The sequence below is a fragment of the Peromyscus maniculatus genome, chromosome X (genome assembly GCF_049852395.1).
Source record: "Peromyscus maniculatus bairdii isolate BWxNUB_F1_BW_parent chromosome X, HU_Pman_BW_mat_3.1, whole genome shotgun sequence".
Taxonomy (NCBI): Eukaryota; Metazoa; Chordata; class Mammalia; order Rodentia; family Cricetidae; genus Peromyscus; species Peromyscus maniculatus.
Genome location: NC_134875.1, coordinates 55,820,798 through 55,892,886, shown reverse-complemented (window position 1 = coordinate 55,892,886; position 72,089 = coordinate 55,820,798). Strand labels below are relative to the sequence as shown.

The 72,089-nt window shown below is 40.6% G+C and overlaps 1 protein-coding gene across 2 annotated transcripts; it reads right to left on the bottom strand.

Moving 5' to 3' along the window:
* Window positions 1-36,654: 36,654 nt before the first annotated feature.
* On the bottom strand, window positions 36,655-44,789 carry LOC143270819 (melanoma antigen preferentially expressed in tumors-like). Of its 2 annotated transcripts, none has more exons than XM_076561947.1 (5): window positions 44,686-44,789; window positions 40,019-40,143; window positions 39,101-39,400; window positions 38,056-38,637; window positions 36,655-37,186 (listed from the first exon to the last, which is right to left on the bottom strand). In XM_076561947.1, the coding sequence occupies exons 3-5, from the start codon at window positions 39,388-39,390 to the stop codon at window positions 36,676-36,678; spliced, it is 1,383 nt and encodes a 460-aa protein (XP_076418062.1). In that variant the 5' UTR covers window positions 39,391-39,400; window positions 40,019-40,143; window positions 44,686-44,789; the 3' UTR covers window positions 36,655-36,675. The 2 variants fall into 2 exon arrangements, with proteins under 2 accessions (XP_076418062.1, XP_076418061.1); XM_076561946.1 differs by lacking the exon at window positions 44,686-44,789 and adding an exon at window positions 40,760-41,017.
* Window positions 44,790-72,089: the final 27,300 nt, after the last annotated feature.

Below are 72,089 nucleotides of genomic sequence, written 5' to 3'. Positions count from 1 at the left end.
TAATAACCTAGTGTTTAGGATTTGCTTGCAAATGTTTCTCCCTGGTGTTGACACAACTCAGTGTTTTTATACAGTTAGAATATAGTTTAAAAAACCCTGTTTGTTTATTCTTTCTGGATTTCACAACATGTATCTTCATCCTTTTCATCTCTGTGTCTTCGTATCTGCCCTCTGCCCTTGTAACTTCCTCCAGCAAAATAAAATAAAATTTAAGAGAAAAGAAAAAAAGAGAGAAAAAAAATCTTGTGGTAGAAGCTGTTTTGTGGTCCTGGGAATCACACAGTATATACTTGTGTCCATACATATTTACTTGTAAGATTTCATTGCAAAGAGTCATTGGTCTGGTTCATGGCCTCTGACTTCTGCTACACTATTGATGCTGGACCCTCATGGGACTCCTTTTGTATATCCTCACCCTGTGTCATGGAGATACTGCAGGTTTGGATCTGCAGGTCTGGCTCCTTTATGTGCTCCAGCAGATCATAGATGAGGTGGATGTTGGGGTAGGCTGAGTCATAGCCCTGGTTCTGGGTTTTGGTTCTTGCTGGGTTGATTAACCTGCCAGCTCTCCCCTGTCCTCACCACCAGGGTGAGCTCTCTGGCATTGCCCCAGCTGGTTCACCCTATGCAGGAAGGAGCAAGGGGTAGGACCAGTTCTCCTGCTAAATGCCCCCAGGGTTGGCTCTCCCACACCTACACCACCAGGGCCAGCTCTACTGTGTTGTCCAGGCAGGTGCAGGGGCACCCTCCCTAGTGTTACAGCTGGTGAGGGGCAGGGACAGCTCTCCTGCTCTTAGGACCCCAGGGCCAGCTCTCCCTCCTCCACAGGTGGTGAGGGGCAGGGTGGAGGGGAAGGCATCTCTCCCTCTCACATCCCATCTTATGGCAGATGAGGGGTGGGGCTAGATCTCCCATGCTCATGTTCTTGGGGCGTCTCTCCAATGCCCCTGTCAACAGGGTCAGCTCTACTGTGCTGCCCAGGCGAGGTGCAGGGCCAGTACCCTCAGTGTTGTAGCTGTTAAAGAGAGTGTCAGCTCTCCCTAGTGTTGCAGTCAGTGAGGGCAGGAACAACTATGTGCAGCCCTATCCTCTTGGTCTTTGTTGGTACAGGAGCCAAGGACCTCAACACAGACCGTGGCTGGAGCAGGGCCTGGAACCCAGATATGGGCCGTGGCAGCAGCCCAGGCCTGTACTTCAATTTGTGGCACTGGGCAGTTCCATAGGGCAGGTAGTCCTGGGCTGGCAAGGGGGGTTTCTTCTCCCTCTCACTCTTAATGGCACTGAGCTGGGTCTTCTTTCCCCTCTAGAATGTAACTTTAGATTCCAATAATATCATGGGATAAAATATTTCAATTATTTGAAAATGTGCTTAGTACCTCATGAAAGATTTAATAGTAGTTCTATAGAACTACTTATTATAGTAGAGCTATAATTCCATTCTGAAACCAGAAAGAGTGAAGGGAAATCTAGAAAAGCTTTCCAAGAGGTGGGGATGTGAGTAAGTTCAAAGTACACAGCATGAAATTCTGAAAAATTAATAATACTATCTAAAAGAACAAAAGATGGTAATTACAGAATCAGCTGTTAATCTGATGACAAAATCTTGTTTTTCAAATGTACTTAAACTCTCCAAATTATCACCTCGTTCAGAATATCTGAATAATGATGGTTTGTGGTGGTATTGTATTCCCCGAAATATTGTGCACGCTAATAAACTTATCTGGGGTCAGAGAACAGAACAGCCTCAATATTAAACATAGAGGTAAGGCAGTGGTAGCACATGCCTTTAATCCTAGCATTCCAGAGGCAGAGATCTACCTGGATCTCTGTGTGTTCAAGGATACAGCCAAGCATGGTGACTCACACCTTTAATACCAGAAAGTGAGCCTTTAATCCGAGGGAGTGATGGCAGAAAGCAGAAAGATATATAAGGTGTGAAGATCAGGAACAAGAAGCTTTCAGGTGGTTAAGCTTTCAGGCTTTTGAGCAGCACATTTCAGCTGAGATTCATTCTGAATGAGGACTCAGAGGCTTCCAGTCTGAGGAAACAGGATCAGCTGAGGAACTGGTGAGGTGAGGTGGCTGTGGCTTGTTCTGCTTCTCTGATCTTCCAGCATTCACCCCAATACCAGGCCCTGGTTTGATTTTAGTAATAAGACCTCTAAGATTCCTGCAACAATGGTTGTAACTAATACTGGCTTGACGCCTTGCTGAACATGTGACTTCCCCTCCCTCTTCTTCCCCTAACCTCTCTCATCCCTTCAGGGGCCCGTTATCACATGGTGATTCTGTGTGCAGTTATCCTGGGAGGGATTTCCTCTTTTCTCATCACCCAGAGGGCTGTTGATGAGGACTCACCCGACTACAACACCAAGAGATTGTAAAATGGTCCTGCCTCATGCCTTGAAAGTCCATCTTCTAAAGGAGAGGCTGCTCTCTGGGAAAGGCTAGGGAAGAAAGTTCCACTCAGCTCTGTCAGTGTGAAATAAGCTTTTTGAGGAAATTTATTAACTGTTATCTAAGGATACCATCCTCACAGAGCTCACTTGAGGCCATCTTATAAAATCTTCCTGTTGTCCACGTACAGGGTGTGATGTTGATGGATCTTTAAATGTTAGGACATGGGGGCTGGAGAGACGGCTCAGTGGTTTAAACCATTTGCTGCTTGTGCAGAAGACAAAGGTTAAGTTCTCAGCAACTATGCCAGGCAGCTCACAACTTCCTGTAACTCCAGTTCCAGGGGATCTGATGTCCTCTTGTGGATGCTGTGGTCACCTGCATGCACTTGGTGCACATACATACTTCCTGCACTCACACATGGACACAAGTGAAAATTAATCTTTTTAAAATGTGAAGATAGAGCATTAGATATAGTATTAGTTTGGTGAGCCTTGGGTTAACTGAGATATTGTAAAAATCATTTTTTATTGCCTCTTCCAAAGAGAACACAGACAGGTATACTAATGAAGTAATGTTTTTGGATGTCTTGAACTCAACATTTTGGAAAGAAGGATTCATTTTTGGGTCCATGATAGGTGATAGGGGCTCTTTGTCATCACATCTTTGAGGAAATCCAAGTAGAGGTCCCCATGAGGTAATCCTATTAGAGGTCCCCAGGTGAGAACACAGATTAGTCTATGAGTCTGTTTGGTGTATTCTGCAACAGATTACAATGGAGATGCAAAACACAAAGATGCAAAACACTAATGGCTGTTCCCAGACTGCATTGGGTGCTGGTAGTAACTTTCCTGGACCATTCAACCCATCCCACATTCACAAGCACAGGCCTCTCCAATCTATCAGTATCCAGCCAACACCACATCAGGATCTCTGCCGCTTTCTGCCTACCTCAATCATGAAAGTTATACTAAGCTTAACTTCACAGTTTTCCTTGTATTTTCCACTAAATTAAACTTAAGTTCACAACCTGTACTCTCATTCCAGGTGTCTCATGAGATCTAAGGGAATCAAGAGAGAAATACTCTCACAACATTAAGATTCTCATGTTTCCTAACTCTTCCACATTATGTTTTCACACTTACTCGAGTTTCACAAATGGAACACTTTCCACAACCTCTCCTCGGGCACCATCATCTCTGCAGTAATGAGATTCATCCCTTGCTCCATTTCCCTTTCCTTTCTTCCACTGCCTGTCCTCCCTCCACCCTTCCACTTTCACATTCCTAACAGAGGGTTCTGTTATCTGTAACAGGCTTTCCTTTGCAGATTTTTGGCATGATCCTCACAGCTTCATGCCTGTCTCAATCATGCACGATTGTGGGAACTGCTGCTTTCTTAACAATTTGTCAACGTTTGCCCAAGCTATTAACACTGATGTAGGTACTGCTGCTAAATCTCACCGATGCCTCAGCTTTCCAGCTTTGGGGATACCAGGTTCCCTACATTCTTGGGTGTGTCATTATCTTACAGATATGGTTTGTTCTCATTGGTCTGAGAAAATCAAAATGCCCTTTTCCCTATCTGGAAGACAGGTGTGTCTTCAGTCTCACCTGTTAGCCCAGATGACCCACACTGGTGCAGAATTTTGACACCTAGTTGTGGGTCAGCTACCCACCAACCCCACATTTCCCCAGAGTTTTCTTGAGTGAGAGCAGCAGGAAACGTTAGGTAGAAGGATTTAGATTGTGGAGATAAAGAGATAGAAAATACAGGATAGCCTGGAGAGGGCCTGGAACCTATTCCAATAGGCACTGACTGTCTGTGCCCTAGGATATTTATAGAAATGCCAAGCGGTGGAGCAAAAGACCTCCCCCCAGCACAGCCAAGTGCAGACCATCTCAGACGCCTGCACTCAAGCCCATGGTCCAATCATCCTCTCTATGCAGACCTGCTGGGTAAAGCGATGAGGAACCTGAAAATGGGCTCCCACAGGTTCCCCTTTCTTAATATATAAAATATAACTCATTATTAATAGCTTACAATCTCCATAGCTGTTACACCTCCCAGTATGCGAGTAGGGCATGACAAAGATGGCATTCCTTTTTTTGGATTGGGTCCAAGGTGACTATAGCAGTCTTTAGCTGCATCAGGTCCTTTCTAAACCAAGAACTCTTTTTTTTTTTTTTTTTTTTTTTTTTTTTTTGGTTTTTCGAGACAGGGTTTCTCTGTGTAGCTTTGCGCTTTTCCTGGAGCTCACTTGGTATCCCAGGCTGGCCTCGAACTCACAGAGATCCGCCTGGCTCTGCCTCCCGAGTGCTGGGATTAAAGGTGTGCGCCACCAAGAACTCTTAATGCAATTGCAAACTTAAACTTAAAGAATCCCTATTTCATCATTCCCAGTAACAGGTTAACATAAATATTGCTATACATAGTTACAATTCTCTTAATCTTACATCTCAAAGCAAACTCTTAACAGAATCATTTGAATTAACATATATGGTGCTATATATAGTTACAACTTTAACTCTTAATAGAACCATTTGAATTTTCTTGCAAACAGAATGATGGGAAAAAAACTTCTGATGTTTTCACATCAAACTTGAATATTTTCTTAACTTCAAACTAGGGTGCATCAATATCAATAGGTTAACATAATTTCTGCAAACATACATTCAACCTTAATTCCCTCATAACTCCTCCTTTTCTTTATAATTTTTTAAACAAAATCTTGATCCTAGTTAGAAAAACCCAAACTTACACAATTCCTACAAACCCATATTGAAAAACAATATTCTCAATCTAAACATTAACACTTTGAAAACATTTAGCAAAACTTCCAAAAATAGTTTCTTAATAAAACTCTTTACACTTTAAAGTAATCTTAGTATACCCATTTGCATTTCTTACTAACAAAACATGACATTAATCCCCTTAAATAACAAGAAAATATTTTTTAATTAAGTAGACTATGTGATAGGAATTCCAACCACGCCCCATGGTCGTGCATGCCCGGCGGGACACTTAGTCATCTCCACCTAGTCTTTTCTGGGTCATAAGTCCTGTGTAACCCATGCCCCATGGTTATGCGGCCACGTAGTCGCATGGACGTGATTTCAGGATCTCTGCTTGTGGGCCTGTGTGTGCAGATGCGTCCTGGCTTTTATAAGGCGGCAGGCACCATGTTCCCGGTCTCCCTCTCCCCCTCCCCCTCCTCCCCTCCTCCTCTCACCCCTCTCCCTCTCCCTTTCTTTCTGCCAGGCCTGGCTCTCTCTCTTTCCTATCCCCTCTTCTTTCTAATGAAGCCCCTTCTAACTCTGGTGACCATGGCTTGTGACTCTTCCGCCGAACAAGCAGTGCCGTTATCCTTTTAAACAAAATCTCAAACTAATTAGAAAACCCAAACTTTGTTTAAACAGTTCCATTAGTAAAACAAAACAAGTTCCATAAGTAATTCCATTTTTACATTAACAGTTCCACACAGAACAATTCATGAACCACCAGTTAATAAGGCATATATGCATACACAAAACTGCATCTTGAGTCTAGGTAGAAACAATGAATTTCTTCATTTAAACAGTTCCATTTTTAACATAAATCATTCCAGAAAACGCTTCCTAGGTCATGACTATAAGTAAATTCAAAATTGTCCCATTGCAATGAAATCACTATAGTTCATTTCATTTTTTAATTTTATTTTTAAATTTTTTTTGGTTTTGGTTTTTGTTTTTCTTTTTTTTTAAGATTTATTTATTTATTATGTATACAGTGTTCTGCCTGCATGTATGCCTGCAGGCCAGAAGAGGGCATCACATCTCATTGTAGATGGTTTTGAGCCACCATGTGGTTGCTGGGAATTGAACTCAGGACCTCTGGAAGAACATCCAGTGTTCTTAACCTCTGAGCCATCTCTCTAGCCCTTCATTTCATTTCTTAAGTCCCTAAATTCAAATAATAAATTCTGGTACCACCCTTCCAAATATGAAGAAATCCATAACCAAAACTTTTTTGTAGTTTTATCTTATTTTATTAAGTTCAAAAAGTTCTGGTACTAGGCGTTCACTTCCAAATATGAAGAGATGTTTTACAACCAAAACTTTTTGCACTTAACAATTTTAGTTCAAAGAAGTGTCTCTGCAACTTCCATTTTCAAGTCAGAGACCTTTTTAGTTACAGTAATATTTTAAACTGCACCGTTTTTGCTGGTAGCACAGGTTTTTCTGTGTTGCGTTGATTTTCCATGGATCTCAGCTGCGGATGCCTTGTTACACTAGTTCTGACATTCGCCATTCTTAGCTTCTTAGGGGCTTCTGGAGGTTTTTAAAACTGCTCAGACTGCTTACTTTGCAGTCTACTAGGACACTACCTTCTGTGTCTCAGGTTTTTTTCACCATATACATTAAGCATAGAGTAACACTTAACATTTACACTTTTTTACATACTTGCATATTAACATCTACTTACTTATACTTCTTAAGGAAACTATAGAACGACTTTAGCAAATATATTTCTTATTTACTTCTTTTTTTTTTTTGGTTTTTCGAGACAGGGTTTCTCTGTGTAGCTTTGCGCCTTTTCCTGGAGCTCACTTGGTAGCCCAGGCTGGCCTCGAACTCACAGAGATCCGCCTGCCTCCGCCTCCCGAGTGCTGGGATTAAAGGCGTGCGCCACCACCGCCCGGCCTATTTACTTCTTATATTCTTATTTAAACTTACATTTACAACTAGCATCTTTACTTCTTACAAGCTTATAATAGAACTACCTTATATCTTTATTTCTTAAACTTATATCATGGCCATTTTCTATGTGTCTTAAAGAAATTCTATAGATCTACTTTACAAACTTATATAGGCTACCATTTGCATATATTTAACTTAGCAAACACCTAAAGATTTTTTAACACTTAGAGATTTAAACTTTCCTTGTAAGGAATATTCTGTTTCAATAAACAATTTTCCAACAGAAGATAGTTCCTTAAATTGGAATGGGGTTCCAAGATCTGCAGCTTTCAGCAGATCTGAAAACATTGCTGAAACTTAGTTACAATTGTCTCAAACTCCTCAGCAGTCTGAAGCCTCTTTATACTCTTACTATCCCCAGACTGAAGATGGAACCTTAATATCAAGAGAATTGTTTTACCTGCTTTTTACACTCAAACTCTGATACAATTTTCTCCCTTCCTAATTTTTTTGAAGCTGTATTTGCCTTGAGTTCTTTAACAATGCTGATGTTTCTGATAGATCTTTATGAGCCCAATATTTTCACCAAAACTGCTACTATTCAAAGGATTCAAGAACATAAATGTTCTTTCATGAAACATACCCTTTATTAGCTTACTCTGAGAAAAAGTATTTTCATCATTTCACTGCATTAGCTTTTACCCCTGATATTGTTATTGTTAGCAGCTGTGATATTTAGCACTGATTTTTTTATAAGGAACTTTCAGGTGAAGCAATTCTTTTGTAAGACAGCTAGATTTTCTGAAGTTTCCCATCTATAAAGCAGTCATTTCTTTTTGAATGCCTGTTTCCTTGTCTCCTTATTAGATTTGCAAAGGAATTGTTCATTGCAGGATGTTTGTTCAAAAGGCAAAGAACTTTTTTATTTTCCCATAAGTTTCTTCATATCTAAGACAATGTTCAGTTTATGGACTACTTTCCCTTGCTTTCTTAAGCATTTTAAAATGGCTTGTTGACAAATGGTCTCTAGTTAGAGGCTGTCCCTTTAACCAAATTCATAACTGCTTCTCTGAGCCATAATTCAGACAAACCTTTCTGTTGTAGCAGAACCTTCAGTTTGCTCTACAAAAAGCTCCACTTCAGGATGAGGGTGAAATTCTCCTTGAACTACTGTAAAGCTCTTAGCAAAAAAGTATTGCACAGCTATTAGGGAAAATAAGGTATTTTCCTCAAGGAGCCAAAACCTGAGAAATCCCGAATTCCGTATTCTTACAATTTTTCCTTGGAACTAATATTCAACAAACTCTGAGATGATTTTCCTCCTTCTTATCCTTTTAAAATCTGTATTTTAAGTTTACTATGAATATCTTTTTGAGCTGAAAAGTTTTTCAGGGCAATGCTGCCATTTTTAGTGGAAAAACTACCTTTCCCAGAATGCATTTCTTGATATCAGTCTACTGTTACAAGCTAGCTTTCAGAGTTAATTTCCCATAGTTCTTTTTGGGTCTGAAAGTCAACTTGTAGTTCTCTTTTACAGAGCTGCTTTCCTATTGAAAAGTCAGGTTTCTGCTTTCAGCACGGGAGATCTGAACCAAGTGTTTTGTTTTCAACCATGGGAGATAGGGGGATTTCTTCTCTTTTATTGGGCTTGCTTTCAAGATTTTCACCCAGGAGGTTTGAACCAAGTGTTTTATGTTTCAGTTACGGGACATTGGGAGATTTCTGTTCTGAGCTGACTTCAACAGATGTCTCTCCTTCATCTGACACTGGCCCCGGATCAGAACTGCACCTTCCTCCTTAGCATGCATTTGAGGTGGGCATTTCTGATAGCAACTTTTCTTGGGTCTTGTGTTTTTCCTTAGCCAGTCAATAAAAATCAAAAGCATTTACAACAGAGCTTTTCCAAAGTTCTTTCAGAGAGATTTTCTCCCACTGATAGATCTTTATCTCATTTTGCTTGTTCCTCCCCTGATAGATTCTCAACATGCCCCCATGGTTGGGCATGCCTGGCAGACCTAGACACTTCCACCTAGCCAGTTCCGGGTCAAAATAGCCAGTTCCAGGCCAAAATGTCTCCTGTGACCAGGACCCCGTGATTTTGCATGGTTGCGTAAAGCACAAAGCACAACCATGTGATCTACGTGCATGTGTGGAGTAGCTACATAAGCCTGTGTACGCATATTCCCGGCTTTTCCTCCTTATGCACGTGTCTTTCCGCAGGCCTGAGCACATGTGTCTCTCTCGTATCTTAATAAAACTCTTGTTAGTAGATTCTGTTGCATTTCATTTCATAACATTGCCTCACAGGGTAAGAGCGCCACCAAATAACTAACATCCCCCACCCCCAGAGCTTCAGATATCTCAGCTGCCTTTGGAGATAGGTGAAGGGTTTACAACATGCCCCCCACGCCCCCATGGTCCCATTTACCAGGCAGACACTTCCGCCTAGCCATTTCCGAGTCAAAGCGTCTCTCTTAGCCAGGATACCCGGCGGACCCGGACATCTCCGCCTAGCAAGTTCCAGCCAAGGCATCTCGAGTGACCAGAATCCGTGACGTTACATGGCTACGTAAGCGTGCAATGTGACCTGGCCACGCCCCCAGCCGGTTTTTAAAGCAGAGCGCCATATTCCCGGTTCTCTCTTCTCTCCTCTCCCTCTTCTCCACGCACGTGTCTCTCCTACAGGCCTGCGCACTCTGTCCCTTTATTTCTAATAAACTCTTATAAGCGGATTCTGTCGTGTTTCGTGACGTTTCCTTGCAGGGTAAGAACACAACGCTGCTAAATAACTAACATTTTGGTGCCAAAACCGAGCGGGCGCTCCCGGGCGCTTTGCGCCTGGCACCCCGCGAACCGGGTAATCTGCTCCGTACGCGACAGACCGCTCTCCATTCACCTGAACCGCATCCAAATTGCATCCAACACCACTTGCTTGGATTGGTGAGTTCCCCCATTTTTTGGCCAGCGTAAACGGTTTCCTGAATCTGTGAGAACGACCGTTGATCGTCCGGCGCCTCACATGTGTTCTTGAGACCGGGGGAACCCCCGACCACGGTCTTCATTGGCTATGGTCAGCCCCTATCGCAGGCCTAACTTTTCTAGCCATCTCCCACGTCTGCAGCCTGAGATATTTCTTGAGTTAGGGCCACCGCCGTTGGTGCGTCCTGGGAGCCACGTGAGGCCGGCACGTCCATCTCCTTGACAAAGGGGCAAACGCTGTCTGGATTCCCGGGGAATCCTTTCCCTCACCGTGGAGGGGGCCCCTGCTTCTGTGGCTGACGAGCCAAGGAGCAGCCTGCACCCGGTATCCGCCCTTGGCCTTGGGGACGCCTGGGGCCTTGGCTCCGGATCACGTTTATTTTTTATTATTGTTAGGGCCGCCAACATTGGTGTGTCCTGGGAGCCACGTGAGGCCGGCACGTCCATCTCCTTGACAAAGGGGCAAACGCTGTCTGGATTCCTGGGGAATCCTTTCCTCACCGTGGAGGGGGCCCCTGCTTCTGTGGCTGACGAGTCAAGGAGCAGCCTGCGCCCGGTATCCGCCCTTGGCCTTGGGGACGCCTGGGGCCTTGGCTCTGGATCACGTTTATTTTTTATTTTTCTGCCTCTGCTGCAGACATGGGAAACAAGGCTTCCAACCCTGTTAGTCCTTCCTCTCCGTTAGGCTGTCTTGTTGAAGCTTTAAAACCTCTCAGTTTAATGCCTTACGTAAAGATTTCTAAGCTAACTTGTTTATGTTCAAAAAAGTGGCCAAAGTATGCTTTAAAAAAATAACAAAGAGCCTCCAAGCGGCTCCTTAGATCCTGATATTTCACGGGAGCTATCCAATCACTGTCGGCGTTCAGGCAAATGGAAAGAGTTGCTTTCTTCTTTCTCAATGCTAAACTGTCTCTTCTCGTTTCCTTCTCTCCTGCTCATATGATGTTAGCTATGCCTAAACCAGAGGATTCTCTGACTCTGGAATCTCTAACTTTAGACCCTGCTAATGAACCTCTACCTATCCGACCTCTGGCTCCAACTCCTAGAACAACCGTTCCTTCCGCTCCAGACTCTTCCTCTTCTAAAGCAGTTTCTTCCTCTGCAGCGGCTGCTTCCAAAGGCCCTGCCCTGGCTCCAAACTTCACTCCCCCTACCACCCACTCTCGAGCTGCTAAATCGGCTGATTCCAGCCATCCAGAACCTTCCACTGTTCTCCCTTTGTGAGAGGTGGCAGGTGTGGATGGACTGGTTAAAGTTCATGTTCCATTCTCTCTAGCAGAACTCTCTCAGATAGAAAGTAAGCTGGGTTCTTATACGTCTAATTCTGCTTCCTTTATTAAACAATTTCAATATATAACTCAATTTTATAGTCTCACCTTTCATGATATATATATATAATATATATATATATATATATATATATATATATGATACTTTTTAATAATTTACTCCCGGAGGAGCGCAGGCGGGTATGGGAGCAGGCTAGGACTCATGCAGAAGAAATTCATCAAACTAACCTTTCACACCCCCCAGGAGCCGAGGCGGTTCCTGAACGGGAGCCACACTGGGACTCCAACACCCAGAGTGGCTGACTAGCCAGAGATAGGTTTATTACCTGTCTCCTGACAGGCCTCCGTAAGGCTGCCCTAAAACCAGTAAATAATTCAGGATAAGGACGAAAATCTGTCTCTTGTTCCCCAGACCTACCTGACTAAAACTTAAGTATCTGGAGAGCAAGGCTCCTGACCCCACAGGCAAAAGAGTCATCTGTGGCATTTAAGGTGTGCCAGGGAAGAGATAAAAGCCCGAAAACAAAATTGCCAAGTGCTGGCACTTACTGACTTCCAAAAGCTGTTGGGTCTCTGTTTTAAATGAGGAAAAGGCCACGGGCTACCGAATGCCCTGCCAGGCCATCAACAGCCTTGTTAAAAGTGCCACCTAGAAAGACAGAGTCAGCTGACTGCCCCCAGGCACCAAGATGCATGGGTACATCAAGCTAAGACCTCCAACAGACCTAGGCTTGGCTACAGACATGACAGGGAACCCAGAACGCAGCAGGGAAGCGATCCGTTTCTTTCCTTCTGGACACCAGAGCCATTGACTCAGTCCTGGGAGTTTTGGGATGCCACCTCTCCTTTATTGTCGGGTACAGGGGACAGCCTTATCTACCTCAGCAGACACCGCCATTTAATTGTATTTTCAGAGGCATCCCTTTCACACATACATTCTTAGTGGTGCTAAGTTGCCCTATACCTTTAATGGGGAAGGATCTCCTAGCTAAGGTAGGAGCGTCCATTTCTTTTCACTCCACACATTTGCCTCCTCCCAGACACGCCAGCAGCTCTCTTACTTCTTCTCCTAGCCACTAACTCTACAGACTCCAAATATGCTTTTCATATCCTCCTGTCCCAAGCTGCTATTTGGAGGGAGCGTGGACTTCTCACAGCAAAAGGAGGATCCGTGTCTAACTCAGGCCATATAATGGCCATGCTGGAGGCTTCCCACCTCCCCAGGGCTACAGCTCGATTTTACCCATATGCCCACCATCAGGAAAGTTAAATATCTCCTCAGACCAGTTCTAACACCAGGTCTTTTTCCAAGCCTCCAATTGTTCCAGAAAAATCTCTCTTCATATACAGTGAAACAAACAGGGCCTCTCACTCTCAAGCTCCAGAGGACATCAGGATCCCCTGCTTTGTCGCCAATTCCAGAGGAATAAGGTACCACATCTTCCTTTTCAAACCAGGGCCACACAGAGCCGGAGCAAAAGGACCATCAAAAATATCCAGGCGGTAAGGAATAATGTAATACAACAATTTATCATTGTTCAATACTCAGCAACTGATCACCTGTGTTTCCCAAGTGCTAACCTAATAAGGGAAACAGGTGCCTTAAATGAACTACCTCCAGCAAGGCTTGCCTAAGGAAAACAGGTGCCTTAAATGAACTACCTCTAATGAGGCTTGTCTCAGATAGAAATTAAGCAGAGTACTAAGACCAGATCTACCTCAGGTAAATGTCACATGCCTCTATCTGGGCAGGCCAAATCTACCTCAGACAAATGCCAACTCCAAAATAAAATAATAATGATTCTTTCTCTCTAAGCTCTCTCTATGTCAACAGTATCTTGTTAAACGGGAGGTCCCCAGCAGCAGCATAGATGGACAGCTGCAGAACCAGGAGACAGCAGAACGTCATTCCAGGACATCCACCATCATTCCCGGACTTCACAAGACACCCCTCACCCCCCCCCCAAGAGCCAACCAACACCCACTATTCAGCTGGAAGCAGTCTTTGAGAGAAACGTCGCCCCCGTACCCAGTCAACCACAATTTTTTCTTTTTTTTTAAAAAATAAGAGTCGGGAATGAAGGGTTTACAACACGCCCCCCACGGTCCCATTTACCAGGCGGACACTTCCGCCTAGCCATTTCCGGGTCAAAGCGTCTCTCGTAGCCAGGATACCCGGCGGACCCGGACATCTCAGCCTAGCAAGTTCCGGCCAAGGCATCTCGCGTGACCAGAATCCGTGATGTTACATGGCTACGTAAGCGTGCTACGTGACCATGTGATCTACGCACATGCGTGGAGTAGTGACGTGACCTGGCCACGCCCCCAGCCGGTTTTTAAAGCGGAGCGCCATATTCCCAGTTCTCTCTTCTCTCCTCTCCCTCTTCTCCACGCACGTGTCTCTCCCACAGGCCTGCACACTCTCTATCCCTGTATTTCTAATAAAATCTTATAAGCGGATTCTGTCGTGTTTCGTGACACTTCCTTGCAGGGTAAGAACACAACGCAGCTAAATAACTAACAATAGGGGCTTCCCTAGCTCCCAGAATCTGCCTCAGACTCTTAGCAGCTTTCATTTTCTAGGGAGGAATTTGTCCCTTCTCCATTTTTTTCAGGGTCTTTCTCCCTGACAGTTCCCAGTATGATCTCAGTTTATTCCCTCTGTCCCAGAAACTTTTCCCAATGCCACAGTGGCAGCTTTTCTGCTTCTGAAGGTAGGGGTCTTAATCTGTCTCTATTTTCAGGGTCTGTGTGGTTGGCATACAGACTGAAAATCAAGCTTCTGCTTTTCTAACAAGGGAGGTTTTTGCTACCTCTAAACTCCCATTAGGACAGGTGTTTTGCCTCATCAGGACTTCACCTGGCCCAGTTCCCCAGTGGGTTGCTTTCCTTTGTTTGTCCGAGTACTCTCAGACAGAGCTTATTGACAGAGGCAATCAACCCCTCAGGCAATCAACACACTCCCTCACTTTCCTGGGAGTCAGCTGAAACAAAGCTTTTCTCAAAAAGATGCTTTCTGATAGAAAAGAACTTTACTCCTTGTTAGTTCTCTGTTCTTCCCTGGCTGGGCTCTTTCCCCAGACAGCATTCCTGATTCGGCAGCCCAACTGCAGACACATTTCGGCTTTACTGCTTTCCCAGAAAGGTCATTTCTCTGATAGGAAAGGTTTTCTCAGAGAGATTTCTTTTTGAAGCTGTGGACAATGTGTAGCCCCACCGAACAACTAACACCTCCTTTCAGGAAAGCAAGCAACTGCCAGGTTTAGCTTTGCTTGTTCATTAGCAGTTTTCCCCTGGGTCCTGCACCTTCCTGCCTCAGCTCTGTGCTCCAGGAAGTTGTTTAGAACTGTAGAACTCTAGTTTCTCTGGAATGCACTCATCCTTGGAGGCACTGGTGAGTCACCTCTCAGAAGCAAGGATACAGCACTTAACACAGAGTTTTTCAGCTCATTGCTTCAGGGGATCTTTGCCTTAGGGCAAATAGGAGCACTCTTTCATTTTCACTCAGAAACAAAACCCTTGATGCCTCAACTCAGCTATAACTGAAAAGGCTTGGCTTTTTTTGTTTTTCACATAAACAGTTTCCTGCCCTATTGGGCTCTTTATGGCTCTTCACCCACACTCTCCCAAGCACTTCCACAGGGGACTCTGACTCTCTGCTGCCTTTCACTAGCTTGAAGAGACAGAGCTTCGAGGAGAGGTTTTTGGGAACTCACGCACTGCCTCCCTCATTGCAAGGAGGATTTTTAAAGCTTAAAGAGGTTTTGCTATTCTAAGAAGTTTGTTGTTTTCCCTTACAGCGAATCACAGGTGATTCCCATACTAATATCTTCAGGTGATTCTAATTTTTTTGTCCTTTAGAGAAAGTTCTGAAAGGTTTTGATTTAAGTTTTTTTTTTTGGTTTTTCGAGACAGGGTTTCTCTGTGTAGCTTTGCGCCTTTCCTGGGACTCACTTGGTAGTCCAGGCTGGCTTCGAACTCACAGAGATCCGCCTGGCTCTGCCTCCCGAGTGCTGGGATTAAAGGCGTGCGCCACCACCGCCCGGTTTAAGTTTTTTTTTTTTTTTTTTTTTGTTTTTTGTTTTTTGTTTTTTGTTTTTCGAGACAGGGTTTCTCTGTGTAGCTTTGCGCCTTTCCTGGAACTCACTTTGTAGACCAGGCTGGCCTCGAACTCACAGAGATCCGCCTGGCTCTGCCTCCCGAGTGCTGGGATTAAAGGCGTGTGCCACCACTGCCCGGCTTAAGTTTTTTTTTAAAGAGAACATTTAATTTGAGAAAGATTAAGCCTTTAGAGAGATGTTTTACCAATTTTTCAAGAAAAGCTTGTAGTTTAAGAGAAAGATTTTTTTCCCCAAGAGAGAAAGACCAACTTTTCCCAAAAAGTTCTGAACTTTAAACTTTTTGGCTTCTTATACCTGCATTTTGCCTCAGGGAGAAATCACTTTCTCCTGCTGCTTAGACTTAGTATTTCAACTGTCCCCAGGCCAAAAGCTTCCATAGGAAACTTTTTTCTGCCCTATAAGTTCAAAGAAGAAATTTTTTTACTACCAATAAAGCTCAAAGAAAGATTTTTTCCCAGTTTGTGTTCATAGCCCCCAAAGTTAGAAAATTGAAGATGTTTTCTGTTTAGCTGCCTAACTTATTTTAAGTAAATTTTTCTACACAATCTTACATTCTAACTTTTTACTACACTATATTACTATACTATTCCATATACTTATTTTTAACGGATAGAAACTGAGAAAGATATAAGATAGAGATCTTGATGGAGGAGATTTTCGTGCATCGGACATACTTACAGGCCATTTTTCCTTTTCACTTAAGGATAAAACGCTCTGCCTTTATTAATTTCTTTACATTCACTACAACATTGAACTGGCCACTTCAACTGCCAAGACCTTACTCTCAATTTTGCCAAAAACTCCTGCATAAAACTAAATATTACTATTGGTGGAAGTATTAAGGCAACTCCACGTAGTTAAAAGGGAGGTTTATTTTGTGGGGTAACTCACAAGTAAAAGGATAGGTTACAGGGTCCAGGAAAGGTGTAGCGCAGTCCAGCGGCGTTCTCTGGGGAACTCTGCTCGATCTACCTCTAGCGTCCAGGATCCAGGAATCAAAAGAGCCAGCACATCTGGATCTCAGGTCTTAAGCGCACCTGTCTCAGCCCCGCCTCGGAGGCGTGACAGTTACCAGAAGCCTCAGGGGGCTAGTACTTCCAGGACAAAGATGGAACAGATACCCACTACATATTACTACTATCATTTTCCTTTGTCTTTAGTCCCTGTTCACGTTACCATTCTACAGGGCAGCTACCCACCAACCCCGCAGTTCCCTAGAGTTTTCTTGAGTGAGAGCATCAGGAAATATTAGATATAAGGATTTAGATTGTGGAGATAAACAGATAGATAATACAGGATAGCCTTGAGAGGGCCTGGAACCTGTTCCAATGGGCCCTGACTGTCTCTGTCCTAGGGTATTTATTAAAAAAAAGGGGGGGTGGAGCAAAAGACCTCCCCCCAGCACAGCTAAGTGCAGACCATCTCAGACACCTGCACTCAGGCCCATGGTCCAATCATCCTCTCTATGCAGATCTGCTGGGTAAAGCCAGTAGGAACCTGAAGATGGGCTCCCATACCTAGTGAGGCTCTAAGTCTAAGAGGGAAGCAGGAGGTAAATGGAAGTTGCATTTTGTTAGTTTATTGTGAGCCTGATGCTATTCAAAAACTAAAGTCTACTTAAAGATACTCCTTAAGATCCTCTAAGATATTGGAGAGGAACAAAGCTTCTTTTTTCTGTTTTTTTTTTGTTTTTTTTTTTGAGACAAGATTTCTCAGTGTAGCTCAGGCTGTTCCAGAATTCACTCTGTAGACCAGGATGGCCTCAAAATCAGAGATTGACACAAATCTGTCTCACCAGTCCTAGAATTAAAGGCACCCACCAACACCACCCAGTGCAAAGTTCTAACTTATTTTAGAGACAAGATCATTATGATAAAGAACCATACAAACATTGTAAGAATAGAGAGTGATTATACCTCATGTATACTAATAAAAATCTCCTCAAAATGGTAGAAAAAAAATTAGCTGTATATTAAAAGAATCTCATACCTTATCTACATAAATTTCATTTCACCAATGTAAGTTACACATTGGGTTTGGATATGACTTCTTGGGTCTACCAAATCATATGTTGCAGTTCATATGTGGTAGTATACTTCGTGCTTCACATAACAATGCTGAGAGAAAAAAGTAAAACAAGATGGGAGAAAACATTTGTAAATCTTATATCTAACAGTGTTAATCCCCATAATGTGAAAGCCATTGTATTCAGAGGCTTGAGCATGGAGAGGGGAATCAGGGGTTCATGCTGCAATCAGACACCCTTGTTGGGAAAAGATGTAAGAGAAGAGTGGTGGAGGATGGGATGGTGTGTGACACCAGCTGAACCTGCCATCTCCCTGTTGTGATCCTAGTTGGCTCAGACCAGCAACCCAGGTTTTGAAAATGGATGAAGGACTCTGTTACACATTTCTCTAAGACACACAAATGGCCAATAAATTCATGAAAAGATACACAGTGGCACTCCTCATTAGAGAAGTGAATGTCCAAACTGCCTCATATCACAATTCTACTACCACAAAAGATAAATAAAAATCAAGAACACTCAATATGCATGTGGAACTTATAAATTTGAGCTTGGGCAAATCAGAGTGCAGGTGTGGGTTATCAGTGCTGAGAATGAAGGAAACGGGGTACTGTTGCTTAAACGATAGATGTATTCAGTTATAATGTCTGTTAAAGTAATCGTTTCACTATATATACACACACAAATCAATTCTCTGTATCATTTAAATCTATGCATTTCTGCTTATCATTTATATTATATATATATGAATGTATATAACTGACAAGTATAAAAGTGATTGAATATTCATCATCATCAGTCTAGACATTGGGAGTGGCAGGTCTACTAATTCCTAACCAAGAAACAGAAGAAGAGATAAAAGTGACTGTAATGAATTGTGTGCTAGTCTTTTTCACACACTCCCTGTGCTCACAGCACCAATATGAGACTAATTTCCTACCCTTTCCATGTTATAGATGAAATCTTGAGAGGTGGAGACAATAAGGGTTGTACTCATGACTACACAGTCAGCAAAGGAAAGACCTTGAATTTGTATCCAGTACACTGTTCTGGGCTCTGGGAAAATGCTGAAAATTTGTTGTTGAGAGACAGAAGGAGCTGACAAAAGAATACATATTAACAGTAACTATCAATTCGTTGGTGAATTTGTACAAGGTTAGAGAAAATAAAATGGTTGTGACCTTGGCGAGAGAACACCCATTGCAATTTGGGCACAGAAGTCCTGGTGGAGTGGAATGAAGAGTCCGTAGGAAGTTCGAAATCTTAACAGAGAATGGAGAAATCTATTTTTTGTGTTTTGTCAGAGAGAGAGAGAGAGAGAGAGAGAGAGACAGAGACAGAGACAGAGACAGAGACAGACAGAGACAGAGACAGAGACAGAGAGAGCAAGAGCCTTCATGAGAGCAGATCCATGATGTCTGGAGATGCAGATGGCAGAGTGAGAATGGGCAGAAATAAAAAACAAAATCAAAACAGAGTCAAAAGCCACCACCACCACCACCACCACCACCACCACCATCAGTTGGAATGACCCCCAGAGATAGGGAAACTGGTGAAGGCACAAAATATGGGAAAAACCCCTCAGCTTGGCATTTGACTGGAGCAGTGATAATAAGAATTTTTGGGGGATGCCTCACTGGCTCTCCTGGAGCTCTCTATATAAAATGCGGGAGCCTTGAACTCACAAAGATCTGACTGCTTCTCCCTCCTGTGTGATAGGATTAAATATGTGCTGTGGATTATTGATTGATAAATAAAGTGCTGATTGGCCAGTAGCAAAGCAGGAAGTATAGGTGGGACAAGAACAGAGAATTCTGGGAAGTGGAAGGCTGAGGCAGGGAGAAGCTGCTAGCCATGGTGATGAGAAGCATGATGTAATATACCGGTAAGCCACAAGCCAAGTGGCAAGGTATTGATTTATAGGAATGAAAGACCAGGGGATAACCCCAGCTACAAATATGTGAGCCACCAAGCACCACAGAGGTATTTTAAAAATAACCTCTACTGAATTCTCAGCTAGGCAACTCTAGAGGGTAAGGTCTCTCTACCTGCATATTCCTCTCTGGGAACCTAGGTAAAGTGTCAAGGGACTACTTTCTTTTTAGATCTCTGTCTCTCTCTCTCTGTCTCTCTGTCTCTGTCTCTCTGTCTCTCTGTCTCTCTCTGTCTCTGTGTGTGTGTGTGTGTGTGTGTGTGTGTGTGTGTGTGTGTGTGTTTATAGCTCCTGTGTGGAGGCTAGAGGTTGACACTGGGGAGTCTTCTCTCATCACTTCTTCACCTTATTTTTTGAGACAGGGTGTCTTCCTGAATTTGCAGCTCTCCATTTTTTTCTGGACCACCTGGCAAGTGAGTCCCATGATCCACCTGTCTCTGTCTGTCAGTGCTGGACGGATACAGGCACACACTGCCATGAGAGAAAAATTGGAGGGCAGGGAATGGGAGATATATTAGCTCCAAATATGTGGGAGCCCATTTTCAGGTTCCTAGTGGCTTTACCCAGCAGGTCCACATACAGGATGATTAAGACCACGGGCCTGAATGCAGGTGTCTGAAATGGTCTGCACTTGGCTGTGCTGTGGGTGGGGGAGGTCTTTTGCTCCACCCCTTGGCATCTCTATAAATACCCTGGGCAGAGACAGTCAGGGCCCTTTGGAATAGGTTCCAGGCCCTCTTGAGGCTATCCTTTATTTTCTGTTTATCTCCACAATCTAAATCCTTCTAATATTTTCTGCTGCTCGCACTCAAGAAAACTCTGGGGAGCTGTGGGGTTGGTGGGTAAATGCCCTGCAGAATGGTGCCTGAACATGGACACAAAAAAAGGAACTAAAGACAAAAAAGGGGACTAAAGACAAAGGAAAATAATTTTATTACAGTTTTTGGCGAAAGTGTGAATCAGTAAAAAGGGGGCATGCCTGGTGTTATGGAATATATATATATATATATATATATGTATATATATATATATATATATAGTTAAGGTGCAGGGGTTTTCTCCTCAAGAGAAAAGGAAAACCAGACTGGAAGGATGTCCGATGCTGCAGCACAAAATTCTCTTCTGTCAAAATTTTTTATTTTCTATCCCTTTTTCAATTTCTATCTGTGAAATAAGGTATAGTGTAGTAATAAAATGTAGGAAAAACTTAGAAATGTAAGACTGTGTAGAAAAAATTTAAGATAACTAAAAGCAACCAGACAGAAAAACTCTTCAATTTTCTAACTTTGGGGGCTGTGAACGCAAACTGGGGGGAAAATCTTTGAGGTTTATGGGTAGTAAAAAAGCTCTTCTTTGAGCTTATGGGGAAGAAAGTTTCCTATGGAAGCTTTTGACCTGGGGACAGCTGAAATGCTAATTACAAGCAGCAGAAGAAAGTGATTTCTCCATGAGGCAAAAATGAGGGTGTAAAAAGCCAAGAAGTGTAAAATTCAGAAGTTTTGAGAAAAGAGTTAGTCTTCCTCTTTTGGCAAAAAATCTTTCTCTTAAACTAAAAAGCTTTTCTTGGAAAATTTGGGGAAAAAATCTCTCTAAAAAGCCTTAATCTTTCTTTCTCAAGCTAAAAGCTCTCTTTAAAAAACCTTAAACTAAAGCCTTTAACTTTCTTTCTCAGAAGGACAAAAATTAGAATCACCTGAAGATTAGTATGGGGACTGAAGGGTTCACAACACGCCCCCACGGTCGCATATACCAGGCGGACACTTCCGCCTAGCCAATTCCAAGTCAGGATAGCCATTTCCGGGTCAAGGTGTCTTGCATAACCAGGATCCGTGACGTTTCACGGCCACGTAAGTGCGCAACGTGACCATGTGATCTACGCACATGTGTGGAGTAGTGACGTGACCTGGCCACGCCCCCAGCCGGTTTTAAAGCAGAGCGCCATGTTCCCGGTTCTCTCTTCTTCCTCTCTTCCACGCACGTGTCTCTCCCACAGGCCTGCACTCTCTGTCCCTTTATCTCTAATAAACTCTTATAAGCGGATTCTGTCGTGTTTCGTGACACTTCCTTGCAGGGTATGAACACAACGCAGCTAAATAACTAACAGGGACCATCTCAGTGAAAACAACAACCCTCTTAATATGGCAAAACCTCTGCAAGTTCTCTTTCAAGCTTTAAAAATCCTCCCTGCAATACAGGAGGCAGGGATGGAGTTCCTAAAAAACCTCTTCTAAGCTCTGTCTCTTCAGAGCTTGTCCCAGGCAAGAATTTCAAATCAAGTCCAGTAAAAGACAGTGGGTCAGAGTAGTCTGAGGGAAACACTTGGGAGAGTAAGGGTGAAGAGCCACAAAGAGCCCAATAGGGCAGGAATTTGTTTACTGGGATAAGCAAAAAAGCCAAGCTTTTCAGTTGCAGCTGAGCTGAGGCATCAAGGGTTTTGTTTGAACTAGCATCAATGAAAAGGTGCTCCTAATTGCCCTAAGGCAAAGATTCCCTGGAAGCAATGCAAACTCTGATAGCATTGTATCCTCGCTTCAGACCAACAACCCAGAGGCAACTGGCCAGTGTCTCTGAGATGAAATGCATTTTGGGGATACTAGGGTTCCTGCAGTTGCAAACTTCCTGGAGCACAGAGCTGAGGCAGGAGGTGTAGAACCCAGGGGAAAACTGCTAATGAACAAACAAAGCTAAAGCCAGTGGGAACAGCATAGTTGCCCACTTTCCTATAAGTCCCGGGTTGATAGGTCCACAGCTGTGAAAAGAAATCTGAGAAAAGCTTTCCTATCAGAGAAAAGACCTTTCTGGGAAAGCAGTAAAGCCAAACTGCCTCTGTAGTTGCAGTTGCGTAGCTGAGTCAGAACGCTGTCTGGGGAAAGAACCCAGCCAGGGCAGAACAGAACTATCCAGGAGTAAAGTTCTTTTCTATCAGAGAAAGCATCTCTTTGAGAAAAGCTTTGTTTCAACTGACTCCCTGTGAGATGAGGGAATGTAGCCCTGAGGGGCGATTGCCTCTGGCATAAGCTCTGTCCTGAGCACCCAGACAAACAAACACAACCCACTGGGGGATTGGGCCAGGTGAAGAAGGCTGGATGAGGCAAAATACCTGTCCTAGTGGGAGTTTAGAGATGGCAAAACAAACAAACAAACAAACAAAAAAAAAAAAACCTCCCCTGTTAGAAAAGTAGAAGCTTGATTTACAAACACAAACTTCACCCTGAAAACAGTAACAGACAAAAAAGCCCCTACCTTCAGTAGCAGGGAAAGCTGCCACTGTAGTGTCAGAATCTGTTTCTGGAGCAGAAGGAATAAACTGAGACCAAATTGGGAACTGTCAGAGAGAGAGACTCTCTGAAGAAGAAATGGAGAAGGGACATATTCCTCCCCAGAAAATGCATGACCTGAGAAAGCTGCTAGAGTTTTAGGCAGATTGGCGAAGAAAGCCCCTATCTCCAAAGGCAGCTAGCAGAAGAACAGAGCCACAGCCTTCGGTATCTCAAGCTCTGCATCTGGGGAAGGAAGGAGCAAGCAAAATGAGATAGATCAGTGGGAGAAAATCTCTGAAAGAGCTATGGAAAAGCTGTTGTACATGATCTTGTTTTTCACTGACTGGCTAACCAAACACAAGCCCCGAGGAAAGTTGCTATCAGAAATGCCAGCCTCAATGCCGGCTAATGAGGCAGGTGCAGTTCTGATTCCCCGGCTGATGTCTGATGAAGGAGAGACACCTGTTAAAGCCAGCTGAGGAGAGAATAGAAATCTCCCAATATCCTATAATTGAAAACGCAGGCTTAGTTCAAACCTCCCAGGCAAGAATTTCAAAGCAAGCCCGGTAAAAGCACTTGGAAGTTGACTCTCAGACCCAAAAAGAACTGTGGGAAATGGAGTCCATAACCTAGCTCATAACAGTGAGCTGACCAAGAGAAATGCATTCTGGGAAATGTAGTTTTTCAGCTAAAGATGGCAAAACTGTCCAAAAACTTTTCAGCTCAGAATGAAGTTTCTTTTTAAAGAAATGCTAGAAAGCTTAATCTTACCTCTTGAGAACTCAGATCAGACAAAAAGCTACCTATAAGGGCAAACAAGCCACTTTAAAATCCTTAAGAAAGCAAGAGAAAGCAGTTTACACACTGAACATTGTTTTAGATATGAAGAAACTTACGGGGAAACTAAAGTTCTTTGCCTTTTGAATAAACTGCCTGCAATGAGTGATTCCTTTGCAAATCTAATAAGGAGACAAGGAAACAGGCGTTCAAAAAGAAATGACTGCTTTAAAGATGGGAAACAAACTTCAGAAAAATCTGTCTTAAAAAAAAATAGTTGTTTCACCTGAAAGTTCCTTATAAGAAATCAATGCTAAATATCACAGCTGCTAATAATAACATCAGGAGTTAAAGCTAATGAAGTAAAAATACTAAATCCTGAAAATGCTTTTTCTCAAAGTAAGCTAATGAAAGATGTGTTTCATGAAAGAACATCTATGTTCTTGGCTCCTTTGAATAGTAACAGTTTTGGTGAAAATATTGGAACTAACAACAATCAAGTCAAAATGTTTCAACAAATTCAAGATGCTATTCACAAAAGAAAGCTGCCATGCTTTGTGGGCCATAATACAGCTCAGTCCAATCTTCCTGGTCCTTTAGCTGAGGGTAATGCAATGGCCGATAAGTTAACAAAGACAGAAGTGTAGATGTAACCAACCGTCTTATTAAATAAGAAACACAGAAACAATGTAAAGGAGAAAGCCGAGAGGTCAGAACTCAGAGCTAAAATCTCACCCTTCCTCCTGCTGTCCCAGCTTCCCGAAAGAGAGAGAGCTATTTCCTGTGTGTAAGTCGTTTCCAAGTCATTCTGCCTTCTCATTGGTTGTAAACCCAAACACGTGACTGCCTCATCACTGTCTGAATGTACAGCCCCATAGGTCTTAAAGGCGTATGTCTCCAATGCTGGCTGTATCCCTGAACACACAGAGATCTATGGGATTAAAGGCGTGTGCCACCACCGCCATGCTCTTTCTATGGCTCTAATAGCTCTGACCCCCAGGCAACTTTATTTATTAACATACAATCAAAATCACATTTCAGTACAATTAGAATACCACCACATTTCGCCTTTTCTATTTTAATAAAAAGAAAAAAAGCAAAAGGTTATAACTAATAAAAGAAAAACTATATACAAAAGTACAATAACTATATACAATATATACAAGTAATAAATACCTAAACAGGTATTTGACAAATCAGAGAAAATAATTCCATTATCTATCCTATTTTAGTAAATCCAAGATGTATCTAATGCACTTTCTATCCTAATTAATTTTCAACTATAACTGACTAATCTTCAACCATAACTAACTAATCTTCAACTCCCTCAGAGACCCAAGAAGGGAATAACATTAGCTAACAAAAATAAAAACAAGAAGTGCATGCAAGCAACTTCCAAAAATTTTGTGAGTTGACAGAAACAGCCAGCTGCCTGGGCAGTCACCTGAGGTTTCTCCGCAGTGTTGGGGCATCATCTTCAGCCTATAGGCTTAGTGTATCTGACAGACTCATTTGTGAAGTAGGATGTACACAAGGTCAACAGTTCAACCTCACATTGGGTGAGAGCAGTCCACGTACCAGAAACACCTGAATTCCACTAGTGTCCTGTCATGATTCAGGATTTTAAATTCTGGAAATTGTTGACAGTTTTTAAATTCAGCTGCCCATTCTTCTTGGCTGTGTTATATATGGCTTCATCTCAGCATCCCCTTCTTCTCCACATCCCTCTATTAAATGCCAGTCTACTTTCGAGAGGCATGAACTTTCAGCTGCTGTTCCATTGTACAACAGAAGCCATCGGCCCTCTGCCTGTTAAGCTGCCTTCAAAGAAAAGGGCACCGTACCTTTTCCGGATGCGAAGGCCACTTCAGGGATGGGGCCATATTGTCCTGGCCTCAGAAGATGCCTTATGATAAAGCCATAACCACACTTGTTTTGGCAAGAATCAGTAGTCCCTTGTTTCGTGTTCTGTCTGTCCATTTTGTCCTGTTGATTCGAGGATACTTTGTTGTCCAGTGGCTAACTTTTGCCACAATGAAAGATGACTCCATATGCAGTTTCTTCAATGCCCATATTTTCTCTGAAGTAGATTGGTACTGCCAGGAGCCGACATGTCTCAAAAAAGAAAAATTTTCTAAGTTATTAAAACATTTTAAATGCCATATTCTGTGGATCTCTGAAGGGTTTGAAGATGACCTGTCTAAAACATCTCTGCTCAATTTTTAAAACATATCTAATATGACTACAAGTTCTATTGTAATGTCTAACTACTAACTTTCATTTCTATATATCCTAATAGTTGGTAATAATAACATTCAAGGATCGGAAATTTGCAATATATTGTTAAATGAATGGGATGAATACAATTAGAAATATACATATAGCATTTTCTAACAATATCAGTTTCAAATTTGTATACAATATGAAACAATTCAATCCAATGTAAAGTATTTAAAATTAGTAATTGTCTTTTTCTTTTCTTTCTTTCTTTTCTTTTTTTTTAAAGAAGAACCTTAAATCTAATCTCCTTTGCTTAGCCTTTTTCCTAACCCTTGACAATAACTTGTAACCAACCCCACTAAACATTGAAAATTATCCCAGAACCAAAACCCATTAAAAGGACCAAAAAACCACCCGCCCCACACCACCTCTTTGGGAATGTGGGCGTCGTATTCTTAAAATTGCTTCCTGCTGGGTATGGGCGAAGTTTTCTTTATCCTGAAAGAAAAAATTTAGGTTAATTGTCAAATTCTAGGAAAGGTAACTATATCCTTCATTATCCAGCCTGTGTATAATGCCAAAGTTCAGGGTTTATCTCAAGTCCTTATTCAAGTAGTCTTTGACACTGGATCATCTCAGCTAGTCATCTCAAAATTGCTCTGAGCACCTTGTAGTTCAAAGCTGATCTGTGGATGATGTTTGTCAGCTTAATGGCGTGTGCCACCACCGCCACACTCTGTCTATGGCTCTAATAGCTCTGACCCCCGGGGAACTTTATTTATTAACATACAATCAAAATCACATTTCAGTACAATTAGAATACCACCACACAGAAGCATTATCCCAATTGGAAATGGCTCAACAGTCATATGCTCTTCATCAAAATAGCAAAAGCTTAAGAAAGCAATTCAATCTTACCAAAGAAGCAGCTCATCAAATAGTTAAACAATGTGGGGTATGTCCAAAATATTTTCCTGTCCCTCACTTGGGGGTAAACCCTCGAGGTCTTCTTCCTAATCATCTGTGACAAATGGATGTTACTCATATTGCAGAATTTGGCAAATTAAGGTGTGTACATGTCACCTTTGACACTTATTCAGGATTTTTAATGGCTAGTGTACAACCTGGGGAAGCTACAAAACATGTAATTATGCACTGCTTGAAGTGTTTTTCGTACATGGGTATACCAAAAATTATTAAAATTGATAATGGTTCTGGATACAGTAGTAAGGCATTTCAACAATTTTGTACCCAATGGGAAATCGTACATAAAACAGGTATTCCTTATAATCCTCAGGGACAAGATATTGTAGAAAGGGCTCATAGCAGTCTTAAAATACAACTTCAAAAACTAAAAATAAAAAAGGAAGAAATTTACCCTCAATCACCACATAATGCATTAAATCATGCTCTTTTTGTTCTGAACTGCTTGAATATGGATGTCCATGAGCAGTCTGCCACAGTTAGATTTTGGCAGAGTGGCACCCAAGTGACTTTTGCTCAAGTGAAATGGAAAGATCCCTGCCTGGGATTATGGAAGGGTCCCAATCCTGTGTTAACATGGGGTCAAGGACATGTTTGTGTTTTTTCACAAGAGGAGAATGAAGCTCAGTGGTTACCGGAGCATTTGGTAAGGAGCGTGGAACTAAGGAACGTCAGCTCCAATGACGTTCCTATAAAGGATCCAGAATGAAAGTGGCTCGATTAGTGTTTCTGAGGTTTTGTCACTGGTTAATGCAAACAGTAAGGAGATAGAGTTTGAAGCTGTGCTTCTTTAGGCTTTACTAGCTCCTTTAGAGAAATATGTTATATCAACTAATAGCTGTGCAGTATTTTTGTGAAGAGCTTTACAGCAAATAAATACAGTAATTTCAGCTGCAGCATGAAGTGAAGTTTTTCGGTAGAACAAACCAAAAGTACGCTGTAATAGAAACGTTTGTCTGAATTGAAGCACTTAGGGGAGCTAGTACGAATCTGGGTGAAGGGAAAGCCTCTAGTTAAAAACCGTTTACCACTGACAGTGCATCTCTGCTGAAAGGCTGAGAGAACTCAGCAACTTTGGGGTATGGCTTCGTCCTGAGAATGTTACAATCCCCTAGCAACAAGTATCACAATTCTATAACGACAACACTCATTAAATCCTAGTGTTGTATAGCAAAGCTGAGTATAAACTTTAAACTTTAGAAATGATGTATTTACTTCCTGTCTAGTTAAGAGAATCTTTCTAATAGAGATAGTGATAATAAAGAGTAAGAAGTAGAACAAGAAAAGATGTGAGTTTGTAGAAATTATTCTGTTTTGTTAGATCTGTGTTAAGAAATCTTGAGGTGTTTGCTAAGTTAGATATATGCTAGTGGTAGCCCTATATGTTTGTAAAATAGATCTATAGAGTTCCTTTTAGAATATAAGCTTGCAGTCGGGCGGTGGTGGCGCACACCTTTAATCCCAGCACTCGGGAGGCAGAGGCAGGCGGATCTCTATGAGTTCGAAGCCAGCCTGGTCTACAAAGCGAGTTCCAGGAAAGGCACAAAGCTACACAGAGAAACCCTGTCTTGAAAAACAGCAACAACAACAACAAAGAATATAAGCTTGCAAGAAGTATCTCAGGTAGTCCTAACACATGTAGCAATGAGCTTGTAAGAAGTAAAGATGCTAGTGGTAAATGTAAGTTTAAATAAGAATTTGTAAATGTAAGTTTAAATAAAAATATAAGAAGTAAATAAGTAAAGATTCTAGTTGTAAAAGATGAAAATAAGAAGTAAATAAGAAATATATTTGCTAAAGTAGTTCTATAGTTTCCTTAAGAAGCATAAGTAAGTAGATGTTAATATGTTATATGTGAGTTTGTAAAAAGTATAAATATTGAGTGTGAATCTATGCTTAATGTATATGGTGAAAGAACCTGAGACACAGAAGTTAGTGTCCTAGCAGACTGCAAAGTAGGCAGTCTGAATGATTTCAAAAGCTCCAGAAGCCGCTAAGAAGCTAAGAATGGTGGACGCCAGAACCACAATAAGGCATACGAAGCTGAGATCCGTGGGAAATCAACATAGCACAGAAAAACCTGAGCTAACATCAAAAATGGTGCAGTTTAAAATATTACTGTAACTAAGAAGGTCTCTGACTTGAGAATGAAAGTTGCAGAGATGCAGAGATGCCTGTGTGAACTAAAATCGTTAGCTACAAAAAGTTTTGGTTGTAAAACATCTCTTCATATTTGGAAGTTGAAGTCTGATAACAGAATTTATTTCTTTTTAAGTTTTTGAACTTAAAATAATGAGATAAAACTACAAAAAAGATTTTGGTTATGGATTTCTTCATATTTGGAAAGCTAGTACTAGACTGTATTTGAATTTTGGGACTTAAGAAATAAAATTAACAATAGTGATTTCATTGCAATGTGATAATTTTGAATTTACATATAGTAATGACCTGGGAACTGTTTTCTGGAATTATTTGTGTTTAAAAATGGGACTGTTTAAATAAATTTATTGTTTCTACCTAGAGTCAAGATACAAATTTGTGTATGCGTATATGCTTTAGTAACTGGTGATTCATGAATTGCTTTATGGAACTGTTTATGTAAAAATGGAACTACTTATGGAACTGGTTTTGTGTTATGAATGGAACTGTTTAAAAGGAAAAGTTTTGGTTTTCTAACTAGGCTTGAGATTTTGTTTAAAAAATTATAAAGAATAGGGAGAGTATTCATTAGTCTATTTCATTTAAAAATTGTTGTCTGAATGGATAAATGTCATATTTTGTTAAATTAGAAATGCAAATGGGTTATACTAAGAGACTACTTTTAAAGTGTAAAGAGCTTTATTAAGAAACTACTTTTGGATGTTTTGCTAAAAGTTTTTAAAGTTAATGGTTAGATGGAGAATACTGCATCTCAATATAGATTTGTAAGAATTGTGTAAGTTTGGGTTCCTCTAACAAGGTTTGGGATTTTGTTTACAAAATTATAAAGAAAAGGAGGAGTTATGAGTGAATTAAGGTTGAATTATGTTTGCAGAAATTATGTTTAACTTATCGATATTAATGCACCCTGGTTTTGTGGAGTTAAGGAAATATTAAGGTTTGATGTGAATACATCAGAAGTTTTTCCTATGTTCTGTTAGCAAGAAAATTCAAATGATTAAGAGTTAAAGTTGTAAGACTGAGAAAATTGTTATCTATATATAGCACCATTTATGTTAATTCAAATGGTTCTTTAAAGAGTTTGCTTTGATTTGTAAGATTGGGAGAATTGTGACTATGTATGTATAGCAATATTTATGTTAACATGTTAATGGTAATGATGAAGCCAAGGGACTCTTGAAGTTTGTGATTGCATTAAGTTTTTGGTTTAGAAAGGGCTTGGAGCAGCTAAGACTGCTGTAGTCACCTTGGACCTCATTCAAAAAAGAAATGCCAGGTTGAACTCAATCCTCGGTGGAGTCTTTGCCCTGGAGGAGATGGGAATGGGGGGTGGGCTGGGGGGAAGGCGGGGGTGGGGGGTGGGAGAACAAGGGAATCCATGGCTGAAAAAAAAAGAGTTTTTGGTTTAGAAAGGGCTTGAGGCAGCTAAGACTGCTGCTTGGACCTAATTCAAAAGAGAAATGCCATCTTTATCATCCTCTGCTCCCACACTGGGATGTGGAACAGCTATGGAGATTGCTGTAAGCTATTAATAATGAGTTATTTTTATATATTAAGAAAGGGGGATCTGTGGGAACCTGTTTTAAGGTTCCTACTGGCTTTACCCAGCAGGTCCACATACAGGATGATTAGGACCATGGGCCTGAATGCAGGTGTCTGAAATGATATGCACTTGGCTGTGCTGGAGGAGGGGGGCATCTTTTGCTCCACTCCTTGGCATCTCTATAAATATCCTGGAGCATGGATCGTCAGGATCTGTTGGAATAGGATCCAGGCCCACTCGAGGCTATCCTTTATTTTCTATCTGTTTACCTCCACAATCTAAATCCTATCTAGTAGTATTTCCTGCTGCTCACACTCAAGAAAACTCTGGGGAAAGTGGGTTTGGTGGGTAAATGCCCAGTAAAAATACATTATATCCATTAATTAATACTAAATAAAATGTCAAAACAGCTTCAGCAAAGGGAGCAATCAGGAAATGTGGAGGGATCAAAGACAAACCACAGCACATTGAAATCCAAGATCTGATTTGCCACTGTCGGCCATTGTAGAATTAGTCAAAACTTCCTTCTATAAAGTAGTGTGCAAGTTCTCATGAGCTGAGCTGAGATCTGCGTTCATGGAGAGAAGAGCTGGAGAAAGCCCTGCAGATTATCTACTTCAAGACAACCTACCTTGCCAAGGTAAACCAGGGGGCCTTCCTTGTATCCTTGGCTCAGGGTGATTGGAACTCTCTGCTCTTTTGGAATAAAGGGCCACTTCAGATTTCAGTTTGGCAAAGTTACATCGTTTTTATTTGATCTTGTCTGCGGGGTTCTCCTGTAGGAGCTGATTTAAAAGGGTGATATCATATAAGCTTTGGCAAACAGAGAGAAATTTTCAAAACTTCTGAAAGTCAGCTAAGGAAGCTTTGAACAATGAAAGAATATTCTATATTCTAGTGCGAAAAGTCTCAATGAAAGGATATTCTATATTCTAGTGTGAAAAGACTCAATAGGAATAACATAAAAATTCTCCACAAATATTCACATTTTACATGGTTATATTAAAATATTATTGTCTTTTATTGACAACCTAATTTTTAAAATTATGTGTGTTTCTGTATTCGAACATGTAAGTGCAATTGCATACAACTTCCAGAACAGGGTATCAGATTACCTGCGGCGGGAGTTACAGGCATTTGTGAGCCAACCTATGTTGGTGCTGAGAATCAAATCCAAATCATCTGTGGAGAGCAGCAAGTGCTCTTAACCACTGAGCCATATCTCCAGCCCCTCTGGGCAATTCAATTTTAGAGATCATTTGGAAAACAAACGAGTTACCATAAACCACTGAGGGACAGAAGAATGATGCCAGTGTGGGAATGCACAGGAAACAATGGGTATTGAAACAGAGAGCTGGGTGAAAGACATAATCACAAGCCTCAGGAACTGTGCACATGCTGAAAGGGGAGTCACAGGTCACTGTGATGATATTACAGTGATTAATATTACTGGAAATGTCAAATGTCAAATACCTAGAAAAGTCAGAAGAGATTTTTACACAGGAGTTATCTGAAGATAAGGGGAAGCTTTGCAATGGGAAAGGGGGCATTGCTGTGGGACCCTGCTCTCTGATCCTGAGATCTGGGCCTCTCAGCTTGGGATTGTGCTGTGGGATGGTCTGTATGTCAAATTGCTCTGATTGGTCAATATATAAAACACTGATTGGCCATTCGTCAGGCAGGAAGTATAGGTGAGACGCACAGAGAAGGGAATAAAGAGAACAGGAAGGCAGAGGGAGTGAGTCACTGCCAGCCACAGGGCTGGAGTTTTGAAAGGTGATGGAGACTGGAAAAGTCGTTCTGAGGCGATAAGCAACTGACTTTTGAGGTCATAGAGTACAGGCTCCCTGCACAGGGCAGGGCATTCCTAGGGTCTCTCTCCTGCATCAGGTATGTCAAGCTTTAGGCCTGGAAAACAGTAGTGATTTCAGAGTTCAGATCACAGCCCTGTGCAGGAACATGAGGGAAATCCACCTAGGAGAAGTGAAACACAGAGATACACTGGAACTGTAGGTGGGGCGGAGTCTGACCTTAAAGTCTAGTTGAGACATCAAGTCTTACCCAGATGTGCAGCTAACAGAAGTTTACTTCAAAGTACAGCTGCATCTGTGAGACTGACTCATCTGCAAGTGTTGGTGAACCAGAAATACATACCTAAACACATACATATCACATTGCATCAACTTTCCTTAGTTCACCGAGATGGATCACAATTTGTCTCTAGGTTTCCTAAACCAAACTGACAAATAAGACTAAAGCTACCATCTTTTATTACATTTTCAAAGCCCACACCATTCTAACATTTCTGACAATTGTAGTTTAGTATGTGAGTTTGGGACTTCCAGGGGTTCTTGCTTGACTGTATTTTAAAATCTTCCATTTTTATGTGTATGCGTGTTTTGCCTGCACGGATGATTGTGTACCATGTGGGCACAGTGTGAAGAAGCTAGAAGAGGATGTCAGGTCCTCTGGAACTGGAGTTAGAGTTGGTTGTGCCCACAGTGTGGGTGCTGGGAATCAAACCCAGGTCCTCTAGGATAGCAGCCAGTGCTCTTAATCACTGACCCATCTCTCCAGCTCCCTTTCTCTATTTTTATGGCCCTTGAAAAATTCATTATTCGAAGTCTTTACCTCAGTCTGGTCTAAGTAAAATGTAGATATTGAAAGATTCACTTTGAGCCTCCGGGTGGAATATTTAAATTTCAGTATTTTCAAATGCTAATTCTGGAAATTAATGCTGAGGGGAGAAATAAAACCTCTGCTGTATGTTTACAAAACATGATTTATTGTTTGGAGAGATGGCTCAGAGTTTAAGAGCACTGGCTGTTCTTCCAGAGGTCCTGAGTTCAATTCCCAGCAACCCCATGGTGGCTCACAACCATCTAGAATGAGATCTGGTGCCTTCTTCTGGCCTGCAGGGATAAGTGCAGACAGAACACTGTATACATAACAAATAAAATAAATCTTTAAAAAACATGATTTATAACAAAATAAATGTAAGCTGGTTATGTTAATCAATCACACATAATTTAGAACCAGTTAAATCTATACTGTGTTATAAAGGAAGGTATTTTGAACTTCTTAAACACCTGTTAAAAGGAGCCAGGGAGCTAGTACAGCCAATAAAGGCACCTGTTGCCTTACCTGACAGCCTGAGTTGAATCCCTTGGACCAACCTGGCAGAAAGGTAGAACCAACTCCTACAAGCTGTCTTATGAACTCCACATGTGTACATTCCTTTTGCATATTAAATGTGGCAAAATATTAAAATGCTTTGAATAGTACAAATATATGTATATACACACACACACACACATATATATATATATACACATACATATACATATATATATATTTGAATCACCCATAAAATGGTTTTCATTATGGAGTTTTCATATTTATTTATAATTTTAAAGGAAATCACAGTTAAGAAACTTTGAATTTCTAAAGAGATCTTGGACTGTTAATGTACTGAAAAAATTAAAGGCTGTGGTATTTTTAAGGTCACACTCTTTTATACTGTGATATTCACATGAGCTATTGGGGATCAACAAGGAAAGGGTGTAGTTTAGTAGTTATGTTTGTGTGGCAAGTTGACAGGATCAACTGCACTGGTTAGTTTTTGTCAACTTGACACAAACCAAAGTCCTGGAGGAAGAGGGAACCATAGATGAAGAAATGTCTCCATCAGACTGACCTGTAGGCAAGTCTCTGGGGCATTTTCTTGATTAATGGCTGATGAGGTAGGGCCCAGACCAGTGTGGACAGTGCCTCCTGGGCAACTGGTCCTGGGTTGTATAAAACAGGTAGCTCAGCAAGTCACAGAAAGCCACTAAGCACCTTTTCTGCCCCTGCTCCTGTTCAAGTTCCTGCCCCGACTTCCCCAGTGATGGACTGAGATTGGGACATGTAAGTCAAACATACCTTTTCCTCCCTCAGTTGCTTTTGGACAGTTTTTATCACAGCCATGTAGTGGCAACACAGTATACTCCCGTAGGTTATTTTTTAAATCTATTGAAAACAAAGTATCGAGAGCACTTTCTTGTACTAGGAATTTCCAAGAATATCCTTCACATTGTCAATATGACAATAATGAGTTCCAAATTCTCTCTTTATTGTAGGGTCTAGTTTTTACCTCAGGGTGCTGTGTCTATGACAGAAACATGGCACTCAAAGAAGGATGAAGGAAAGGGAGAAAATATGCCAATATTGATCCAGTTGCATCTTTCCCAGTATTCTGCCACTGTAACACACTGGACAGACTATACTTCTGAGAGCATGAGATCCCAGCTTATCCAGAGGCTATATAGTAAGAGCCATATGGATAAAACGAAGAGAAAGTTCAAAGAAACAGGTAGATTTAATTTTAATATTTTATTTAATACAAAGTGTCAAAAACTCCACAATTTTGAACTTGGAAACAATGTAAGTAAATCACTCTTTGCAATGGCATATTAATAGGTCTTTGAAATTTTGTGCATTATATGATGATACAAGCATTATGGAAAATATGAACAAATGTGAAATGTATCACAAAAGAAATATGACACATTAATTTCAGTATATTTTAACATGCTTTTTCTTATGAACTTGGAAATAAAAGGTTACCACAAAAAAATTAATAAAAAACCAAATGTTAATTGTCTTGCCAGTTTTCTTATTATAATAATGCCAGTAAAACATAGTTTGATATATTTACCAGTATCACTACTAAAAACAAAATTTAATTACTTGTATCTGTGGTCAGACTGAAACTGAGTATGACCTTACTTAAAGAAATTACTTTTACTAAATTATTTCATTAGAAAACATGTGTAAATGATTACTTAGAGTCTACTCATTTTTTTTAGTTAGTCAGTGAAATGTAGTCATTTTGGCATTTCAACATGTGGTCAGAACAAATTCTAAACTTCTATCTTTACCATGTCTTTGTGACACAGTATGCTTTCTCAAGAAATTAACAATATGAGTATGATATTTTTATGTGTCCATGTTCATGTGTGGGTGGAGGTGTGTGCACTAGCTTCTCTCTCTCTCTCTCTCTCTCTCTTTGTGTGTGTGTGTGTGTGTGTGTGTGTGTGTGTGTGTGTGTGTGTGCGTGCGCACGTGCACACACACTCATGCACATGCTCACATGCATGGCAAAAGTCATCACCTGGCTTTTTCTTCTACACATATTTTCTGAGGCAGGATCTCTCACTGAACCTCGAATCCCTAATTTGCTAGAATGTCTGGCCACATGGCCCCAAGGCTATTCCTTCCTCCACCTTTTCACATTGGAGTGACAAGTGTGCACTTGGATGCTCAGCTTTTTATACAAATGCTAGGTTTGGATCTGAGCACAGGTGGGCTTGTGTGGTAAGCAACTGGAAGACTGAGGCATTCCTTAGCCCTGTGCAAATTATTAACTATAGACTTTATACACATCATTTCTAAGTATATCTAGGATATGCAAACTGAATTTATAATTATGTTATGTTCTGGAGAATAAAATAAGTTGGACTCAGTACTCACCCATGGCTAGTATGTATCATACCAAATGGGGCACAGCTAATGGAAAAGAATCAATATATATATAGGGAATGATTTATACAGCTAAGGAAATGAAAGGATTAACAGAATTGGGAGTAGAGTAAGAGAACTAAAGGAAGGAGGGGGAATATTATGGGAAGGACCCTAAATCCCACCTAAAAATTCATGTGACAAAGGCTGGAGAGCCAGCTGAGGACTTCATGGGAAGTAGTGGAAACTTTAGCGCAGACCTACATCAAGAAGTAGGAAATGATCTTTATGTTCTTGAAGGTTCTATTGAAACCTCAGAGCCTCTGCTGTCTTTCTTTCCTGGCCCCACTATTAAATCCTGATGGATTCCCAAAAGCAACCAAAACCAGCCTAAAGTAACTTAGGGGATGAAAATATTGTCTTCAAAAACCACCAACCCTTCCACAAATACAGGCAGGAAAGGCTGTCATTGTTCTGATTTGTGTGATGTACCAACAAGTGAACCAAACAGTGTGGACAGAGATAGAGCAAACTAGGACTTGATCATCCTGTACTATACACAATACACATCACTGTGGTCAGTAAAATGAAATATATCAACAGTAGACCAGTGATACACAGGAACTCTCGAGGTCCTCCATCTTTTCTAAAATACTCTGTGTAAGAATCAGTTACATACCTGTATTCCCTAAGTGTAATTTTCTACAATGTAAAGAAATATATATAGTGTGTGTGTGGGTCCAGGAAATAACATTTAGTACTTAAATAATACATATCGCGTTGAATCTGTGTTGGACTATGAAATTTATTCTAAGTAAGTGATCCAGTTCATGTCAGGCCTCTCTGCAAGTGCTAACATCACCTTCAACAGTTGTAAAATAGCAAGCTTCCTTCGGTCTATACTGCCCTGAAAAGGCCATATTCCATAGCAATGTACAGGGATGGGATTAATCACATGTTTTAGCTTCTTCAAGGGTGTTAAATTATTCATGATAGTCACAAGCATAGGCATTGTGATGGGGTTAGAAGCAAAACACAGGGCATTGAGATGAGTACAACGAATCAGGGCAGGAATACAGACAGAGGTTGCAGAATCATTTATAAGGCAGTGATTTATCTCTAGATGCCGAAGAGTACCAGAGAGATTTGCCAGAAGAGTTTGAAAAGGCTCAAAATCATCCCAATACATTGAGTTGTTGCTAAGATTTGACAGCTGCAGGTGGGTGGCCTGAGGGCTCTGGGCCAGAAATCTGAAGTCTCTGTGCAAAAGGTCACAGAATGGCAGACACAAGAAATTCAGACCAGGTGGCAGGACTCTGTAGGGAGAAAACAACAAAAAACTTGTGAAGAATGAAGATTGAATAAGGAAAAATATACCTTTATATCTAGAATAAACCACTTTTCACATACATTATAATTGGATATTAATGTGTGCTTGAATTCACTCCATAGTTTTGTGACTCTGAGGATTTTTTTTAGACAGATTCTTACTATGTAGCCCTGGCTGTCCTGGAACTCACTATGGAGATTATACTGGCCTTGATTTCATAGAATCTGCCTGTCTTTGCCTCCTGAGTGCTGAGATTAAAATCCTGTGCCAACACATTCAGCTGAACGTTTTGTTTTCAACACTGAGATACAATTTCTTTTAATCTTAAGAATGTGTACAGTGTATTATAATACATGATTTTAAAAAATATTAAGAGAAAAAACTGAAAGCACTTGATACTTACATTATCCATTGTATATTTCAGTTCACCTTTTTAGTGGGGAGGGATCAGAAAGAGCAGGCAACTGAAAACTCCCTTTGGTCAGTCCTTACATACCAACCTCTACTTTCATGGCCTATGCCTTTGGATTACATATCAGTAAAGTGATCTGACATTGTGAAGTATGAGCATCTATGATGAGGTGCATCAATGCTACAGCAAAAAGTCTTCCCCCATCTCAATCCCTGTTCCTCTTCATATCTAAAAGGCTAGTGTTTTTCACCTTTTATTTCTGCACTTGTCTGTACATTGCTGGATGCTAAATTTTTGTAATTCTTTCTCCAGTTTCAAATTCCCAGAAGCAACAAAGTACAAAGCATAAAAGTTTTCCAGGAGTTCAGGAATACCCAAGAATGTTTTCTTTCCTGTCTCAACAAGCCTTCAAGGAAACCCAGGGCCCTGGCCCAAACTCTCACCTGAGCACTCTGTCCAGATGACCTGTGAGACAGAATGAAGACAAGCTGACTTCCTTAAGGGTGTTCATATACAGCAAGTGACTGAAGAGAATTTTAAAGACATTCCCACCCAGATATCTAAAAGTGACTTTAGACAGACTGAGGCTCTCTAGGTGGTCCATCTGAGACAGGACATTGGTGATATCACTCAGTGAACCCATATTGATTGACAACTGACCAACACAGTTGAGATCAAGAAAATTCAGGGTGCATTTGCTGTCACACAGTTTATCAACTTGCAAATCTCGACAGCATATGTGCAAAGACCCTGAACTCTCCCTAATTTTACTTGTAAGCAAAACCAAAAATTCCTTTTCCATTAAGGAGCCATCTAGGGAAAGATCCACTAGTAACTCTACAGGCCTGGGGAACTGAACCATGGAATCTGTATTCACAAAATGATGCTGCCCTTCTATTTTCACGATAGAGCTGTCAGAATAAGCACAAGAATGAAAACAGAAAGGTTCCTTGATGCTGACATCATGGCATATGGTCCTACAGTCGTTGTCTTGCCTTAAACCTAGGATCCTCAGTTTAGGACTCCTGTAGGGGTAGAGGAGACAGAATAGTTGAGAAATAGCCAATGATAATAAAACCGAAAATAATAAACGATACCATCTAAGACCTAATTCTTTTATCCATAGCTGACACTCCTTGTACTAACTATCAATAAATCTTTCCCATGAAAATTCAGCCTCCCCCCCAATCCTTTATACACCTTAGATCCCCTCCAGTCTTAAAGCTCCTGTCTTTCTCTTATGTAACACCTGTTACTTAAAACATCAATAGAACCCTCAGTAACAGATTTCAAAATGAACATTGAATACAATCAGTAACAGATTTCATAATTAACATTGAATACAATCAATCTTTAATGTGTTACCAAGTTTGCACACAACAGTCTCACCCATAAACCTTCAGAATTTACTTGTTTCTCCTTCTGGGAGAGTAGCAGGCTGTGGTATAACCTCCTCTGTCTTTCCATGTTTCTATTATACAGTCTTACCTAGAAGCAGAGTTCCTTGAAGGACGCAATGGAAGATTCTCAATCATGGCTTTCAGGAGTCCATGTTGAGGCTCCTGTACAGTTAATGACCCAAAGTCGAGACAGTAATAGGGCCACACTTTCACCATCTCAAGCAATGTATTCTTATGGCCACCCTCAAAGGCAGCAATGAACAGTGGAACAAAAAAGACTCTTGGCATATCCTCCAGAGCTTGGATTGTTGCAGACTCATTTCTCAGCAGACTCTGCATAGCGAGATCCAACAGTGTCTTTGGGTTCTTTGCATCCATCTTTGTGAACCTGAATCAGAAGGAGAAATATTTAGAAGTTCTAGGAAAAAATACACAGTCTCTTATTTGCAACTAGTGCCAGCAAAGTAGAAATTTAAAGAATAAATGAACCAGATAGCCAACACTAGATACATCTACTATAGACACAGGTTAGAAATTGACTTGTGAGTATATAAAGGTGTGTGTGTGTGTGTGTGTGTGTGTGTGTGTGTGTGTATTACTATTCCCTCTCCCTTGTATATAAAGTATGTATGTGATAAAACACCATTAGAAATGGGTAGTAGGCCGGGTGGTGATGGCATACACCTTTTAATCCCAGCACTCAGGAGGCAGGGCAGGTGGATCTCTTAAGTTCACAGCCAGCCTGGTCTGCAGAGGAAGTTCCAGGATAGGCTCAAAAGCTACACAAAAAGAAACTGTTTCCAAAAAAGAAATGGGTAGTAAGTAAGCAGAAAACAATTTTGGTCACTTAGCTACATGACTTCAGTATTTTCCCTCCATAGTATATAAGCTCTGAAGAAGAAAAAGATAAATCTACAAAACAGTGGTACAACAGAAAATATTACAACCCCAAGTTCATTGTGATTAAAAGAAAAAGAATGACATTCCAGCCCTTGATCTGTCTCACCCTTGTCACTGTATTTGTGGCAGACGAAGACACCAAAATGTCACAAGACAGACATGAAGGACGATGGTTAAGAAAATTTAAAGTTGACCTTCAGCATATTCGGAAAATCTAGTCATGAAGTAAGCCTAAAGATGAAAAAGAAAACATAAAATCAAAAGAATGCAGTACAGTTTATGGCAAAGTCTTCAAAACTGTTCCCTTCAAAGCTGTATGTTGTCTCACATGTGGAAAGTAAGAAACAGTCAAACTTGTCTGGGATTGGTGCCAGGGTTGGGGGGGCAAAGCACAGTTGTATACGATTCATGTAAGCCAGAGATTGGAGTCTCATCAAGATGTATTACAAATATGTGTTATAAACAATGAATATCAAAGGTGAATCAAATAAGTGATATGGAGGTTAGTTTAAAACTGCAATATTAAGAGACACAGGCTGTGGGAAGAATACATTGATGTGGTTAGGAGAAACATTCAAGAAAATTTGTTAATGGTGGGAAAAGAAACAAAATGAGGGGGATTAAGAATCTTGTAACACATGAAAGAGTCAGAAAGCTCCTAAGTTTTTCTTCTACTTCAGGAACAACATCAAACCCTCTAAAAGACCTACACAACACTGATAAACAGGAAATAACATGATTACATTAGATAGCTTCTAAAACAATATGAATAAGCCAAATAAAGAAAATTTCCAGGTAAAAACATTAAAACCATAAGAAAACAAAATTAATGTTGCTCATCACCTACCTAATACGGTAATTTGCTACAGCATCTCACACACATTATGACATTGTCCTTGGATAAATGACTTGATGACTAAGATAAAATTATCAAACTTAACAACAAATAAGTGGAACATATTCTTGAGGCTTCCAGGTTCTCAGGAACACTGTTCATGCAGTCCTAAAAGCCTGTCCCAGATTCTTCAAATGATGGTCTTCTGTTATAGCTCAAGGTGTAAGAGAGTTTAAGTACATCCTATTTGTGAAGAACTTTCTTTTGTGTGAAGAAAAACTCAGTCTTGAAAGAAAGGGACTGGGCAGTCTCATGAAACAAAGCAGCTGATTTCACACATTGTTACAAATGTTAGTGAAATGTATTCAAGAAGTTGCTGTTTGTGCTCTATTACAAGGTCACCATGTTCCTTCCTAGGAATATCTGTGAATATTCTAGTACTTTTATTCAAAATTCAGTTGTGGATGTGCCTGATATGACTGAGTAAGGACTCCAGATTCCATTATAAGGGTTGTGGAGAAATGCTATTTAAATTTGACTTTTCCCTGACAAACTCAACATTAAAAAAGTTCTCTCTAAATAAAATAAAAATATCTACATTTTACTGAGTTATACAGCCTGATGGTAAAGCTCATATGTGAAAGAATACACAAGAATAGCTAAGAAGAGAGAAGGAAGACACTTGAGAATGGACTCCTGACACCATACCAAGAAAATGAAAACTTTCTAGAGAATTTCTGTAATTACAGTGTCTCATCATTGCTATAAGAACAGACAAATAGCTGAATGAAATAGGTTAGGAATCTTAGAAATAGAAGCCAACATGGTTGGACATCAGTGTTTAATGAAGGGCTGAAAAGATGGTGTGGCAGTTAAGAGTACTGGCTGATCTTCCTGAGGGCATGGATTCAATTCCCAGTCCTGAAAACCATCCATAACACACTTCAGTTCCAGGGGATCTGATGCCCTCTTCTGGCTACTATGGGCCCTGTACAAATGTGCTACACAGATATATAGGCAGGCAAAAAACCCATACACATAAATCATAATTAAAATAAATAAAAAAAAACAAAGGTGAGAAGCCACTAAAGGAAAGACAGACATGCAATGTACAGAGTGAGACTTGATTTAAAACAAAAACATCACTTAAAGTAGATCCATGAAACATACCATGTATAGACTCCAAGGAAACCAGGCCTTCTAGACACAACCGGAATGATGCCCTTATGAACTCACAGAGACTGTGGCAATATGTGCAGGGTCTGCAGAAGTGGACACGAGCCCCATTCCTAACTCAGAAGCTATTTCTAAATTTGTCCAAAAGAAAAAAAAATAGTTTTCTCCAAGAGTCTCACTGGATATACAAATCAGATTTAAGAGCAGAGTCTATGCCTAGCAGCAGATGGTTAACACAAAATGAACTCAATGGTATTTTTGGAGGGTTTTTTTTTAGTCGAATAATGCATCCTCTGGGTATTTTTTTTAAACCTTACAGGTCTGTTGCTTATACATCAGTTTCAGTGGTTTGGGATAATCTTTTTGTACACTGTGAAGATGTGTCTTTTCCACGGCACATTCTGTTTGGTTTAACAAAGAATTGAATGGCCAATAGCTGGGCAGGAGAGGACAGGCAGGACTTCCCAGCAGAGACAGGATCTCTGGGAAGAAGAGTCAGAATTTGCCAGCGAGATAGGGAAGTCAGACAAACAGTGTGGAGGAGAGGTACATGTGGCAGATGCAGATTAATATAAGTGGGTTAATTTAAGTTTTGAGAGCTAGTTGGGAACAAGCCTAAGCTAAGGCCAAGCTCTCATAATTAATAGGAACTCTCCATGTCATTATTTGGGAGCTGGTACTCCAAGGAAATTCTGACTACACTTCAGATTTTTGTTTTTATAAATTTTCTCTGCACGTGAATATGTGTGTCTCTTGTGCTTTTTCTACTTTTCTTTTTTCTCTTTGTCTGTTTGTATTGTCCTATTCTGGTTTGATTTTATTCTATCTTAGTTTATATTATTTTGTTAATCTTATTTGTTTGTTTTCTAACATGAGAGATATAGAAATGATACAGATTTCGGTGTAGGGGAGGTGTAAGGAGCTAGGGGATGTGAAACTATAATCAGAATATATTGTATGAAAAAATCTATTTTCAATGAAAAAGAAATGCTCTTAAAAGAAAAACAGAAATGTGCACTCTATGCTCTCATGTAAGGAGGCAATGTAAGAAAACATGTCACCTTTCTTTTGTGCAAAATAAATATAAGTGATAACAGAGCAAAAAGTGAATGATGTTATTCCTTCGGTGAAGGATGAGAAAGAAATGGGAAACGAGAACAAGGTAGCAGGAGTGGTACGTTTCCAAATACACAGATTTATATTGAATTATCTGAATAATACTATATTTTACATACCCAAAATATAAATACAGTTGGACTTCTACAGCAACATCTGTTGTGGAATATTAGTTTAAGGTATGTTATATGCATTTACACTGTGGAATATTTGTTAATGCTGCAAGGATGTGCTGCATTCTTTTATGTTGAATTTGTAAACTCTGTAAAGCTGTGTTACTTTGCTTGCCTAAAACACCCGATTGGTCTAATAAAGATCTGAACGGCCAATAGCAAGGCAGGAGAAAGGATAGGCTGGCCTGGCATGCAGAGAGAATACATAGGAGAGGAGAGGCAGGAGTGAGAAAAGGAGAAGGAGAGAGGACAGCAAGCAGCTGAGTCAGAAGTAAAGAAAGGTATAAAGAATTGAGAAAGATAAAAGCCCAGATATGAAAGGTAGGTGGGATAATTTAAGTTAAGGAAAACTGGCTAGAAATAAGCCAAGCTAAAGCTGGGCATTCATAAGTAAGAATAAGTCTCCATTTATTTTTGGGGGAGCTGGAAAGTTGGTGCCTAAAGAGTAAAAGAGCAAATCAAAACAAAGTAAAACAAAACAAAAACCAAAAATCAAGCATCCCTACATGTTGTGAAGATTTCATGTCTGGTGCCAGGTATTATACATTAAGCCATTGCTGAAACACTATGGTGAACACATCTCCCGTACTAAAATGAGCAAAGGGGAATATGGATGCCATTAGAACAAGTGTTTTTTCAGAAATGTACAATTCCAATACAGCCATAAGAAAACATAAAATTCTTAGGTAAAATGACTACATGGTAAGAGTAGCAGAAAGAGTCAGAGAACTAGGTGTAGTCACATATACCTGCAATCCCAGGACTCAGGAGGTGGAAGTAGCTGGACTAGTAGTTCAAGGTATTCTCAACTATATAGTCAGTTAAAAATGCACCTTGGACTATATGAGAGACAGGAAGGCTATCCATGCAAGAGTAGCAAGCTACAAAATCTAAAGCACCAGGTTCAGGGTGGAGGTATGAGGAATAAGGAAAAGCCACTTAAAATGTGGCTATCCAAATATACTGTATTTATGACAAAAAAAAAAAAAGATGGACACCCCTACCTAAAAGGTCAGCCCAAGATTCTCACTAACATTAATTCAATCTGGAAAATTTGGGTCTGTGACTCTGCTGTTGGCACTAGTCCACATAAAAGGAAAACACATTCTTTCCCTCTTTGTCTGAGGGATATCCAGCCAGGTGCACTCTGGAGAGAGGCTAACTCCTTGAGACAAAAATACTCTTGGAAATAAGAAAACAAGGAGCAACTGCAAAATGAGAAGGACTAGAGAGAGTCTGCCAGACCAGCTTTGTGGGAGACACCTGTCGAAGGCAGTGATGGGCTGGGTGAATGACAGGCAAGGACAAACTATAAAATGTAGGCAGTAGATCCTCTGGTAATGAAGGGCCCGCTGCTCTGAGGTCCTATCACTTGTGTGTTCATGAGCAGTCACCACCACCTGGTGATGACTGAGGACATTGGTGATCCCATGATTGAGGTTGGGGACCAGTTCTACATCTGCAGCCACTTACCTTCTGTGTGGTTCAATGCTGGTGAAATGGAGAAGCACGAGTTGCAGGTCCACGAAGGCCTCAGGGTGCAGCAGCCTCCTCCCTCTCACGGATGGTCTACTGTTGAGGGAGAAATGAATGCACTAAGACCAAAATTCCAGCACAAATCTCAGTGCTCTATTTCCTTCTCCTGTCTGTTCTCTTCATTTACTTTATTCATTTATTGTTATTTCTACTTTTACAATAGAACATTGTAATTAATTATTTGAATTTTTCATACATGCATGCAATGTATGCTATTAGTATTCAATCCCAGTCCTGCCCATATATCCTCCCAGATCCATTTCCACCTTTAAACTCCTCCCAACTATATGTGCTCTTTCTCACAGACATCGAGTACAATTAGTCCCACTTTTACCCAAACTGAGTTTTAATTTAATATATTATTGTATATTATTTCTGTGAGTATCTGATTCATAGTTGTTGGGGCATGGTAGATAACTTTAATACTTTCTGAGTATATATATATATATATATAACCTATTACAGTGGTTCCTTTTCTTCTTTCTTTTTGGGACTTGAGACTGAGCCCTCTACAGAGTGTCTATACCCTATGAGAAAGGTAAACTTGAAGACATACTCATCCAATGCGATATAGAGATCACAACACAAAAATATAAATATGAAAAAGCAAAGCAGATGAAACTATCTCCTCAAATGCCATATCCAAAAAATTGAAGAAGTGTTTAAAATGCTGGACAAATAGTTTGAAAGTATACTAGAAAACAGGTTCATGGACTTTCACACATATGAATGAAGTGATGAAATCAACTCAGAATGTGTATGTATAGGCCAGCAACATAGATGAGAAAGTCATAAGGAGTTTGAAAGAGAACAAACAGAAATTCTGAAAATTAAAAACTCAATTCCATCAATAAAAATCTGTAGGAAGTTTCACTAATAAACTGTATTAATCAAAATTTAAAAATAAAGTTGCAAGGAAAGTTGAAGGAAATATCATATTCATACATGAGTAAAGAAAAAATTACCAATCTTAAGCACAAATTTCTGGAGTATCACCACAAGATAAAATATATCTACAGGCAGAAAAATGAGGGGAGATAAAACTTAAGACACAGAAAAGTCATAGAAATTAAAGCAGACTATTTCCTGAGTCTACAGAAAAATAAATAAATTTTAAGCACAAGAGGCATTTAGACTCCAAACAGATATAACATCTCTAAGATGCATCAGAAGTAAAATATACTGCTACAGAACATGGACAGTATGCTAAGACTAAAGAATGAAGACATAACATCAAAAGCTGCAAAGAAACATCCATGCCACTTACAAGTGACAACCAGTCAGAGTATCATCAGACTTCTTGGCAGAAACCTGAAAAGCCACAAAAATAGCAAATGATGGGTTTTAAGCAATAAAGTAAATAAATGTCAAGTGAGATTATTATATCCAGCAGTTATCCCCTAAAGTCGGTGGATAAAGATTTTCCACAAACTACAACAATCAGTTGCTAACAAATTCAGCATATCAGAAATATATTTAAAGGAATCCTACATAGAGAGGAGAATTAAATACAGTGCTAACACTCAGAACACAGAAAATTGATTTCTTGATAGTAAAAGAAAAAGAAGATTATAGAAAAAAACCTACAATTCAATAAACAATCATTTGCCTAGTAAAATGAAGGGAGAATAACAAGGCCAATTAATATTTGAAGAAACCATGAAATCAACCAAAAAATTCTTTGTATGAAAAAAATTTCCTTAATATTAATCTTAATTAAAATGGTCCTAACTATTGAATCTAAAGATACAAACTAGCCGACTGCATTACAGATAAGCCTAGATGTTTGGTGCCTGAGGGGAGTGAATCTATATGTCAAATATAAGTAAACTCTGAAAACGAAAGGGCTGAAGTCAATATACCAAGCTGTTGGAACCAGAGAAAAAAACAGGTCTAGTTATATGCACAGATCTGATAAAGTGCATATCAAGCCAAAAAATTATTCAGAATACATAGACAATCAATAAATATTTGGAATAACCCATCAATATGCTACCATTACTATAAATAAGTAACCACTAAATACTAATATACCCAATATCATAAAACAATATTGTAGCTACTCAGTAATAACAATATCCAACCTTTGTCAGTAGATATTAATCTAAAAATAAAAATTGACAGTTAACACAGACATAATGCACTTACACATTGTGCTGAATAACTTTTGTCAAATTAACATAAGCTAGATTCATATGGGAAAAAGGAACTTCAACTCAGAAATTGCCTCCATCATATTAGCCTATAGGCAAGTTTTTGGGGCATATTTTTAATTAATGTGGGAGCGCCCAGCTCTCTGATGGAGATGCCACCTCTGGGCAGGTAGTCCTGGGTTGTATAAAAAGGCAGCTGAGCAAACCAGGGGAAGCAAGTCAGTAACATCATTTCTTCATGGTTTTTGCCTCCATGTTCCTGCCTTGAGTTCTTGCCCTGACTTCCCTGGATGATGGACTTACAAGCTGGAAGGTGAAATAAAACCTGTCCTCCCCAAGTTGCTTTTTTTGTGGTGTTTCTCACAGCAACAAGAAAGCAGACTAGGGCAAGTACTGGGATTAAAGGTGTGTTCCACCACTGCCTGGCATCTATGTCAAACCTAGTGGCTTGTTCTGATCTCTGATCTTCAGGCAAATTTATTAGGGTACACAATATATCACCACACTTATTGGATGGATCTTCATATCTCTCACTCCTTCCAGTTGTTGACTACATCACTGGCTTTCCTTATCAATGGAGCAAGATTCCACAACCCCCTTATACTTGTATCTTCATGAAAAAAAAGAACCATTTGGCTTATGGTACCAAGTTCTTCTGCTTACCTGCACTAAAACCTGGCCTCATCCATGACTTACATTAATATAAGCTTTGACTTGGCAATAGTTTCTGATAGAATGCCCTGGTAGCAGAAACCCAAAAGTCCTGCTGAGACTGTCTTGATGTCATTGCTCAACTGTTATCAGTCAACCAAATTCATGTCTCAGGGAGAATTCTTTGTTCAGACAGTTCTCAAGATAGCCTCCTTCGGAACAGTCTTTTTGGATACTATGAATATGTACTAATCTCACTGGCTAATAAAGAGCTCACTAGACCATAGCTGGGCAGGAGGAGGTTAGGAGGGGAAACCAGACTAGAAGGATTTGCCAGTCAGATGCAGAACGAGTCGGGCACACAAAATGGGATAAAGGTAAAAGCCACGTGGCAGAAGGTAGATAAATAGAAATGGGTTAATTTAAGTTGTACGAGCTAGTTAGTAATAAGCCTGAGCTATTGAATGGGCATTTGTAATTAATATAAGCCTCAGTGGGTTTGAGAGTGGCTGTGGGATAGGAAAACTCCAACTTCAGCCTGCTTTGCTTGAACAAGAAGTTTCAAAAGAAGGAGGTCATATGTATCCTGTGCAGCTCTATCAACTTCCTTATATTCAGGCCCCCTGCCCACTCCTATAAGAGCCCTGACAGCCCCTTCCCCTTCACACAAGTTCCATTCCCATGGGGAAGTCACTGCCCCCTGCTGCTGTGCCAATAAACAGTTTCATCTCTTGAGAGCAGACTTGGGTCTCTTCCATGCCTTTTGTTCCTTACTGTCCTAACATTTTGGTGAGGAAACCCAGAGGGTCTTCTAGGATCCCTGCCCTCTGGTGGCTCCAACCCTTCTAGGACCTTCTTGACTTTCTTACCGACCATGACCACTCTTGGGACTCGGGGAACACAGATACTGTCTAAACTCATTATATAGCCTAAACAGACACTAGCTGCAATCTGAGACCCATTGTTCTTTGTGACCTCTGTCTCTGTGAGCAGTACACCTTTAATCCCAGGCTGACACAGGTGTATCTCAAGTTCCAGTACAGCCAGGGCTACAGATAAGCCCTGTCTCAAAAAAGGAGAATGGCTCAATAATATCCTGTGTTTTAATGCTGGCTCCCAGAAGGTGTGGCCTTGTTGGAGGAAGTCTACCAACGGAGTTTTGATGTGTCAAAAACCCATGCCAGGCCCAGTCTCTCTCTGCCTGCAACTTTCAGATAAGATGAGAGCTGTAAACTGATACTCCAGCACCATGCCTGCCACAATCCCCATCATGATGGCCATGGACTCACACTCTGAAACTATAAGCGAATCCCCAATTAAGTGCCTTGGTCATATCTATTCATAGCAATAAAACAGTAACTAAGAGGAACAACAATACAAATAATCAGTGAAAACAGATGTTTTTCCCCAAAGATAAGAGTGACAAATACCTTAGTTGAACTAAATAAGAGAATGAATATATAAATTAGTAAAAACAGAGTAAAAAACAGGGGCATTACAAAGAAACACCACTGAAATTCTGAAAATGCTAACGAACATTTCAAAACTTATACTCATAGACTATCTAGAAGAAATGGATAATTCCTTAGATAGAGAAGACATAAACAACTTTAAAGATCTATAAAAATCAGTAAGATTAAAGCACCTCCCTACAAAGAAAATCCTTGAAACACATGGATGAAATAAACATTTCATCAGACCTCAAAAATGCTCCCCAACTACTTGATTAAAACATAAAGGAAATGCAAAACTTCTCTTATGTGGACAATATACCTTGTTCAGTATAGTTCAGACAAAAGTTTTTTGAAAATGAAGTTTCTGTGATGAAAAATATTAATAGATTATTCAAATAAAGTCTTTATAAAGTGAATTTAATAATATCTTTTAAAATAAAGAACAATAGGGTTTATATTAGGGATGCAAGGATTTTTCACAAGTAAATTATTTTGGAGGCAGTGATCACATGATGATCTTGCAAGTGCAAAACAGGCCTTTATCAGAAAAGCCCAGGGGAAGCTAAGACTAGGGGGAACATATCTTACCATAAAATATCACCTCATAATAAATTTATACTCAAAATCATATTAATCTTGGAAAACCTGAAAGCATTTTTTCTCAAGTCAGGAACAAGAGAACATGGACCACTCTCTCCAATTTTATTCACTATACTGAATGAAGTTTTAGCCCACTGTAGTAGGGCAAGAGAAAATGGTAAATGACACACAAACATGAAAAGAAACTGTCTAATTATTCCTAAGAACATTTCCCACAATCTTATAATTAAGAGAATCCAAACGCTCCAACAGAAAATACTTAGATTTGATAAAAGCAACAAAAAAATCAGTATTACAAAATAAGTGCAAACATTGGTGGCTTTTCCATGCCAATAACCATGACAATGACAAATAAATCAGAGAAACAATTCCATGCACAATAGCTTCAAAAATTAAATACCATGGAATAGACCTAAATGAGGAAGTGAAAGACTGGAGAATCTGATTTAATAACAGTAAAGAAAGAAATTGAAGAAGACAGTAGAAGAGGAAAAGACCCTATATACAAAAACCAGCAAGTAAATATTAGCTGCTTTCAAATTATATCATAGAGCAATAGAAACAAAAACAGCATGTTATTGCAACAAAAAGAGATGTATAAGTCACTGGAATGAAATAGACAACCCTGAAATAAGACCATATATCTACAAATCACCTGATATTTGGAGGAAAAAAAGTGCCTAAAACATCCCCTTGCAAAAAGAAAACTGTTTTTAACAATCTTTTCTAAAAGGTAGTTTTCACAAGTTTAGTAAAACTAGCCATCTAAATATAGAAAGATTAAACTGCATCCCCGTCTCTCTTTGGAAAAATCAATTCAAAATGGATCATTGTTCCTAATGTAAGATGCGACATACTGAAACTTCTATAAGAAGATATGAGAAACACACTTTAAGATACAGGCACAGAAAAGCCTCTTTAAAACACATTCAGGAAACAATAGAAAATACTGACAAATTAAACTGCATGAAATTAAAAAGCTTCTGCAGAACAGTAGAAACAACAATAGAGTGACAATCGACAGAATGGTAATATTTTAACTATACATTTTACAGAGAATTATTATTATTATTATTATTTAAAGAACTTAAAACATAACTCCCAAATAGAGAAGCCAACACACAGATAAATGACTCCTGAACTGGACAGTTCAAAAAAGACGAAATACAAATGGCTAAGAAATATAAATATTTAACTTCCTTAACCATAAGAAAAAAATCAATAATACTTTGATATGCTAAATGACAAATGCTGGAGAAGATGTGAGCGAAAGGAACTCTTATAAAACACTGGAAGATTCTGAAAAAATGAAAACTAGAACTCTCTTACTTTTCACACTTATCACCCAAAGCAATCTAAATGAACACAGCATAGAGATACCGGCACTTTCACGTTTCTTATGTTACTTTTCACAATAACCTTGGAATGGAACCAGCCTAGAATTCCATCAACAGATGAATGGATCCAAGAAATAAGGTGTACACATGAAATTAAGTACTTAACAGGTGATAAAGTGAAACAATATGGCGGTTAATCCCATAACAGGTTCAATTTTAAAAAAGAAACGTCTGCCATTTATTTACCTGAGCGGGAGAGTGGGATGAATCTTCCGACTTTTTCACCCCCTCAGGCGCGGCAGCTGCGACCTCCAGACCAGAGCGCGATCCTCGAAAAGTCCTGCGAGGTCCCCAACTGCTCCTTTCCAAATTTAGTGCCGCAACTGGAGGACTCCGATTGGCTTAGCTGGGTCAGCTGGACTCCGATTGGCTTAGCTGGGTCAGCTGGACTGTGATTGGCTTAGCTGGGTCAGCTGGACTGTGATTGGCTTAGCTGGGTCAGCTGGACTGTGATTGGCTTAGCTGGGTCAGCTGGACTCCGATTGGCTTAGCTGGGTCAGCTGGACTCCGATTGGCTTAGCTGTGTCAGCTGGACTCCGATTGGCTCAGCTGGGTCAGCTGGACTCCGATTGGCTTAGCTGGGTCAGCTGGACTGTGATTGGCTTAGCTGGGTCAGCTGGACTGTGATTGGCTTAGCTGGGTCAGCTGGACTCCGATTGGCTTAGCTGGGTCAGCTGGACTCCGATTGGCTTAGCTGGGTCAGCTGGACTCCGATTGGCTTAGCTGGGTCAGCTGGACTCCGATTGGCTTAGCTGGGTCAGCTGGACTCCGATTGGCTTAGCTGTGTCAGCTGGACTCCGATTGGCTCAGCTGGGTCAGCTGGACTCCGATTGGCTTAGCTGGGTCAGCTGGACTGTGATTGGCTTAGCTGGGTCAGCTGGACTGTGATTGGCTTAGCTGGGTCAGCTGGACTCTGATTGGCTTAGCTGGGTCAGCTGGACTCCGATTGGCTTAGCTGGGGTCAGGTGACTTCACCTCCCTCTGCGCACTTCCGTTCACGAGGCTGAGGTCCTCAAGTCATAGGTGTCTATGCACTTGCCTGCGTCTTTTTTGGTTCAAAGTTCTATGTGGACTCTGTGAGTGTGACCGCAGCACTGCCTGACTGGAGGATTCTCCCAAGCCAGGTCTCAAGCTCAGGGACCAAAAGTCAGATAGAGTGGACAAAAGAACCAAAGCTTTTCTCTTAAAAACCAGGCCCTTGCTGGAGAGACGGTTCAGGGGTCCAGAGCCCCGGGTGTTCGTCCAAAGGCCCCAGGTCGGAAGGATGCACAGATCGGCTTTCTACATTAGGTACCTGAGTTCCCTGGAATCCACCACTCTCTTTAGGTGTCCATCAAGAACAGATGCCCTCTTCTGGATTTTGTGGGCACTGCAGGCACATGGTGCAAAAACCATACATGCACAACCCCATACTATACATCAAAAATGCATTTGTTAGAAAACACTCTCGTGTATTAATGTCCCTAGTTCTCTGATGTATGTGGTAGTGGGACCATCCCTAAGACATAGCTATAGTAAAAATATCCCTGATACATGGCTATAGTAAAAATATCCCTGATACATGGCTATAGTAAAAATATCCCTGATACATGGCTATAGTAAAAATATCCCTGAGACATGGCTATAGTAAAAATATCCCTGAGACATGGCTATAGTAAAAACATCCCTGAGACATGGCTATAGTAAAAATATCCCTGAGACATGGCTATAGTAAAAATATCCCTGAGACATGGCTATAGTAAAAATATCCCTGATACATGGCCATAGTAAAAATATCCCTGAGACATGGCAATAGTAAAAATATCCCTGATACATGGCTATAGTAAAAATATCCCTGATACATGGCTATAGTAAAAATATCCCTGATACATGGCTATAGTAAAAATATCCCTGATACATGGCCATAGTAAAAATATCCCTGAGACATGGCTATAGTTGTGGCATTTGGGAGGCAGAAGCAGAAGACTGTCAGAGATGAGCCTGAACAGAGTAGCAAAACCCAGTCTTTAAAAACACAAAACAAGCTGGGCGGTGATGGCTCAGGCCATTGATCACACCACTCGGGAAACAGAGGCAGGCAGATCTCGCTGAGTTCAAGGCCAGCCTGGACTATAGCGTGAGTACCCGGACAGCCAAAGCTACAGAGAAACCCTGTCTCAAAACCTCATAAATATATAAACAAACAAACAAATAAATAAAAACAGAAAACTGGGGATGGAGAGATGGCTTACTGGTTAAGACCACTTCCTACTTTTGTAAAGGACTTCTGGTTCATTTTTCAGTGGTCATATAGTGTCTCACAATCATACATAACTCCAGTTCCAGGGAATCATATGCCTTCTTCTGACCTCCATGATCACCAGGCAAAATACTCATATATTTATAATATAAAATATATATATATTATATTATATTTTATATATATATAATATAATTATATATATAATATAATATATAATATAATTTATATTATATTTTAAAATATATTTTAAAATTAAAATATATTAAATTTATATTATAAAATATATAATATAAAATAACATAAATCTACAAAATTTTAAAACACAGAAAATAAAAATTACTCTTAAGTCTAAAATTTTGGCAAATGGTTCTTATTTTCATCAATTGCTTTTTTTCTGGCTGGTGACACATTTATTTTTCTTAAATTTCTTAAGATAGTGAAATTATTAATATAATGATCTCATTTTCAGAAGTTGATTTACTGGATAACAACCACTTTGTGATGCTCTATTATAGTTTTTGTGTTGATAGATTTGATTTATTAATGTTTTCCTCAGGATTTTTACAAATATGTACAAGAATACTGGTCTATTTTTTCTTTTGACAGTTTTGGTTAGGTTGTCACAGAGAGTTTAGGATCATAAAACAGGAAGCTGGTCATATTTATATTATTGAAAATGTTCTGCAGACTAGATTTACTTCATCTTTAAGTTTTGTTGGAATTTACAAGTTCATTACTATGGACCTGGGAATTATCATTATTGCATTTGAAAAAATTTTCAACTATTAATTTAATATTTTTAATTGCTTCAAAGCCAATAAAAATTTCTGTTCTTTCCTGGGAGTATATGTATCTTTCAATTAACTGCTATGTTTTGTCTAATTTTCAAATTATTTATCTTGATTTTAGTGTTTTCTTACTATATTATTATAAAATAATAATATATATAATATATAATACAATATATAATATAATATTTATTAGTTCTGTAGTAAAACCTAGCTTTCATTACTAAGAAGTTTTAATTTGTGTATTTGCCATACAATATGATGCCTTTTGATTTGTATGTGTATGTGTATATTGTGTATCATGTTCAAATTTGTGTGTGTGTGTGTGTGTGTGTGTGTGTGGTAGAAATTGATGCCAAATGTCTTCCTAGATTGGTCTCATTATTTCATCCAAACGTGTTACCTCACTTCAACTCACAGCTTACCTAGCCAGTTAGCTCTGGAGGTTCCCTATCTCTGCCTCCCAAGCACTGCGATTACAGATGGGCTGCCTTGCCTAGTGGGCATCATTTGTTTGTTTGTTTGTTTTTTGGTGTGTGTTTGTGTTTGTGTGTGTGTGTGTGTGTGTGTGTGTGTGTGTGTGTGTGTGTGTACTCTAACTGAGGTCTTCATGCTTTTGTGGCAAATGAATTAATGATTGAACTATCCTCCCAGCCCCCATAACATGATATATTGTTTTAGTCACTGTTCTATTTCTCTGAAGTGAAACCATGACCAAGGCAACTGAAAAGGAAATTATTTACTGGGGACTTGCTCACAGTTTCAGAGGTTTCATCCATTACCATCATGATGGAGAGCATGGCAGCAAGCAAAGCAGCCATGGTGCTGGAAAAGTTGTAGCTGGAGAATTTCTCTCCAGCTCCCACCAAGCCCTGCCAGTCCTAGAGCCCTCTTATAAAATAAACACACCGACTCTTATATTATTTAAACTGCTCAGCCATTAGCTCAGGCCTACCATTGTCTAGCTATTACTCTTATACTAAGCCCATTTCTGTTAATCTATATGTCCACGTGTTCTGTGGCTTTACCTGTTGCCTCTACATGATGCTCCCTGGATGGCAGCTGGTGTCCCCCTTTCCTCTACCTTCCTCTCCTTTTCCTCTCTCCTCTCTCCTAGTCCCACCTATACTTCTTGTCTGGTTACTGGCCAATCAGTGTTTTATTTATACAGAGCAAGATCCACAGCAAAAAGTATCTGAGAGCTACATCCTGATCTCCAATCATACCATGGCCCAGATGATCCAACATCCAGAAGGGTTTCAGGCAACTGGCTCAGATGATACACCCTCACAGACTACTCCATAATCCTAAAATTTTATTTGTGTCCCCATAAGATTCAGTGCCCCCCTCCAGCAGAAAGTAGTAAGAGATGCTATGCCCAAATTCCCAAATATACCAATCTGGCTTTAGAGATGGAATTGGCTCACTCCCCCTCTAAACCCAGACATATTCCTAAAATAAAAGGTTAAAAGATTCTTTTGTCCCATATCAAAATAGTCCTCTGGTATGGGACAGAGAAAAACCAATATTTTTATTTAAAGCAGGTTGATTATAAATACAATCTCTTTCTAAAGAAAAAAAGCAGATAGTTTAGATATGATAGCATGAAAGGGTAGATTAATGAACCTACTTTTAAAGAGTAACAAATTGTTTAAAATGTTTTCCATTGCTATAGATTTTAGTTTATTGATACAAGTTTAAACTTAATTTTGTTATACTGTATATATATATTTCTATTCTTGTTTGAGGTATGATGTTTATGTAATTCATTTAAATTGTAATGGATAATTAAAAAATAGATTAATAGTCATCTATGATAATCATATTTTTAGCCATGTTAGTTAAGTCTTCTAGGTATACATAGATTATTTCAGATTGATAGGTAATCTTCAAATATTTCAAAGACCTACAGAATATGGCATTTAAAATGTTTTAAAAATTTAGACTTTCTGGACAGTGAGACAGCTCCTGACAGCACCAATTTACTTCAGAGAGGAGGATGGGCATGGAAGACACTCCATATGGAGTTTATCTTCACCTTGGCAAAAATAGCCATTTGGTCAAAAAACTGTTCTTGCCTAGACTGCTTGATCAACAGGACATGCAGGACCCATAGGAAGGTGACCATAGAACATTGCTTGACAAAATGGTCCTTCAGGTTCCTGCTTTGCAGAGGAAACTGCCAGACATTCTACAGGACACATAAAAAAGTGACTGAGAGACTCTAGACCTGTGGGCTGAAGACAGATGCCCCAACTTTAGGAGAAAATTTTGGATGACTGTCCAGGCTGTCAGCTGTCTCTGTCTACCCTGAAAGACTCCCGAAAATTGCTTGCATCCTTCTCCCATTTCTCAGGTAGTATTATATCCTTCTGAGGTCTTTTATGTGGTTGAAGACTAGATAGTTATAATTTCCTCCGTTATGATAAAAGATGGGTTAGATATAAAACCTTTGACTCACAAATATAAGATAGATAGGATATCTTCTTTAATATTGTAACTGTAATTCTTGCTTAATAATTGTTTTCTTATATGTAATTTTACTATGTTAAAGTTAAAACCTTCCTTTTGGAAAAGAAGAAAAAGGGAAGTGCCATGGATAACGCTCTGTATAAATAAACACTGATTGGCCAGTAGCCAGACAGGAAGTATAGGTGGGACTAACAGGAAAATTGAGGAAACAGGAAGACAGAGAGGGGCCTGCCTGGAGCTGCCACCAGTACATGGAAGATGTAAAGTACTGGTAAGCCAGGAGCCACATGGCAAAGTCAAGATTAATAGAAATGGGCTAAATATAAGAGTAAGAGCTAGACAATGATAGGCCTAAGCTAATGTTTAAATAATGTAAGAGTCTGTGTGTTTATTTTATAAGTGGGTTCCGGGACTGGCAGAACTTAGAGGGAGCCGGAGAGAAATTCTCCAGCTACATGACGGTTAGTGTTGATTATTAAAATTCTTTTCCTTTAGCTGATTGAAGCTAATAGTTTTTCTTTAGTTTTCTTGGATACTATATTTAGTACAAGCAGTATCAAAAAACAGTCTTTTGCTTTTGCCATTTTATTTTCTAAAATGTATTTTAAAATTAATACATTTTATATAATATAGATGTATTTGTTTTCTTTTGATAGGTTAATATTCAATTGCATGGATGCATAACATTTTACTTATCTCTATAAGTTGCTTATATGTGCTATTTATACTGTATAGTTTTTGTGATTAGTGTTGTTATGAATATTTGAGTAAAAGTATTTAAAACATAATTCTGAATACTTTCAAATAAAGATATACAATCACAAGAGACATAGAAAACAGCAGTATAATTAACTGACAATGAAATTCAACTTAGAATCTGTGAAAAATCATTTTTCAACTCTGAGTATGGCTATTAAGAACAGTTTAAATATAACAAGTGTTAGAACAACGGTACAATTTGAGTGAGAGTAAAAATTACTCCAGCTATTATGGGAACAGATATGTAGTCTACTTTGATACAGAGAAATAAATATATGAATTGATGAAGCATCCATTCCTGGGAATATTCTCAAAAGTACTTCCACATTTATTACAGCACCATATGCAACAGTGGAGATCTAGAACAGTAACTTTATACTGAAATTAGGAGAGTCCATTATACATTCTAACTTATGGTACATTCAATCATTATATAGTCTGTAATTATTTTATTTTTTTCTTTAAGCAGCATAGCAAGGATAGTTTATTGAGTACCTGTGGAAGAGCAGCAGGCTAGGCATGGACTTGTAGTACCACCAACAATGTAAGGTAATCAGCTGAGTGGTAATTCATCTGGCAGAAGCACTCTTACAGTTACAGTAAGTTTATTTGTGTGCAGTCCTGCTGTGGAATAATGCTTTTGTGTACTGGTTTAATAAAATGCTGATTGGCTAGTAGCTAGGCAGGAAGAATAGGTAGGATAAACAGACAGGGAGAACTCTGGGAAGAGGAAGGCTGAGTCAGCATGTAATGGCAAACAGGTAAAGCCACAGAATATGTGGAAACATAGATTAACAGAAATGGGCTGAATTTAAATGTAAGAGCTAGTCAGTGGTAGGCCTGAGCTAATGGCTGATTTGATGGTCCTTGGCCTCTGGCTCTATGGTCCTGTAACAATTAGTTGAGTAGTTAATTAGAAGTTTGAATACATTATTAGAGATACAGAGGGAAACTGATGAACGGGAATATGGTTAGTAGAGACAGGAGAGGGAACCAGGTAGGAAAAACTCGTGGGGTAAAAACCTCATTCTTCTGGAATTTGTGACAAGGCAGTTGATACTGGTGTCCTCTGTAACTTGAGAGAGCAGGGCCCTGTCTGTGTGACTGTGTATGAAGAGAGATTTTTCTGGGATGGAAGTGAGATAAAAGGCTTCAGGTAAGATAGGTGAATCCAGTGGGGAAAGCCCTTGAGCTTAGCAGCTGTAGTGTTACAAGAAGTCCCTGATATTTAGGGGAAATGGGTGTGGGGCACTGGCCTGGAGGGGAAAGAAGGACCTAATTCCCAGTGTGGATTGGGAGTGGCATGGGTTATTGCTGTGGGTAATATTATATTCTTCTGAGGTCTTTGATGTAGTTGAAGACTAGTTATAATTTTCCTTAGTTATGATAAAAGATAATTTAGATATGAAACCTTAGACTCACAAATATAAGATAGATAGGGTATCTTCTTTAATTTAGCCAAATACAAATAGACTAGTTAGTATAAATAGACTAGATATTGTAACTGTAATTCTTGCTTGATAATTGTTTTGTTATCTGTAATTTTACTATGTGAAAGTTAAAATCTTCCTTTTTGAAAAAAAGAAAAGGGGAAGTGCTATGGTATGTTCTGTATGTTAAATGTGTTGCTCTGATTGGTTAATAAATAAAACACTGATTGGACAGTAGCCAGGCAGGAAGTATAGGCAGGACAAGCAGAGAAGAGAATTCTGAGAAGTGGAAGGCTGAGGCAGAAAAATGCTAACAGCCATTGCATGACAAGAGAGATGTAAGGTACCGGTAAGCCACAAGCCACGTGGCAACTTATAGACTAACAGAAATGTATTAATTTAAGATATAAGAACTAGATAACAAGAAGCCTGCTGTAGCCATACAGTTTGTAAGCAAAATAAGTCTCTGTGTGTTTACTCAGTTGGGTCTAAGCAGATATAGGACTGGCGGGTGAGAGAGATTTGTCCTGACTGTGGGAAGGAGATCAGTAACTGTGTGAGCCCACTTATTGGAAACAGGATATGCCTCTACCAATTAAAAAATGAGTCTACCATCATGAGGAGATATTTAATTCATCTGACAGTATGCATATGGGTAAAATCAAACTGCCAGTCAGTCCCTGGAAGGGAACCTTTAACCTTGTGGGTGGGAAAAGGTTGACTCTGATATTTGGAATTAGGATCTGACTTTTGGCAAATTTCATAGGAGGCAGTAATAGTTATTAAGAAATGTAAGTCCTCAGAAGTGGGCTGTAGATGGGCTTTTATGAAATGACACAGAGTAAGACTATTAGGGTGAAAGAGCTGATATAAATAGGACAGAATTTGCCTGGCATCAGGGGTTCCCTGTGAGGGTGTGAGCTGTACTGTATGGATTCTCTGTGGTGGGTGAGGTGAGTCTGGGTCCTTGAGGGCCGCTGTCCAAGATGCCTGGACAGCCTGGTTATTTCCCTTAGAGATGATGGAGCCATCGGTCTGATGAGACTAACAGTGAATAATTCCTATAGCCTTGGGGAGATGGGAAGCTTTTAGCATGGCCATTATTTGGTCTGAGTTAGAAATGGATCCTCCCTTTGCTGTACGGAGCCCACACTCTTTCTAGATAGCAGTGTGGGACAGGAGAATATGAAAAGCATATTTGGAGTCTGTGTAAACATTTATGAATTGCCCCTGTGCCAATTGGAAGGCACAAGTGAGAGCTATCAGCTCAGCCTGTTGGTTAGAGTTTGTGTGGGTAAAGCCTGTGCCTCTATTATCTCAGTATCTGACACTATGGCATAACCCACTTTAAGGGTCCCTTCATATAAAAAGGAGCTGCCATCTGTGTACCAGGTATAAGTGGCCTGAGGCAATGTGCCCTCCTGTATGTGTGAAGGGTGAGGTAACAGTTCCTCTCAGGTTTCAGTACAGGAATGAGATGGAGAATAGTCAGTGCTAGGTCAAGGAAGGATGTAGCAGGATTCTTAAAGATTCTTATTAATAAAATCAAACCCGAGGCGAGTTATTGGGGTCCATGCTCGTAGATCAGAGAGACAGAACAAACCACAGCTATCTCACCTCGCCGGATCCTCAGCTGGTCTTGTCTCCTCAGACTGGAGGCCTCTGAGTCCTCATCCGGAATGCGTCTCAGCTGAATTACTGCTCCAAAGCCTGAATGTTTATCCAGCCAAATGCTTAACCAGCCAAAAGCCTCTAGTTTCTGGTCCTCACACCTTATATATCTTTCTACTTTCTACCACCACTCCCTGGGATTAAAGGCTGGCTTTCTGGGATTAAAGGTGTGTGTCACCATGCTTGGCTATTTCCAATGTGGCCTTGAACTCACAGAGATCCAGAGGGATTTCTATCTCTGGAATGCTAGGATTAAAGGCGTGTGCTATCACTGACTAACTAGTGGCTTGTCTGTTCTCTGACCCCAGGTAAGTTTATTAAGGTACACAATATTTTGGTGAACACAATACCACCACATCTCCTCTCTTTTTGTCTAAAATTAAAAAAGCTTATAACTAATACAAGAAAAACTATCCAATAAGTATATACAATATATACAGCCAAAAATTACATTAATGATGTCTAGTCCATTAACATTTGACAGATTCAGATAAAAACTCCATTATATATATTAACAATGTCCAGTCCAGTAACATCTGATAAACTCAGACCAAAAAATTTTCATTACTTATCTTATTTAAAACAAGTAGTTTTTTTTAAAGTAGATTCCATAATCTCCCTTTTTATCTTATCATATCTATATTTTCTCTTTTTTCTTTTCATAATAGATTCATTAGTCTACCTTTGTCATTTTTATATCTTCCCCTTTTTCTTCAGTGTAGATTCAGTGATCTACCTATTTATCCTATTATTTCTTTATCTTTTTTTCTCAGAGTAGATTCGATGATCTATCTCATATCTATATTCTCTTTTTCTTTTTGCTTTCTAGGGGTGAAGATACCTTTAGGGAATCTTGAAAAGAAAATTTTGGGGTTAATCATCAAGTCCTGTATCGTTTGTCCAGTCTCTGGATAATAGGAAAGTTCAGGGCTTGTTTCAAGTCTTTGTTCAAGTAGTCTGTCAGGCTGGATCATCTGAGCTAGTCCTCTCGAAAATGTTCTGACCAGTTTGTAGTCCAAAGTCGATTTTTCCATGGTGTTAATAGGCTTAATGGCTTTATCATAGTCCATGTGGAATCATCATTGTAGGATCCTGTCATCTTTTTGAAGATTTAAAAGTCACTGTTAGGCATGGTCATGGTTTCCTGCAGACTTCTTTTTTTTTTTTTTTTTTTTTTTTTTTTTTTTTTTTTTTTTTTTTTTGCCTCCTCTGTGGTTTGGAGCAATCATAGTCTGATAAATGTCTGTCTCTCGGAACCATGAACATTCTTCCCTAGAACAGAAAATCTTCACAACAATTTCTCCCCACCATTTTTCTTGCCAAACTTTTCCAAACTGACCTTTGCCGATGCTTTCTTGTAACACGATGGTCCTGGCAATTCTTCTCTGAACCAGCAGCAGCAAACCCTTCGTCCCAGGTAGCAGCATCACCGCAGTCACCAACATGATGAGAAGGAGCTGGCAATGTGGAGCAGTAGCCACTGCTTCCATGGTCCCACCACTGATTGTGGCTCCGTCCGGGCCAAAGCTTCTCCCAAGCCTCCTAGGCCGGCCTCAAACTTGGGATCCTCCTGCCTCTGTCTCCTTCAGCAAATCCTACTGGTGTGCACCACCACCACCGGCTGAGTGTAGCTTGGGCCTGAGCTCAAGGCCACAGGCAAACAGCTTTTTCATGAATTCGTAACACGAACGTTGGGCGCCAGATGTAGATGTAACCAACCGTCTTATTAAATAAGAAACACAGAAACAATGTAAAAGAGAAAGCCGAGAAGTCAGAGCTCAGAGCTAAAATCTCACCCTTCCTCCTGCTGTCCCAGCTTCGCGAAAAGAGACCTACTTCCTGTCGGTTCGTTTTTTTAAAGTATGTTGTTCTGCCTTCTCATTGGTTGTAAACCCAAACACATGACTGCCTCGTCACTGTCTGAATGTACAGCCCCCTAGGTCTTAAAGGCATATGTCTCCAATGCTGACTATATCCCTGAACACACAGAGATCTTATGGGATTAAAGGCGTGTGCCACCACCGCCACACTCTTGCTATGGCTCTAATAGCTCTGACCCTGAACACACAGATATCTATGGGATTAAAGGCGTGTGCCACCACCGCCACACTCTTGCTATGGCTCTAATAGCTCTGACCCTGAACACACAGATATCTATGGGATTAAAGGCGTGTGCCACCACCGCCACACTCTTGCTATGGCTCTAATAGCTCTGACTCCCAGACAACTTTATTTATTAACATACAATCAAAATAATAATTCAGTACAATTAGATTACCACCACAGAAGGAGGTTTGAAATATTAAGGGGTGGGCAAGTCTGGAAAGTAAGTGTGGCATCTTCCAGTAATGCCACTTGGAGAGAAAGAACTCGGGAAAGAGGTAAACCTTGTAAGCTTTATAAGATAAGAGATGACACAGGTTATGGTGAGAGAAGATAGTGGTGGGTGACCCAAAGTTCAGCTTCTTTGACTCCTAAATAAGAAGTTCAGCAGCTGCTAAAGCACAAATGCAAGGTGCCCATCCCTGAGTGGTAAGGTCTAGTGTTTTTTTTGGAGGGGGGCAGGTATGCTACAGGAGCAAAGGAGGGTCTCAGCTGGTGCCCCAGGGCTCCAAGAGCATATCCCTCTCTTTCTGTTACATAGAGGGAGAAGGGATGAGTTAGGTCTGGGGGGTGAAATGCTGGGGCCTGACAGAGAGCATGTTAGAGCTTCTGGAAGGGTTTAGTGCTGTGGGACGGTCTATATGTCAAATTGCTCTGATTGGTCAATAAATAAAACACTGGTTGGCCAGTGGCCAGGCAGGAAGTAGGTGGGAAAAGGAGAGAGGAGAATTCTGGGAAGCAGAAGGCTGAGGCGGAGAGACACTGCAGCCACCGCCAGGACAAGAAGCATGTGAAGACGCTGGTAAGCCACCAGCCTCGTGGCAAGGTATAGATTTATAAAAATGGGTTAATTTAAGATAAAAGAACAGTTAGCAAGAAGCCTGCCACGGCCATACAGTTTGTAAGCAATATAAGTCGCTGTGTTTACTTGGTTGGGTCTGAGCGGCTGTGGGACTGGCGGGTGACAGAGATTTGTCCTGACTGTGGGCAAGGCAGGAAAACTCTAGCTACAGTTTAGTAATGACATGAAGGAGGAGTTTATGCAGGGAGCCCAGAGCTGCCTCATATAAGGGGAGAGCAAGGAGAGAAAAAGATGGAACCCAAGACCGTAAGAAGCCAGCTGTTGCCAGAAAGGACAGAATCTCCTGATTAGTAGAGGGGACTACAAGAGACTGGATTAGATGCTTTCTGTCTACAGTATTAGCCTTGTGGTTTGGGGTAATGGTTAGACCCAAATACGTGAATCGAGGAGTGGACAGCTGGACTTTGGAAGGTGAGACTCTATAACCCTGACTGGATAAGAAATTTATGAGAGCAGAGGTGTTAGTTTGACTAAGTTGTAATGACAGGCTTCAGAGTAGAATGTCATCTACATACTGTATTAGTTTAGAGCCAGGGAGGGACAAAGAGAGCAGGTCAGAGGCTAGGGCCTGACCGAATAGGTGTGGACAGTCCCTGAAGCCCTGTGGCAGGACAGTCCAAGTCAGTTACATAGACCGATGAGTGTCAGGGTCATTCTAGGTGAAAGCAAAGATATTTGAGACTGAGGACTGAGAGGAATAGAAAAGAAGGCGTCTTTGAGATCTAGAACTGAGAAGTGAGAGGTTCCTGAAGGGATAGTGGACAGGAGAGTATAAGGGTTAGACACTACAGGATGGAGAGGGACCACTGCAGAGTTAATGAGCCGGAGGTCTTGAACCAGGCGGTAGGTTCCATTAGACTTTTTAACTTCAAGTATGGGGGTGTTAAAAGGTGAAGAGATTGGGCAGAGCAGCTTTTTTTCTGAGAAGGTTAGAGATGATAGGCTTAATGTACTGAGTTTGCATAATGAACTTGGTAATGTCCTGTAACTGGATAATAATACAGGGATGGTGCCTAGCAATGGAAAGGTTCTGGGTGTCCCAGAATTTGGAGTCCACCAGAGAGGCTGGCAAGGGAAATGAAATGTTAGAGCCACTAGGCTGGTTGGCTAGGAGGAGGAGGAGGAGGAGCTGGTGAGGAGTGCAGAGTAATGCAAATGGGGGGAGAAAACAAAATAAAAGCCCCTACCTTAGCTAGAAAATCTCTTTCCGTTAGGGGCATGGGGCAGGTTGGCACAACTAAGAATGTGTGGGTGAGAGGAGTACCCCTAAAAATACAATTAAGTGGTGGGGTCTGGTGAGGTAGGTAAGGCTGTCCCTCTACCCCAACAATAGGGAGATGAGACAGAGAGATTGGACCCCAAAACTCCTTGGGACTGAGTAAGTGGCTCTGGTGTCCAAAAGGAAGGTAATGGGTCACCCTGATACTGTAATGGCTATCCTTGATTCCCTGTGAGAGATGACTGTGGTCAGGCTGGCAACAGAGCACCTACAATCATCCATCACCAAGACTTGGAGATTGGATGGAGGGTAGTCTTCATTTGATATCCCCATGTCACAAGGTGCATGGGGCAGTCAGCTGACCAGTGTCTCTCTTGGTGGCACTTTGGACAAGGCCCAGATGGTGGCCAGCTTGGGGCAGGGCAGGCACGGGCCCAGTGGCCTTCTCCACTACACTTAACACAGGGACCTGGAGGCCTGTGGGCGGCTGGTTGGATACCATGTGCCAGCATTTGGCAGTTCTGTTTATGGGCTTTCTTATCTCTCCTATGGAACACCTTAAAAGCCATTGTTAAGAACTCTGCCTGTGAGGACAGAGGCCCTCTCTCCAGACACTTAAGTTTAGCCCTCATATCAGGGAAGCTCTGCCAGACAAAGTGGGTCATAAAGAGCTGTCTGCCCTCTGTGCTCCCAGGATCCAGACTAGTATAGTGTAAGAGAGCCTCTGTAAACCATTCTCAAAAATGAGACAGATTTTCTTCCTTATCTTGAATTATGTTTTTTAGCTTCTTATACATTACTGGTTTGAGGGCATGCTATGAAAACCTGCCAGGAGGCAGGTTGTAAACTGATCCCTAGCTAGAAAGCCACCCAAGGTATTATAATCCCAATGTGGGTCCTGATTGGGAACTGTCTTGGCCCTGGGTGGATGGGCAGCATTAGTTGGATGAACCTCATCTGCACACACTCTAGCCTGTTTCCAAACTCTTCTGCACTCCTCAGGAAGTAGGTTATTAGTATTATAAAGTATAATATATTATATAATATATATATTATATAATATATATATATATATTATACTTTATACTTTATACTTAGTTGTGTATATTTATATACACACACACATATATAAAATAAAATGTGAGGCTATAAGATTGGGTAATAGATTGGAATTGTTTAATAAAGGAAGCAGAATTAGAGGTATAAGAGCCCAGTTTTTTCTATCTGAGAAAGTTCTGTGAGGGAGAAAAGGATGTAAATCTTAACCAGTCCATCCATCCCAGCCACCTCTTGCTAAGGGAGAATGTTTGCTAGGTTGGCATGGCTGGAGTTGGATCCTTTAGCAGCCTGAGAACAAGTGATAGGAGGGGTAATGGTTAGAGCCAGAGTTGGGCCATTGGAGCAGCCTTATGTCTGAGAGGAGGAGGGGGTTAGTGGAGGAGCTGATAGGGCAGACACCTGAGGAGTGGGTGTGGGAGGTGGGATAGGCAGAGGTTCATTAGAGGGTCCAGAGCAGTAGTCAGATTCCTCAGGTTCAGGTTGCATGTCTAGGAGCACATGGGCAGGAAACAAGGAATCAATAAGGGAGGGTTTAGAGGTGAGGTTAAAAAAATATCTTGGATACAAGGTAACTCTCTCCATTTGCCCATTTAGTGGCAGAAGTTAGAAAATTCCCATAAAATATTAGGGTTCAATGAGCCTTTAGGTAGCCATTTTTTATTGTTATGTAAGGGATATTTAGGCCAATTTTTAATGCACAGGCAGAGAAGCTTAGAGGTCTTTAAGTGAGGCATTAAGCTGAGAGGCTTAAGAGTTTCTAGAAGACATCCTAGGGGAGAAGTGGGACTAATAGGGTTGGAAGCCTTGTTTCCCATGGCTGCAGCAGAGAGAAGACAATAAAAAAAATAAAATAAAAAACAAACATGATCCAAGACTACAATCACAGGCATCCCTGAGATCAAGTGAAGATTGGCGATTGGCAAAAGTCATTCAAGTCTTCGTCAAGCCAGAGAATGAGGGCCAGGGTGTACATAGCCGGAGGATGATGGTCCAACATCGACTGGTGCAAATCATTCACTGCTTTGTTCAGTGAGAAAATGAAGGTGGGGTGTATGCAGCCCAAGGACAAGGGTCCAACAGCAAGAATGATGTCTCAGATAGCAGTGGTGGGAAATGGCTAAAGATTTAAGGCTGCAATGGGGGCCGACTGTAGCTGATACAGGCCATGGATGTGGGTTCTCCCAATCCTGGGGACACCAGAGGAACAATCGACGCTCATTCCCATGGGTCCAGGGCACTGTTTACACTGGCGCATGTCCCTCACCTCTGCTGGGCCCCTACACAACTACCACTACTGCTACCACCATGATTCTTGCCCACAGTGAGTGAGTCTGCATTCTCAAGGCTGTAGGCTGAGCTATGTTCTTTGTGACGGACACCCCGGGGGTTGTCCTAGGGCTGCACTGGCAATGGCAGGCATATTTTCACTCCTGATGAGGGGGTAAATGCTGTCTCGGGTCCACCGTGGACCAACAGCAGTGCAGCTGCAGCCCTTCTCATCCCTTAATGAAGAGGATGGGGAACTTGAGCTGATTCATAGATCTCTCTTCACTCCTTGGGGACACCTGAGATTGGAGTCTGATCCTGGTTTGTTATTTTATTTTTTTATTTTTCTCTCAGCTACAGATATGGGATAAAGGGACGGATAACATTTACCACTTACATTGGCGGATAGGGGCAGGTACCGATAAAGCTGGCCGCATAACACCGTTTTGGGAACTTCTGCCAGCAAACGTGCAAATAAAAGAGTTACTTTATCCCCAAGCTTTCTGCTAAAGCTCTCAACCCTTCTCCCTCCCCACTTCTGCATCTGCCACTTGAAACCTTTTCTGTCTGACTTCCACTGGCAGTGGGCGGGCTCAAATGGGCAGGCTTGGGAGGCTTCTATGACTCTTGCCCTAACTCACCTTAACTCCACCCACTCATTCTCAAACTGCCTTGAGAGGCACAGACAAGTCTGGAAGCGGCTAAGATCCATACAAATAAGTTTACAGTAGTCAGGATGGCTCTTAAGCCAAAAATCATCTTATAGCCTCAGACAAGTCTTCCAAAAGGATCGGTCTATAGTCTGCCTCCTGGCAGATCTTCCAAAAGCTGTCCTTAAGCCATAAATCATCAGGAAAAAAAATTCAGGACATGGAGTAAAATTCGTCTCTTTTTCCCCCACACCTCCCTGACTAAAACTTAAGCATCTGGAGAGCAAGGCTCCTGACCCCACAGACAAAAGAGTCATCTGTGGTATTTAAGGTGTTCCAGGGAAGAGATAAAAGCCCCAAAACAAAATTGCCAAGTGCTGGTGCTTGCTGACTCCTGAAAACTGTTGGGTCCCTGTTTTAAGTGAGGAAAAAGGCCGCAGGCTAGTGAATGCCCTGCCAGGCCATCAACAGCCTTGTTAAAAGTGCCACCTAGAAAGACAAACAGTCAGCTGACTGCCCCCAGGTGCCAAGACGAATGGGTACATCAAGCTAAGACCTCCAGCAGACCTAGACTTGGCTACAGACATGACAGGGAACCCAGAACGCAGCAGGGAAGTGATCGTTTCTTTCCTTCTGGACACCAGAGCCACTGACTTGGTCCTGGGAGTTTTGGGATGTCACCTCTCCTTTCTCTATCGTCAGGTACAGAGGACAGCCTTACCACCTCACCAGATTTTATTGCACTTTCAGAGTTACTTAATTGGAAAAGATTTCCAGCTAAGAGCTCATTGCTTCACTCCAGATCTGTGTTTCTCACATGCATACAGACAGGGTCCTGATCTTTGCCTTGTCCCTAATTCCCAAAAAATAAATTCTCATACACCACAAGCTTTTTTCTTCCCAGTTCCATCTGGACAGGCCAGATCTACCAACATAAAATAATGATTCTGTTCTCTCTAAGCTTTTTTCTATGTCACTGAAATGCCAAATCCAAGTGGCAGGAGAAAGTGATTTCTCCCTGAGGCAAAAATGAGGGTGTAAAGAAGCCAAAAAGTTTAAAGTTCAGAAGTTTTGGGGAAAGTTGGTCTTTCTCTCAGGGAAAAAAATCTTTCTCTTTTTTCTTGGAAGATTTGGGAAAAAAAGTTTTCTAAAAGGCCTTAATCTTTCTCTCTCAAACTAAAAGTCCTCTTAAAAACTTAAAGCCTTTAACTTCTCTCTCAGAAGGACAAAAATTAGAATCACCTGAAGATATTAGTATGGGAATCACCTGTGGTCAGCTCTAAGCGAAAACAACAAACCTCTTAAGACAGCAAAACCTGTTGCTGGAGGGCTTCTCTCCAGGATCCACCAAGCCCCGCAGTCCCACAATCCATGTATAAAATAATCACTCAGACGCTTATATCACTTATAAACTGTATGGCCGTGGCAGGCTTCTTGCTAACTGTTCTTTTATCTTAAATTAACACATTTTTATTAATCTAGACCTTGCCATGTGGCTGGTGGCTTACCAGCATCTTTACATGCTGCTTCTCCTGGCGGTGGCTGCAGTGTCTCCCCCCTCAGCCTTCTGCTTCCCAGAATTCTCCTCTCTCCTTGTCCCACCTACTTCCTGCCTGGCAACCTACTTCCTGCCTGGTCACTGGCCATCAGTGTTTTATTTATATAGAGCAATATCCACAGCAAAAACCTCTCTAAATTCTGTCTTTCAAGTTTTAAAAATCCTCCCTGCAATTCAAGAGGCAGGGATCAAGTCCCTAAAAACCTCTCCAAGACCTGTCACTTCAAGCTAGTAAGACAGCAGGTGAGAATCCCCTGAGGGAAATGCTTGGGAGAGCCATAAAGAGCCAATAGGGCAGGAAACTGTTTATTGTCGGGGGGGGGGGGGGCAAAAAACGCTAAACCTGAGGAATCAAGGGCTTTGTTTCTGAGTGAGCACTTGTCAAAATGAAAGGGTGCTCCTAATTGCCCTAACACAAAGATGCCCTGAAGCAATGAGCTGAAACTCTGTTAAGCACTGTATCCTTGCTTCTAACAAACAACTGAGAAGCAACTAGCTAGTACCTCTGAATTTGAGTCCATTTGGGGGATACTAGGTTCCTGCAGCGCAGAGCTGAGGCAGGAAGGTGCAGGACCCAGGGGAAAACTGCTAATGAACAAACAAAGCTAAAGCCGGTGGGAATGGCACAGTTGTCCACTTTCCTACAAGTCCCAGGTTGATAGGTCCACAACTGCAAAAAGAAATTTCTCTGAGAAAAGCTTTCCTATCAGAGGAAAAAAACCTTTCTGGGAAAGCAGTAAAGCCAAACTGCCTCTGTAGTTGTACAGCTGAATCAGAATGGTGTCTGGGGAAAGAGCCCAGCCAGAGCAGAATGGAGAACTATCCAGAAGTAAACTTTTCTATTAGGGAAAGCATTTTTTGAGAAAAAGGTTTGTTTCCACTGACTCCACATGAGATGATGGAGTGTAGCCAGCCCTAAGGGGTGATTGCCTCTGGCATAAGTTCTGTCCTTGAACGAAACCCACTGGGGAACTGGGCCAGGTGAAGGCCTGATGAGGCAAAACACCTGTCCTAATGGGAGTTTAGAGATGGCAAAAACCTCCCTTGTTAGAAAAGCAGAAGCTTGATTTTCAGTCTGTATGCAAACCACACAGACCCTGAAAATATAGAAGGACAAAAGCCCCTACCTTCAGTAGCAGGGAAAGCCACCATTTTATTGTCAAAAACTGTTTCTGGGGCAGAGGGGATAAACTAAACCAAACTGAGGATTGTCAGGGAGAAAGACTCTCTGAAGGAACAAAGAAGGGAACAGATTCCTCCCCAGAAAATGCATGACCTGAGAAAGTGGCTAGAGTTTGAGGCAGATTCAGGTGGGATAAAAGCCCCTACTTCCAAAGACAGCTAGTAGAGGTATAGAGCTGCAGACAGATACCTGAAGCTCTGCATCTGGGGGGGAAGGAATAAGCAAAATGAGATAATGATCTATCAATGGGAGAATCTCTCTGAAGGAGCTATAGAAAAGCTCTCTTGTAAATGCTTTTGTTTTTCACTGACTGGCTAAGGCAAACACAAGCCCTGAGGAAAGTTGCTAATAGAAATGCCAGCCTCAATGTATGCTAATGAAGCAGGTGCAGTTCTGATTTGTGGGTCAATGTCTGATGAAGTAGAAACACCTGTTAAAGCCAGCTGAGGAGAGACCAGAAATCTCTTACTGTCCCATGATTGAAAACTCGAGCTTGGTTCAAACCTCCTGGGCAAAAACTTTGAAAGCAAGCCCTGCTGTGGGATGTTCTCTATGCTGTGAATGTATTGCTATGATTGACTGATAAATAAAATGCTAATTGGCCATTAGCCAGGCAGGAAGTATAGGTGGGATTAACAGAGAGGAGAATTGGGGAAACAAGGGGGTGGAGTCAAGGGAGACATTGCCAGCTTCCGTGATGAGAAGCAACATGTTAAGATACCGGTAAGCCACAAGCTATGTGGCAACTTATAGATTAATATAAATGGGTTAATTTGAGATATAAGAACAGCTTACAAGAAGCCTGAGCCATTAGGCCATTCAGTGTATAAACAATATAAGTCTCTGTGTGTTTGATTGGGTCCGAGCGGCTGTGGGACTGGCGGGTGAGAGAGATTTGTACTGACCTTGGGCCAGGCAGGGCGGGGGGGGGGGGGGGGTGGAATCAGCTACAAAGCCTGATAAAAGAGAGCAGAAATCTCCTGATCTCCCGTAGTTGAAAACACAAGAAACTTGGTTCAAACTTCCTGGGTGAAAACTTTGAAAGTAAGCCCAGTAAAAGAGAACCAGAGGTTGACTTTAGGACCCAAAAAGAACTAAGGGGAATGAAGTTCATGACCTAGCAATTAACAGTGAGCTGATGAAGAGAAATGCATTCTGGGAAATGTAGTTTTTCAGCTAAAGATGGCTCTACTGCCCAAAACTTTTCAGCTCAGAATGAAGTTTCTTCTCAAAGAAATGCTAGAAAGCTTAATCTTACCTCTTGAGAACTCAGATCAGACAAAAAGGTATATATAAGAGTCAACTAGCCAATTTCAAATCCTTAAAACAAGGGAAAGCAGTTTATACACTGAATGTTGTTTTAGATATGAAGAAATTTAAGGGAAAATAAAGTTCTTTGCCTTTTGAACACACAACCTGCAATGAGTGATTCCTTCCCAAATCTAATAAGGAGACAAGGAAACCGGCTTTCAAAAAGAAATGACTGCTTTATAGAGTGGAAAAAAACTTCAGAAAATCTGTCTTTAAAAACGTTCAGGTTGCTTCACACCTGAAAGTTCCTTATAAAAATCAATGCTAAATATCACACCTAATAACAATAACATCAGGGGTTAAAGCTAATGAAGTTAAAATACTAAATCCTGAAAATACTTTTCCTCTGAGTAAGCTAATGAAAGATATGTTTCATAAAAGAACACCTATGTTCTTGACTCCTTTGAACAGTGGCACTTTTTGGTAAAAATATTGAGCTCATAAAGATCTATCAGAAACATCAGCATTGTTAAAGAACTCAAGGCAAATACAGCTTTAAAAAAATTAAGAAGG

Bases quoted from the DNA above. Each gene is read 5' to 3' on its own strand.
- LOC143270819 (XM_076561947.1), bottom strand. From the start codon at position 39,390: ATGGATGCAAAGAACCCAAAGACACTGTTGGATCTCGCTATGCAGAGT. The intron at 38,638-39,100 runs GTAAGACTGTAT...CTACCCCTACAG, and splicing joins TCAAGGAACTCTGCTTCTAG to GAGTCCTAAACTGAGGATCC. The intron at 37,187-38,055 runs GTGAGAGTTTGG...TTCTCCCTACAG, and splicing joins CATCTGGACAGAGTGCTCAG to AGTCCTGCCACCTGGTCTGA.